This window comes from Neophocaena asiaeorientalis, unplaced genomic scaffold (assembly GCF_003031525.2).
Source record: "Neophocaena asiaeorientalis asiaeorientalis breed wild unplaced genomic scaffold, Neophocaena_asiaeorientalis_V1.1 scaffold297, whole genome shotgun sequence".
NCBI classification, from domain to species: Eukaryota; Metazoa; Chordata; class Mammalia; order Artiodactyla; family Phocoenidae; genus Neophocaena; species Neophocaena asiaeorientalis.
In genome coordinates this window covers 872,973-945,061 of record NW_020175435.1, presented here as the reverse complement: position 1 = coordinate 945,061, position 72,089 = coordinate 872,973, and the positions used below count along the sequence as shown (strand labels likewise).

The 72,089-nt window shown below is 43.7% G+C and overlaps 1 pseudogene; it reads left to right on the top strand.

Moving 5' to 3' along the window:
- Window positions 1-43,372: 43,372 nt before the first annotated feature.
- LOC112414963 (kidney mitochondrial carrier protein 1-like) lies at window positions 43,373-44,317 on the top strand (annotated as a pseudogene).
- Window positions 44,318-72,089: the final 27,772 nt, after the last annotated feature.

Here is a 72,089-nt window from a genome sequence, read left to right as displayed (position 1 = left end):
TCAGACCACTGCCCCTCCAGTCCAGTGGAAATACAGTTTCCCACACCCAGCCATGCAGACCTAGCCTCCCTTTTGGTGAAAACATGAAGTCTCTCAGCTGTTACCTTACCGAGTTGTTCTCAGAAAGTTAAAGCACACATTGCTGGGTCAACCCCCAGAGTTTTTGACTAAGTGGATCTAGGCTGGAACCTGAAATTTTAAGTTTCTGACCAGTTCCCAGGTGGTGATGATGCTGGCCCAGGGAACCTCTGTAAGAACCACTGACCTTAGTGATAAACTTCTTCACTAGTGAGATGGCCCCTCAATCAATCGAATTTCATTAGCATGACCCAAATTGGTGAATTAATCATTTTCAGCCTGAGTTTCTTTCTTCTTTTTTGTCCCTGCCATCCAGTTAAAGATTGTTACAAACTAAGAGTTAGGGCAGGAAAATAATTTTTAAAACCCAGCCTACAGCACTGGAAAATGACTCAAAGTGGATTTGAAATACCTGTAGTACTTTATTTTCAGCAATCCCTAAAAATTGAAAGCAAGCCAAATGCCTTTCAGTGGTTGATTGGTTAAACAAAGTCCAGTTAGGGAAATCCCCTGGCGGTCCAGTGGTTAGGACTCTGTGCTTTCACTGCTGAGGGTGCGGGTTCAATCCCTGGTCAGGGAACCAGAGATCCCTGGTCATGCAAGCCATGTGGAGGGGCCAAAAAAGAAACAAACAAACAAAGTCTGGTGCATCCTTACAATGGAATACTACTCAGCCATAAAATGGAGCAGATTACTGGTACACGCAACAAATTGGATGACTCTCCAGGACAGCATGCTAAGTGAAAGAAGCCAGTCTCAAAAGGGTGCCTACTGTATCCTTCCTTTTATATAACGTTCTCAAAATGATGAAATTACAATGGTGAAGAACAGTTCATTGTTAGGAGTTAAACTGAGGGGAGGCTATGACTACGAAGAGGTCAAGGAAGTTTTGGAGGCATCATCAAACAGTTCTCTGTCCTGATTGCGGTGGTGGTGGTTATACAAGTGTGGTAAAATTTCATAGAACCTACACTAAATTATTTTAGAGGAGTGCGTGTAAGAACCAGTAAAATCTGATTAAGATCTGTAGTTAATAGCGTTCTGCCGTGTCAGCTTCCTGGTTTTGACAACTGTGCTATCGTTATGTTAGATGTTATTAGGAAGCCAGGTGAAGTATATGAAAATACTGTGCTATTTATGGAACTTCTATGTATGTCTAAAAATATTTCAATAGGAAAGGTTTAATTTTATATCAACACCTGGGGATGGGGGAGCATGGAATATATTTGAATAAACTCTAAATAAATAAAGAAGGCAGTAGTTTGAGGTAGAAACCCTTGATGAGCCAGGAGAACAGGTTACGGTTCTGAATCTGTTACTAACACTGCATAGACTTGGACAAGTTCCCTAACTTCTCTAGACTTTAGTTTTCTCATCTGTAAAATGGGAAGGGGGTGGGGATACGCTATATGACTTTTCTAACGTTTCTAACTCTAGAGCAAAACCCTCGGTTTTAAAACCAAAGCGTTTTCAAATATGCAAGCCTGCTGTATCAGGGGAAAAAAAAATCTCCTGAAACAGGTTCCTTATAAATTTTCTATAGGTTTCTGATTTTGACAACTCACCAAGAATTCCCTCCTTTGGTTTTACTGCAATTCCCAGCTGTAGTCAGCAAAGATGCTTTGGTTCTGCCCATTCCAAGCTTAAGGAGAATTTCCATCTCTCATGTGTCTCCACTATTCCTGTCTCTGGGAGACACCCTGAGCTGAGCCCATGGTAGGGAGCCCCAAGCAAGGAACTACTGCACATGCAGAAGGCAGAAGCCAGGACGTGGCCATCAGACGACGAAGTCCATGACCAAAGGACTCAAGAAAATGCAGAGAAGCAAGCCTAGCCCATGGACAAGAAAGGCCTTTGTGAGTCTGCAGGCACTGGGCATGCAGTCAGATGCCCCTGCTTCCTTAACAGCACACAACTCTAAAACTCACTACTGGCCAAAGCCAGCGTAACAAAGAAGACATGCTAGCGGAGATATCTTGAGTTTTTTAATGCCTTACCAGGAAGGGTCACATGGGCTTATATTTAGGATATTTTCAGTAAGAAGGACCAGACAATACCACCCAAATTGGCCTTTTTTTTTTTTTTTTTTTTGGCAGGGGGGTACATGGGCCTCTCACTGTTGTGGCCTCTCCCGTTGCGGAGCACAGCCTCCGGACGCGCAGGCTCAGCGGCCATGGCTCACGGGCCCAGCCACTCCACGGCATGTGGGATCTTCCCAGACCGGGGCACGACCCCGCATCCCCTGCATCGGCAGGCGGACTCTCAACCACTGCGCCACCAGGGAAGCCCCAAATTGGCCTTTTTTAAAAAAAGGAAATTTAATAACACAATGAGCTAGAAGTCTAGAGGTAGGGCAAGTCTCTCTGTTGGTTACTTTAGATCTGAATTGTCCATATTGGACCATTGAGCACTTAAAATATGGCCAGTGAGAACTGAGATAAGTTTTAAGCATACAATACTCACTGGATTTCAGACACTTTGTCTAAAAAAAAAAAAGAATGTAAAATATATTATAATAACTTTATATTGATTATATATTGAAATTCTATTTTGAATAAGCTAGGTTAAATAAAAGATATTCTTTAAATTAATTTTACCTCTTTCTTTTTCTGTTTTTAACGTGGTTCCAAGAAAATTTTACATACATATGTGATTCACGTTATATTTCTACTAGACAGTCCTGCTTTAGCACAGTTTTGCCCCCCAAGAAGATATTTGGCCATGGCTGGACACAGTTTTGAATGTCATGACTGGAGCTGGGGATATTACTGGCATCTACTGGATTGAGGCCAGAGATGATACAATGCTCAGGACTGTGCAAAAAAGAATGATCTGACCTAAAATGTCAACAGTGTCCAGGTTGAGAAACTCTGCTGCCCAGGATTCTCCTCTCTGCTGTCGATAGGACTGGCTTCCTTTTAAGACCAATTTCCCTTGTGGTGAAAAAATGGCTACCAAGAGTCATCTTCCTTGTTGGTGTCTATGGAGAAAAAGGCTGGCTCCCCTTTGCTCTCTCTTAAGATCAAGGAACTTTCTGCCCGACAGAGGAATCAAAATTTCAGGGATTTATTTCTGAGGTCAATGAATAAAGTACTATTTTCATCAACAGATTAACTACATAGTAGAAAATAGACTTCTATTATATAAGTGGTCCGGTCTTATTCTCTGAAATAAACATGACATGAACTTAATTGTTGCAAGGAGAAATGTCTGTAGATCTCATGCAGTTACTTCAACAGACTGCTTTAAGTGATTCTCAGTATCTTCCATTATTGAACGAAGATGTATTCATTCCCACCACTGCAATGGCAAAACAGTGTTCTCATTAAGTGATGTTTAAACAATTAGTTTTATTTCTCTCCCAAACTGAATATCCAACTATATATTTGTTAGGATATAGGACCAAATAATTTTTCTTATCATTTATTCTTTAGAGGAAATTCAATAAACCATACGTGGCATGTTTAATTGCATTGATTTTCAGAAAATATAATAGAAGTTACGTGGAGACATGGAGGGAGGATGAACTGCACTATTTAAGCAGAGAGACATTCTCCATTCTTAACAGAATCAATATTCAGTCACCTCAGTGCCAGAAAAGCACATCCTTACAAGGAAGGGAAGAGATTTAAGGTTTATGTTATGGAGGGGGGAAAAAATGTGCTCCTAATCCTTTTCTTTACAGAGGAGAACCCAAGGCTTTTGAAAACAGAAAGACAAATATACCTTGTCCAGGAAGTGTGACCAGACATCAAGTTAAACCCTTTCAAAAAATCATGCATTCAGGGTATCCCTGCTCCCTCATTTTAGAGACATCGACTTGAGTTCGCTTCTCTCTTGATCTGAAGTTATCTCCTATTTGTCTCCTTGGAGTCTCATATAATTGAAAATGTGCTGAAGGGGCCGCAGAGAAAAGAGGAAAATCTGGACCTCACTGCTCCTAGACTCAGGCCTCCCCTCAACCCCCACGGACCCTTTCTGCATCACCTCTCATCCCAGGCTCATAGTCAAAATAAGTCTGGCCATTAACACAGCTCTTCTTAACTAGAAAACTGGAAAATCCTTTGGGGAAATGAAGGTGCACATCACCCCTCTTTCCAGCTGTTCTGACAACTTCACTGCCGTTAACACTGTACCCTTAACTCCTGAAAGAAACTCAAAGAGAAGTATATTTCTTGTTAGGGTATGTTAGTTAACTGCTGTAGCAAAGAACACCCCAAATAGTGATGGCTTGACAATGGAAAGGTAGTCCTCACTCACTGAACACTTCAATATCTTTGACACTGGTTGGGGTGGACCAGAGAGGCCTGTGCAGGGACCCAGTAGGTGGCTCCTACATGTTCTTTCCAAGCCTGCCTGGGGACACCTTCCAACGGGTAGGTAGGAGGCATAAATACTGCTTAAACACATCACTGCCACCTTGGTGCCACTAACATCTTTCCCACTCATAGGGGAACTAAGCAACATCCCTGCCTGGGAAGTCACTTCCCAGGGAGAATTTTGTACTGTTGACAGGCCTATGAATTTGTGGGGGATAATTGCTCTCTTTGCCACAAACACTATACCTCACACAGGACAGAGGACAGTTCTCAAACTTCCAGTTATTCTAAAAGTCTGGTGTCTCTTCCTTAAGCAGCACATTTGTCCCTTGCAGCATGATACAGATTTTCCAAAGATTGTTCACTGTAATTTGGGGAAGTGACAGGAGTTAATGGACTTTGGACTCATACAAGCCAGTTATAAATCCAAGCTCTGCTACTACAGTCTCAATGAAGTTGGGCAAGTTACTTAACCTCTCAGGCTGACTCCCTATGTCTAAAAAGAGGATATTCATATCTACTTATTCAGCTTATTGGGAATATGAAATGAAACCATGCATTTGAAGTGCTTAGCCAGTGTCTAGCCCATAGTAATGCCAAGTAAATGCTAGCAGTTGCTAGCAAATGTTTCAGCTTTTGTGATGGAAATTGTTATTTTAATCAGCAGAATACTTTTTCAACCCTGTTTCAAATAAATAATAAATCCAGTCTCTTTAAAGATCCATGGAACTATTAAGATTATAACAAGCCTTAAATTAAAACTTTTAGAAAAGACTTGTCTTTGAAAACATTTTAAACATCCTCTCTTCCTTTTAATTCTACAAACCTCAAGTTGAAAGAACTTCAAGTTTTGAAATAAAACACATTTGTTTGGCTTGGTTTACTTTGTTGATATTATTTTTTATGTATGTCTTTGGGGAGAGGGTATTTATGTAAATTACCATCTTCTTATGTGGAGTTATACAGATATATTTGCAATGGATCCAGAGAAAATCATTTATGAGATCTTTCATAATCTTTGAATCTGAAGAAATGATAATAGATGATGTTAGTATAAATGAGGTCAGATTCACATCCTTCAATGTTCCAGAGGGATTCCATCAGCTCCTGGACATTCTCAGCCTGATTGGATGCAAAACCATTGCCTCCTTTAGAGACAAATATCAAAGTGGGGCATTCCAACCCATAACACAGAACAGCTCTATGGCCATTTATTAGTTTTAACCTTGGGATAGTCTTCCATGTTGATATTATGTTAGGTCACCATTCAAATAAAACAACTTAATAAGATTAAGAGGTTTTTTGTCATGACAAAGAAGGAAAAAAATTAATATAATAAAGAGAAATAAAACAGAGCTGAGTCCAGAGCACACAGCAGCCCTTGCCTTCTCTTGTGTCTGCATCCCTCCTCTTCCCTTGGTTAAGCCACTTAACACGGCGACCTGTGGACTTTGCCCCTACACAATCCCTCGCCAAGTCCCAGAGGTCAGGGCACAGGGAGGGATGGGGAATTGGATGAGGTGAGGGGCAGAGGATGGAGCTCGTGTCCTGCTGCAGGAGGCCCCAAATGAGCTGGGGCCAGATGGCAAGTCACTGGTGAGGGTCATGACCTAAACAAGAATTAGCAACCCAGGCTAGGAGTTTCAAAAAACTTAAAGCAAGAGCTGGTGGAAACTGAGGCAAAATGGAAGCTGGGTGAGGATCAGAGGGAGGGTTCTGATTGACTGCCATAACTAGCTCCACAGCTTAACTTGGTGGACCATCCATCAGCTGCATAGCAAGCTGGCACATTGGAAAGGCTTCAGGGTCAAGGCTATGTCAGTCACCACAAGTCTTCTGTGATGTGAACAAATGACTGTGCCTCATGACCCCTTTCTCCATTTGTCCAGTTGAGCACCAGCTTTCTGCTCTAGACCCTGGGAATATTAAGCTGAAAGGGAGGCAGTCCTTGCCTTTGAGGTGTTCAGACCAAGGAGAGAAATGGACAAGCAAACGAATGCAGTATAGTGAGTGATGGGCACAGAGCATTCTGGGAGCACAGAAGAGGAGCATATAAATCATCACAAACAAAGGGGGAGCTGACAAGGGAGAGGGTGGCAGAGGCCTGGACTGATCAGCTCTAATATCAATTTCTTTATTAAAAAACCACCCAAAACATTCATTTTCGCTCCCAATATTGTGGGTTGGCAATTTGGGTTGGGCTCGGCAGAGCCATTCTTTTGTGATCTTTCCTGGGGTTGTTCATGTCTGCAGACATTTAGTGGCCCAGCTGGGGCGGGATGGTCTAGTACGGCCAGACTGTGGCTGCTGATTCCTGGGATTCTCTTTCTGTATCATCTCAGAGTACCAAGAGGGCAAGTCCCAAACACAAGGACTTATCAAACTTCTGCTTATGTCATGTTTACTAGTGTCCAATTGACCATGGCAAGTCATTTGGCCAAGCCCAAAGCAATGTGGGAAGACATGGATACACATGGGTGGGTACCTACACAGGGCATGGATATCATAGATATGTGTTCATAGGGGCTATTATTGTAGCAATCTGCATAGCTCTCTTCTCTGCTTTATCCCAGATCTGACTGGGATAAAGAATTTAGATTCTGGGCTTCCCTGCTGGCGCGGTGGTTGAGAGTCCGCCTGCCGATGCAGAGGACATGGGTTCGTGCCCCAGTCCGGGAAGATCCCACATGCCGCGGAGCGGCTGGGCCCGTGAGCCACGGCCGCTGAGCCTGCGCGTCCGGAGCCTGTGCTCCACAACGGGAGAGGCCACAACAGTGAGAGGCCCGCGTACCGCAAAAAAAAAAGAATTTAGATTCTGTTGAGGTTATCCCCCTCCACCTGTCTCCATCTTTCACTGAGGAACCACATTTAGTTAGGGGCCTGGGGCAGGAGTCATCTCTGCTAACAGCCAAAGCCTCCAAAGCTACCCCAGCTCCGGGAACAAGGATCTGTCAGGTCAAGATAGAGCCTGAGCCCCTCTCACAGGCTGCCTTTGCAGAGTGTCAGGAAGCAGGTACTTGGGTCAGGTCACCTAGTCATTCACAGCCCAGATACCTGGAGAACAAACGAAAAGAGAAGGTGCTGAGGAAGACAGATCCATGGGGACTTGGTGGATATTTGGGAGAGCAAAAGGGGACTTGACTGCTTTGTGGTACTTACAAATTCCAGAGATCTAACTCCTAGGAGTCACAAGCACACAGCATGTTCATGTCTGAAAAAGACCCTATATAGTGACCCCCGCCCAAAATATGTCTCCTCTTCCAACCCAACTAGACATACACACTTAAGAACTCTTCACAAGAGCATAAAATCTCAGTGTCATGAGGAACTAGAGAGGCTGCTTGTCTGACCCCTAATCTTTCTGATGGGTAAACTGAGGCCTAACATGGTTAAATGATCAACAAAGTCATAAGTGCAGAACCCTCAGGGGTGTAGCAAAAGGATTAAGAATACAGACTCTTAATTTGACCTAGATATTCAAGATTTGCAATCCCCTGGACAGTATGATAACTGTGGGTTTTATTCCCATACCTGATGAAATCAAAATGAGATTTTTTTTTCCAGTTAATCCAATGATTAGAAAAGACGTGAAGAAACTGAATGATCTTATTTGAAATAAGTTTTATTCCTGGAACTCACTTGGCCATAACTTTTCACTCAGGAAGGAGTCAGACAAATCATAAATCTCCATTGAGCATCATCACTTTTCTATTAGACTTTTTCTTTCACATTAGATTTTTTTTTCAATAGACTTTATTTTTAGAGCAGTTTTAGGTTAAAATACATTTAACACACTCTACCTCTGCTTTCTTCACCTTCTATTACAAGTTGCAGAAATAATTAGAGCTACGTTTGCTGACGACTTCTACATGCCAGATAAGTGTTTGCCATTATACAATTTAATCCTCACTGCAGTTCTCTAACTTAGGTTTATTATTACTAAGATCTTTGATGGGGATTCAAGACTGGATGAGAGAAGGAAGGACTATTATAGACCTATGGAAATCTGAATAAAGTGAGATGAAAGTCTATCAGACTCCTGAGTGGAACAATGCAAATGTTATATATCAGATCTTGATATTTAATTCAAGGTTGGTCTTTTGCTTTAAAATCTAGATCACAGATTTTCTTCCTCAATATAAGTCCTTCATTTATTTTACAAAGACTCAGGCCCAACAACAGTGATAACAGCTGGATTTCAAGCAAATAAGGATATAATCCAAACTCATTTATTTTTGTAAAATGTGCCAAGTCCCTAAACTACTGGTTTCAATGAGTTTTCTGTCCCAAAACCAAACAGACTCTTGCCGGTGGTAGTGGTGGGGTGCTTTATGCGTTTAGCAAGCTTGTTCTTTCAAAGAAAATAGAGGAACTCAAATTGCTTAGGACTTCAGACATAGCAGATACCATACTAGAAACAGCCTTCATCATCTTCACCTAGTCCTTTCAACACCACTGTGACAGGGGTATTATTATTATTTTCAGTTTTCTGATGTGACAGCTGAGGCTCTGAGAGCTTTAGCCTCATAGCTCTGTGGTGGCAGAGCTCACATTTGAACTTAGGTCTGTGCGGTAACAACACAGATGCTGTTGGGATTTTAGCACTTTTCCTAGAATTCTGGCTACATCAACCCGTGAGGAGTACTGACTAAGGGGGAAAAGGCATGCCACGTAAATGAGAGGGAAATTTTAAATTAAATATATTTGAGAACATGTGATCTTCCAAATGGCACTGGAGGTAGACACGTATGTCTGGAAACATCTTGTGTTTGAGATTTTGAGTAGAAGTGAAGTGGGTTGAGGGATTTAAATGTAAAGACCATAACTCAGTCAGCAAGAGGAATATGTCTCCATGAAGAAGCAGGAATTATAGATGAAGTGAGAGGGAAGAATTGAGTTTGGAAAGTAGCTTGGGCAAATCTGAGTCTCTTTCTCTGAGGAAGGTCTGAACTGGAAAAAAAGAGCCTCCATTGAGCTTTCTTGCTCAAGATTTCCTGGCAAGGTGCCTTTCTCCCTGTGGTTTCCCGGTGACCCCAGTAAGTCAACTGGGTGTCCAAGAGTCCACGAGGGCCCTGCTTTCCTACTCTTCACATCATTACATGGAAGGAAACCTCAGGGGGGAGGCAATACCAATTGCGTTTTCGTCCAGCTCTCTGGATTGTCAGAGATTTAGGGAGTGGACACGTGGGCAAGCTACTCTTCCCAAGTCCATGAACATCCTCCATTTGTTGTTAAGAGACTTAGCAGTCATCACCAGACATGTAGGTTTCCTTGACAAGCCTACAACAAGAGCATGCTATATCTGACCTTAGATGCTCGGTGGTATTGGCTGGGTGGCAGGGGGGCGCCCTCCAGCTTCAATATCTCTGCTCCAAGTCTCTGAGTGAAGTAAGAAGGGCAAAGCAAACCTACAGCCGGGTAGACTGAGTCCCCTACTGGGAAGCCAGGTGGTCACACAACCACCCCCTGCGTCTGAGGAAGGAGGGTCTACAGCACCTAGGGAGTTGGGGCAGGGCAGGAGCCTCACAAACACTGTCCTCTGGAAACTGGTCATCGGAACAGAAGCATCTGAGGCAGCCGTCATCCCAAATGGATGCCAAAGGGTTCTTGAGCCCCTTCTGTGAGGCGGCTCAGATCTGATCATAATTCAAATGCTTTCTTTTCATCCCTACACCTGCGGCTTGTCAGCTCTACCTGTCTATTTCCAGGTCTTAGGGGACATACGCACCATCTGCACAGGAGGATCCATTTTAATCAAAAATCTGGTAGAAAAGCTCATTTGTAGTCCTAAAACCAAAACAGATATATTAAGAAATAAAATACCAAACTCACAAGGATTTCTTTTTAATAAAAAACAATTTTAATTGAACCACGTCAAAGAGAGCCCCCTCCTCAGATCCGGAGGTGGAGTGGAGATGAGATGGTTGCTTGTTTGGGGTGTCCAGAGTACTTCTGGGGAAACTGGAAGAACCCCACACATGAATCTGGACCTCTGAGTCCACACTGGACTGGCCATGGGGCCTGAGAAGGGGAGGCTTCAAAAATAGTCTTACTGTTTTCAGGGGTATTGGAGTTCAGCTGCTAGTTACCGATCCAACCGGGAAGATCGTTCCCAAACTCCTCTTATTCCCTTGAAGGCAGGCCCCCTTCGTGGGATCAAAATCCAAAGCCCGCAAATCAAAGACGCAGGAAGCAAAGGAGGAATCGAGACTGAAAAAGCGGAACAGCAAATCACAACTTAAGACCCTTTTATTTCTTCCCAGAAGCTCGACTTCTGGTAACAATGGATTACAAACACAGCCCTCCACTTCTTCCACGCTGATCCCGTGCATAAGGTCAGCAGGAGGCAACCATTTCCAGTTGGACATTCTCACTTGGGTTTTATTTCAACCCTGTAAGGGTGTGTGTGTGTGTGTGTGTGTGTGTGTGTGTGTTTGATTTGGGGTTTTTTTGTGTGTTTTTGTTTTTTGTCTGGGGAGGCAGATGGAGAATCTTAAAGAAGACCATTCAAAGGTTTGGGAGTTTCTGGGGTTTGGTTTTTTTTTTTTTTTGAACTTTTGTTTTGACAAGCAATTACAGGTGTTCCCATTTGGAACATAAACTATATTTTTTAAAAAATAATAAATTCCTGAAAGTCCCTTTGGCCCAAAAAAGGGAAAAAAGCAGACAGACAACCTTTGGGGAGATGATCCCTTTTTGGCAGGCATTGAATTGTCCAGAATAACACTGTCCAGATTCCAGCCTGGAAAGCTGCACGAGGGGCCTGCGGGAGATCTGGGATGTATTAACTTCGAGAGCAACCCTCCATACTTTTCAGTTCTGGTCGCAGCTGCAAGAGAGGATTCTGAAGGCAGGATGCAAGGTGCCATCGTTAGCAGAAGTCCTCTTTTCTGCTGTGAATTGTGTGCAGCCAGTGACTCCCCTCCAGCCCCCACCAGCCAAGTACAGGTGTTTTTTTTTAAGGAAATGCAAGCAACAGTTCCTAAAGCAGGAAAGGGAAACACCCTTCTAATCAGAAGGTGTTTCTAATTACAGCAGCAATTACCAAACCTCCACTACAGTTAATTGCCACAAAGGAAATCACAAAAGAACAATTAACAAGCAAAAGCAGGTGTTATCAATTGAGTCTAGAAAGAAAAGAAAGAAGTAGAGGGAGGGAGGGAGGGAGGGAGGGAGGAATGAAGGAAGGGAGGAAGGAAGGAAGGGAAGGAGGGAAGGGAAGGAGGAAGGAAGAAAAGGAAGCAGGGAGGGAGGGAGGCAGGAGACTAAGTCCTGTATAATTTGTCAGGAGCATGTATGCAGTTGTTTTAAATCATGTCTATGCTTCTCAGTCATCCTGTGAATGTTCACTTGTGAAATCTCAGGGCCTTAAGTCTGCCAAAAGCATCAGGAGTGAATTAGACAGTGAAAGAAGACAGCAAGTAAAAAAACAACCCAGAGCCATTATTTATGTATTGTTCACCTGCATTTCCCAAGCTTCCCCTTGGCTCACATGGATCTCCAGTTGGCTAGAGACAACTGTTTTTCCAGTTTTGTCAACATCTCCAGAGTTCCTTTGCGTAAGTTATGATTTTGCCCAAAACTTAGAAACTGGTGTGTTGATTTCACAGCAAAAAATTTGGTTTATTTCTAAAATGGAGAAACAAAAATTCCTGAAATCCAAGTCCTTGCACACGACACAGTTCACACAAGAATTTTTATATTACAGTTATAGGTTAAATTGGGCCTCCCACTACCCAAAAAATCCACATGTTGAAATCCTAATCTCCAGTGTCTGAGAATATGATCTTATTTGGAACTAGGGTTGTAGCAGATGTAATTAGTTAAGATGAAGTTATGCTAGAGTAGGATGGGCCCCCAATCCAATATGATTCATGTCCTTATAAAATGGGTAAATATGGACACAGACACACACCTGGAGAGAACACCATGTGAATATGAAGGCAGAGATTGACAGAGCAATGATCTACAAGCCAAGGAACACCAAGGATGGCCAGAGCTCCACCAGAAGCTAGAAGAAAAGCATGGAACAAATTCTTCCTCACACCTCAGAAGGAACCAACCTTGCCTACACCTTGATCTTGGACTTGTAGTCCCCAGAACCATGAGACAATACATTTCTGTTGTTTATTTACAGTTACCCAGCAAAGTAACACACCTCCTATTCTACCTTATGATGTCCTTCCCAATGGGCCCCTTCCCTGTGTCTGCATTTGCCACCACACTTATTTAGTCATTTGTCACCTCCTACCTGGACCATCGCAGCAGCCCCCTAGCTACCCTGCCTGCCTCCCAACTTTCCCCGCCTCAAATGTCCACTGCACCAGAGTGAGATTTCCTCACCACAGCCCTGACCATAGACCCTCAGGATCAGAAGAAGAATAAAAACAATGAACATAATAATAAACTCTCAAGTACGTTTTATATGCCAGGCATTGTGGGAGACACATGGAAGACAAAGAAAATTACTGTAAAGCAATGTCTACTCTCTAGGAGCTCCCAGCTTAATGATGTGGGTGAGGACAGACACATCATGGATCGTTAGACAGAGAAATAGCGCAGGCTTGCACAGGGCATTGTGGGAATTCTGAGGAGGGGCTCCTGACGCATCCTTGGGGGAGGGAATGTATTATGAAGGGCTTCCAGGAGGGAGAGACACCTGGGCTGAGCCCTAAAGCACTGGCTCTCAATTCTGACTGCACACTGCAGTCACTTGAGAAGTTTCACAAATGTGAAGGCCTATGTCCCATGGACCCCCAGACCCTGGGGCTTAACTGGTCTGGGGGTGGCTTGGTTTAGGAAGTTGCACAAAATATCCAGGTGAGTGCAACATGTAGCCAATTTTGAGAACCTCTGTCCTAAGGCACTGATTCTCTGCACATTGAAATCACCTGTAGCATTTTAATAAACTCCAATATCTGGTTCTACCCACTAAAGATTTGATGTAATTGGTCTGGGTGTGGCCAGAATTTTTTTAATGCCTCCCAAGTGATTGTTATATGCAGACAAGTTCAAGAACCACTAGCTTGTAAGAATGCATCTCAAAATTGAATGTGCAGACGAGATCAAGTGCATTCAGGGTGGTATGGCCGTAGAATTTTTTCTGGGGGCAGGGGGGTGGGCAGTGAAGTAGAAAAGTATAGCTTTATTACTTTGCCAGGCAAAGGGGTACACACTGGGTTTCTGCCTCAAAAAACGATGTGAAGTGAAAGAGTAGCATTGACATATATACACTACCAAGTGTAAAATGGATGGCTAGTGGGAAGCAGCCGCATAGCACAGGGAGATCAGCTCGGTGCTTTGTGACCACCTAGAGGGGTGGGATAGGGAGGGTGGGAGGCAGACACAACAGGGAGGGGATATGGGGTTATAGGTATGCATACAGCTGATTCACTTTGTTGTACAGCAGAAACTAACACAACATTGTCAAGCAATTATACTCCAATAAAGACGTAAAAAAAAACATTGAATGTGCATAGAAACCTTCTCGAGATCTTGTTCATCCACAGATTCCCGATCGGTGGGTCTAGGGTGGGGCCTGAGATCTTACCTCTCTAAGAAAGATTCCAGATGCTAATGTCGCCAGTCTGGAAGCCACACTTTGAGAAGCAAGGCCTTAAAGAATGAGACAAGTTCTCCAGGTGGAGAGAATGTGGTCCTGAATCAGGATGGGGTAGAGGGGAGAAGAACAGGGCATGGCATAGAGGGGTTCTTGGGGACGATTCAGTGGATTTGGTGTTTGATATGGATGCGGGGCATGAGACAGGCAAGGGCACCAGTCAGGTTTCTAGCATGGAAGCCTTAGCCTCCGAATTGACCATAGCAACATCGCAAGCAACGTCAAAGTCTTGCTAACCTCATGGTCCCTTTCATTTTTCCCAAGTACCATTTTCCAAGCTCATTAAACATCTTCTCATTGCTCATCTTCCCAGACACTTCACAGAATTAACCATGCCTTCCTTGCTTTTCTTTATTCTTTCTCCAACACCAAGGGTGTTGCTTGCTTCCAGTGTCACATGCTTCCAGTGGCCAATTTGGTATGGACTTGAGTGAAGCAGCCTGGATGCGTGTGAAGAGAAAAGTAAAAGTTCCCTTCTGCTACCAGCCCACCAACATATATTAATAATATTAATATTAATTAATTATATCTTATAATATATCATGATGTTTAATGTTCCTATCTTCATAGTAATTAATACAAGAAAAAGGGGACATTCAAGGGGAATAATGATTTAAAGCCTGCCGATTTTGCACCAGAAAAATGAATAAAAGCTAGAAGACAATAAAATATTTTTAAAACACTGAAATGTTTAAACATTTTAATATCAAAATACCGTTTAAAAATGATGTTAACATAAATGTTTGACAAATTAACATTTTAAAATGCTGAAAGAAAAAAATCTGTTAATCCAGATTGTAAATCTAGAAACACTATCTTTTAAAAATGAGGACAGGGGGCTTCCCTGGTGGCGCAGTGCTTGAGAGTCCGTCTGCCGATGCAGGGGACACGGGTTCATGCCCCGGCCCGGGAAGATCCCACACGCCGTGGAGTGCCTGGGCCCATGAGAGCCATGGCCGCTGAGCCTGCGCGTCTGGAGCCTGTGCTCCGCAACGGTAGAGGCCACGACAGTGAGAGGCCCGCGTACTGCCAAAAAAAAAAAAAAATGAGGACAGAATAAAGGCTTTTTGGGTTTAAAAAAAAAAAAAAACTGAAAGAACCCATTGCCAGTTAACCTACACTTTAGGAAACTCTTCAAATTGCAGGGAAATGATTCTAAATGGGCACTCAGATCTACAGGAAGGAGTGAAGAGCCCCAGAAACGGTAAACACATGGGTTAATATAACATAGTGTTTTTAACTTTCTTTAAGAGACAACTGACCACTTTAAGCAACATAATAATAGTGTAATGTGGAATTTTTTAAATATGTAGAATTAAAATATAAGATAGCAATAACACAAAGAATGGGGAGAAGTTACCTTATCCCACTGTAAAGTTCTTACATTTTATCTGAAGTGGTACAGTGTAAATTCCAAGGTGACTGTGATAAATGAAAGACATGTAATATAATCCTCAGAGTAAGTAATACAAAACATGATACAAAGAGAGGATAACTAAAAAGCTAATAGAGGAAATAAGATGAAATAGTATTTCATATGAATATTTATTGATGTATAAAAAAGGAGCAAAACTCAATTATAGTGTTTTAGAATGAATGTCTAGTAGGTAAAACTATTTTTAAATGCAAGGAACAATTACCACAAAAATCAGAGTAACGGTTACCTTCGGCCTAAGGAAGGGGGTGATGAAAGGGAAGGGGCATGAGAAGGATTTTGGAAATGCTGGAATGTTCTATTACTTGACCCCATGGATGTTTGCTTTCACATCTTTGTTTTGTGCCCTTTTCTGTATGTAGGTTATAGTTCAGAATTCTTCTTTTTAAGTTTTAAAAAATCAGTGAAAGACAAAATTAAATGTATTGGCTACCATCTACCACTAGGACTTAGGAAACATTATCTCCCCAACTCTCAGCCTTCCAAACCCTCATGAAGGGATTCTTGCTAATGATTGGGTCCCTTTAGCTGCCTCTGCCGAACCAAGCCCACAGTTGTCCCAAATGTGGGTTCCATAGAAGCAGAGGCAATGATCAAGAGTCCCAGCCTTAGAGACGCTGACTCTAGCTGCATCAGAGTACGGCAGAAAAGCTCACATATCACCAGGAGACCAATCCCTCCCAGGGTGAGGCTTGGGACCTTTTTTAAGTAAGCCAGGTTTCTGCAAAGCAAGATGCCTTTTCAAGTACAGCCAAAGAAGTGCCTTGTATCTCTCTTCATGCAGGGAAAACCTCTAACCCACGTTCCTCATTCACACGCTCATACAATCCCCCCTCTTCCCTCCTTTTTCTCTACCCCGATCCCTGCTGAGCCCAGACGCTATGATCAAGAACTAGATGTAAATTTGATGCTATCACTTCCTGAGTAACCTTTGTCAAATCACTCGACCTCTCTAAACCTCAAATTCCTATTCTTGCAATGGTGGTTTTATCCCCACCTTCACAGGCTTGAGAGAACAGACAGGACTGTGCCGGGCTGGGCTGTGAGCCTGAGCTGTGGGTGTCCAGAGCCTGCTGACCCAACGCTGCAGCATGCCCCGCAGTGCCTATGGATCAGGGTAAGCCACGCTCTGACACCGGCTGGAGAGGCTCACCCGTCAAGTGTGTACACTGCCCAGTCTGGTCAGCTACCATTCAGCTCCTCTTGTCTTGTCCCAGCCCCTCTCCACCCAGCAGTGATGGGTGACCCGAGAACTGTTGCTGTGTCCACTGGACACCCAACCATTAAAACAGCCGTCCCCAACATTTTCGGCACCAAGGACCAGTTTCAAGGAAGACAATTTTTCCACAGACCAGCAGGGGGATGGTTTTGGGATTTCAATCACATTACGTTTTTTGTGCGCTTTATTTCTATTATTATTACATTTTAATATATAACGAGATAATTATACAACTCACCATAATGCAGAATCAGTGCGAGCCCTGAGCTTGTTTTCCTGCAACTAGATGGTCCCATCTGGGGATGATGGGAGACAGTGATACCTGAAGTGTGTTGCTTATGTCCAGTCTATTATGTAAGATGCAGCTTAATTGTCACTTGCCGCTCACTGATAGGGTTTTGATGTGAGTCTGCGAGCAATTGATTTACTATGGTCTCTGTGCAGTCAAACCTCTCTGCTAATGATAATCCGTATTTGCAGCCGCTCCCCGGCACTAGCATCACCGCCTCAGCTCCACTCAGATCATCAGGCATTAGATTCTCAAAAGGAGTGCACAAGCTAGATCCCTCGCATGCACAGTTCACAGGAAGGTCGTGCTCCTATGAGAATCTAGTGCCGCCGCAGATCTGACAAGAGGCAGAGCTCAGGTAGTAATGGGAGCGATGGGGAGTGGCTATAAATACAGACGAAGCTTCGCTCTCTCTCTCTCTCACCTGCCTGCTGTGTGGCCAGGGTCCTGACAGGCCATGGACCATTACTGATCCATGGCCTGGGGGTTGGGGACCCCTGCATTAAAAGAACAGAATGTATCAGAAAGGTGAAGATAAACAGCGATGCAGCTCATCATATAAAGCAGAGGGAGAGATGGCTCCACCCCAAGCTCCAGATGACTTATTTTAACCTCACTAGCAGCAGCCCCCATCTTGAATGCCTGTGAGCCCAGCCTCACCCCCCCAGCCCCGAGTTCCTGCTGGCATACCTGTGGCCGAGGTCGGGTAGACTCTGGGCAAGGTATTTGCTCACTGGAGTCCTGTGTATTTTGTGGGCAGTGAGCGTGTCACAGTTAGACTTACACTTCAGTATGAAGATGTTCATGCTTCACCAGGGTGCAGCCAGAGGGTGGTCAGGATAGGAGGGGCAATGGGGGGGAGGGCGCCTCTTCACTCAGCCCTGAGAATGAGCGACGGTGCCCACCTCCAGCTTCAGAACACACATCTTGGGATTTTAAGTTAAACACTCGCAGGATTGTTTCTCACATATCTAATTGCAGTTTCCCATGGTCTAGATAATCTTTTTCAAGGAAAATACATTTTCTGTGGTTTACTCAGTTGAAGATCAAAGAAACAAGAAAAATGTTGGTAAACTGGGGAGACAGGGCTGACAGTTCACGTAATGGTGCTTGATTTCAGGTCCTCATTTATCCAGGCTCTCTTGCATGCAAGTACCAGGCAACATTATTCTATGGGCCAGCAGCTTGGGCCCCTCAGTTCTCAGGGGCCATTCAGGACTCTTTGATTCTTTCACTCCACTGAGTTTTACATAATGATTTAGACCCAATTTTTCTCCTCTGTAACCTGCCTGCCTTTTAGCTACTTGGGCAAAGAGTGCGGTCTTTCAGTGCCTGGAGTCCGGCTGCCTGGATTCAGTCTTGCCTCCATGTGGCTCAGTTTCCTCATCTGTAAAATGGGCGACAGCACCTTCCTTATAAGGCTGTCCTGAGGATAAGTGGACAATCCCCAGATAAAGTGCTGAGGCCAGCACCTGGCACACAGGGAGCCCTCAGCAAGCGCCATCTCTTATTATGACTCAGGGAACCTCAACTCCTCCAGTTCCACATTCTCTGCTGCGTTTTCTTAGAAACACGAGCCAAGGAAATTTCTGCCTCAGACAAATTAAGATTTTTTTCAGTCTTGTACCAAAGGAGCCCTGCCCCCTGGTTAAATAGTTCTAGTTACGAGTGGTCATAATATTGCCTCACTGGCTATACATTTTCATAACTTACTAGATCCACTTAAAGTGATTTTAATTACAAATGCTCTAGTTTCACTATGTACAAAATGGAATGCAGGCAAGTAATTGTATTTTCTCCATCTATTATGTTCAGAAAGACATTAAAGTAGCCTAGTGCACCCTCACTGCCAAAAGGTTTCTCATGATTCTGTAAGAAAGGAGCTTCCCATGATTTGCTGAAGATGTCAGCCACTAGTGAGACCAGGAGGACTGGGTAGGGAGTGGATCTGATGCCATCAATCTAGCTGGGGTGACAGACAGCAAACATTTGTCTCCCCAGTTTGTGATTCGACCTTAAGGAACACTAGCCTCTCCTCTGACTCAGCTCTTGAATTTTCTTAGGACTTTCCTGTCAAGCCGCCTCCACTCCTATCCCACATCACTTAACTGCTTCCCTTGGCAGCTCAGCTGGAGAAACAGGAGAAATACAGAGGATGGTTCTGGTATCCATTGGGTTTAAGGGACCCTGGGTATGAGTTTGTCTGTAGTAGATGCCATGGCGGGGGAAGACAAACTTGTTAGGGCATAGGAGATCATTTAAGGGAAAGAATTTTGATATCGGGTAAGTGTCACACAAACGGAATATTGTAAAATGAGCCCAGTCAGTCTGTAAGCTTTCCGAAGTCAGAGAACATTTCTTGCATGAGCACTTTCTTAACTTGGTAATAGAATGTTGAATAAAACCACAGGTTGGTGGAATGATTTGACTTATTCTCACTCTTCATTATTTTCCAATAAATTTGGGGTCTGAAAGCAGAAGTTCTGGAAAGAGAACCATGTACATGTACATATGGTGTTTTTAGCCCCTTTGACAAATTAGCAAATTAGGGTTACAGAAATTTGTAGCCATGGGCACGCAGCTACAAAGTGACAAAGCCAACACCAGGCCAAGTCTGTCTGCTACCCAAGGCTCACAGTCAGAGGGAGGCCTGGGGATCCCTTTATGTTGCCAAATGTAAGGATTAGGTCAGATCCTAAGCTTCACCTCAGCCAGGATACTTCCCTCTCATATGGACAAACACGGCATTTTGCTATAACGGCTGATGGCTCTCCTGTCGGGATTTCCCGTGTCATCTCAGAAAGTCTCCGTCTTCCCTGCCCCCCACCTCTGCCTCCTGGCTGGGGCACCCAGGGAGGGCAGAGGTAGAGGTCCCGGTCAGGTGGGCTCCAGCATCTGGTGCATCTGGTCAGGCCCTACTAACTGCAGGTTTATGCCCTGTGCTGCTCCGGGGGAGCTCTGGGAAGTTCACCATGTGCGTCCTTTGGAAGAGCTAGGCTGTGCTTGAAACAAGCCTGTGTGATCTGCCCCAAGGAGAGTTCTAGAACACAGTCCGTGCACACACACTGCCCAGGCTCTAAAGTTAATACCTCGCTTCCCCAAGTGTGTCATGCATGAGATGATCTGGGTGGTACAAATGGAAACATTTTCTCTGGCAGTTATGTATTTATTGTAACGTGTATTAACTCAGCATGTCCTGGCTCACCTGTCATTTCAACAATATTGTTTAGGACAAGACTAGTTCTATAGCAGTCTCTAACACGTCACCTGATCTGATGTATCCACCACCTCTGCATCCCCAATTAGATGCACACTGCCCAAGAATATAAATAGATGACCCTCCCATGTATGAGAGAGTGGGGGAAGAAATAACAGTTTGGAGTAATCATAGCGTGTTGGATGGAAACACAGCAGAGAAGTGAAGAACAGGTGTTCTGGAATCAAGCTGCCTGCACTGTAAATGTTAGCATTTTAATTTCCTAGCTGTGAGACCTCGACAAGTTACTAAACTTCTCTGTCTTACTTTAAGTGTTGAGCCACTAAAATCTATGGTATCCTTTGTTATTGCAGCTCACACACCCTCATACAGCCCATATGCCAAGCTGCAGCAAAGCATTTTCTTCTCAGCTCATTTGAAAAGATGTCAAGTTATCAAAACTAAAAGCATGAATTTACAACATTTAATAACTTACTATCATCAAAAATAATAAAGTAAGGTAACATGTTCAAGCCCGGACAGTTTTGAAAGAATTATCTTCCTAATCGAAATCAACAGAGTTATAAAAGATGCCACTGGTGGGCTGGGAATTCAGCTCTCTCAGCAGGCCCAGGACTGCTGCCCTCAGGGCTGAGCTGCTCTCTCCCAGACATTGATTGGATCTGCACCAGGAAGCAAAGATTTCACCTGCAGGCAGACAAAGTGTAACTTCAGGCAATGAGAATATCATCTTAAAATTAACAAGGCCTCAGGCTTCCCTGGTGGCGCAGTGGTTGAGAGTCTGCCTGCGGATACAGGGGATACAGGTTCGTGTCCCTGTCTGGGAAGATCCCACATGCCGCGGAGCGGCTGGGCCCGTGAGCCATGGCCACTGAGCCTGCGCGTCCAGAGCCTGTGCTCCGCAACGGGAGAGGCCACAGCAGTGAGAGGCCTGTGTACCGCAAAAAAAAAAAAAAAAAAAAAAAAAATTAACAAGGCCTCTACTAGTCTACCTTAAGCAAAGGACATTTTATGTCAACAAATATTTTGTTTTGTTCCTTTAAGCTAGGAAAGGTTTAACAATAATTTTTCAAGTTAATAACCTACAAGTCTCCTTTTAAGAAAATGAGTGAAAATGAAAGGACTCTGCCCAACCTGCACTTTCCTCACTCCATCCATTTGCCATGTTTCTCTGGCTCATCCTTGGCTGTTATAGAAATCTTCCCCCATCCCTGGATGAGGTCCGGTGCCACAGAGCCACCCTCTCTTCCTATCCCATCATTTTCCATCATGGCACTGGCCATGATTTCTGATTCATGTTTATTGCTGAATTATCTGACTACATCTTCAAGCTTCCTTAGGGCAGGGACCACGTCTGTTTTGCTCCCCGTTGACCTCCAGCCGTCAGCACCGGGCCGGTATACAGCTATAGGAAGAATGAATGAAAAATGATCAGTTTGTTGATCAGTATAAAAAAGCCATAATGTATTTGACCAATCTTACGTCTGGCCATTTCGACTTTTTCCATTGTTTCAGAAATATACCAACACTGTGATGGATCACAGAGGTATCTTTGAGCAAATATCCAATGATTTCCCTAGGACAAATTATGGAAAGAAACTGATTGCTCCAAGACTTTGAAGCTCTAGCTAATTGTTTAGAATTTCTTCAAGTAGGAAGGGTATTAACCAGAAACATATTAAAAAAAGAGAGGGAAGGAAGGAGGGAGAGAAAAAGAGGGCGAGAAAAAGAGAGGAAGGAAGGAAGGAAGGAAGGAAAGGAGGGAGGGAGGGAGAGAGGGAAGACAGAGAGAGAAAAAGAGAAAGAGAAAAAGAGAGGAAGGAAGGAAGGAAGGGAAGGAGGGAGGGAGGGAGAGAGGGAGGACAGAGAGAAAGAAAAAGAGAAAGGAAAAAAAGGGAGAACGATGGAAAAAAGAGAAAGACCAATACCTAAATTAGAGTCCTTGTCTCCATGAGAAGTCCCCTCTTCGGAGACTGCCATCCAACCAGTTTCCTGGACACACTCTCTCTGTATCCCTGCCAGACCATCCCTGGGAAAGGCAAAGTCAGACACTCTCAAATCCCAAGGTTTAAGGTGATAAAGACCCTCAGACCCTCCTTCTCAGGGGCGAAGCGGTTCAGGGCTTTTTGTTCTCCCGCTTCTTTGTTCCAGTGACCTTTCCCATCTCAAAGGATTTTCAACAACACCAAGAGCCTGACACTTTGCCCATCCTGGTTCTCACAGACTTCTCCAACGAAAGACAAAGCCAGGCTGGCACGGAGGAGGGCCTGAAATAAAGGGAGACTGAGAAAGAAGAAAAGCACCAGGGAATCTGGCCGCCCGCATATTCAGTTGCTGCAGCAACTAGAAGTTAAACAATGAAGCGGGGAGGGGACCACCGTCTTCCTCCCTCGGTCCAGTTGTCATGGATACTGGGATTTTAGAAGTGAGGGGGTGAAGGGTTTTCTTTACACTTTACAAGTGGTGCTTTTTTCACTCACTTGGCCTGTGTCCTTGTTCCACCCGGGTTGGGGACGTTCCGTTCTGAGTCTTCCTGCAAGGAGGCTGGGGAAGGGGAGTCAGGGAAGGATGCTTTCTGTAAAGGACCCATCGGCCAGTAGCTCTAAAGTCCATTCCCATCCCACACCAGGCAGAAAGGCCTGAGCATTCGTGGAAATTTCCATGCACTGAAATCTTCCCATCCACACTGCAGAAGGCTCGCTCTCTCCTTGAACTCTTCCTCCCATCCTTCTGATTCTCCCAGGAGCGCTCACACACAGGCTGTCTCCTAAGGTCCCAGCTTCGTACCCTCCCCAACCCCCCAGAGACCCCTCGTAGCTTGCTGCCCCTGCTTCCTTCTCCAGGATTTAGCAGGAGGAATACAGCTCAGTCCTCCTCTGAGGTTGTCTCCCAGCTTCTTCTCCCTGAAGCCACATCAGGCCCCGCACTGTCTTGCTGAGCTGTCCAGCAACGTATGGTGAGAAGTTACCAGCTTTAGTGACCGCAGGTCAAGACTCAGCTCTGCCACTCTCCAGCATGACCTTGGGCAGGGTACTTACTCTCTCTGAATCTTGCTTCCACATCTGGTCAATGCAGATTGTAGTATCCACCACGTAGCCTTGTAGAGGTTGTGCAGTGAGAAAAAGTAGACCATGTTTGAGCTGCAGCAGGCACCCCAGCAGCAAGAGCGCCCTTGGCCGCCTCTCCATCACCCACCCCCTCCCCGGCCACACACTCACACTCTTTTACACACTCTCACACACAGACATTCACACTCTCTCATACTCATTCACTATCACACACATACACACACACACGTCACGGGCATTCACACAGACACACACACTCACTCTTGTATACTCTCGTGCACATCCTCACACTCAGCATTCACACACTCACACTCACGCACTCACACACAAAGACACTCAAAGCCACACTCACATATATGTACACACAATCACACGTACTTAGGCAGGCACACACATTCACATGTATGCACACACACTCTCTCACATATATACTCATACTCTCTCCCACTTTCACATACTTCCACACACTTATTTGCACACACTCAGCTTTCCTTTTTCTTAAAATTTTTATTGGAGTATAGTTGACTTACAGTGTTGTGTTAGTTTCAGGTGTACAGCAAAGTGGATCGATTATACATATACATATATCCACTCTCAGCTTTTCATCTTTGACTTATAATGAAAGACTGCGAATGTCTTATTTTAGTCTTTATCAAGCAGGAGGGAGTCCAGCTGCTTGCTATAAGCAACACCGTCTGTCCATCCATCCATCCAACCAACAACATTGGCTGAGGATCTAATATGGGCCAAACACTGACATCATAAAGAGCCACCAGGCAAGGCCACCAGCCATGGGCTCGTGTCTGCCAGGCTGCTCAGCTGCTTGAACTCGGAGGGGCCCCGAGACCCTCCCTTGGCCTCCACGTGCCTTCATTGCCCAACACTTGGCCATGCAGCCTGAACGCCAGGACACGGCGCAAAGACTGTTTGCATTTGGACAACCAGGGCAAGGTTGGGCTCACGGCGCCATGCTCGCTCTGTGCTGCCTATGGGTTGGAGCTCCCCGGCTCGCTGGTCTTACAGACATTTGGAACAAATGCCATAAACCCTTCCAGGTGATGATCTGACCTCCAAGGATGGTCCAGTTTTCCCTCAGCCTGTCCTGCACTTAGTAGGGGCAGCGAGCTCCACTCTTCACCCTGGGCAGCCTGGAAGTTTACCCAGGCGCCGCTGGGGTGGTAAGAGAGGGTTGGGTGTGAGCCATCAGTCATGTCGATGCAGCTTCCCAACCTGGCCAGCCCTGTCTAATACAGTGGAGAGGAAAGGCTCAAATACAAGCTCACAGGGTGTGTGACTTGGAGTGAGTCAACCTCCTTCATACTTAGTTTCCTCATCTATAAAATGGGCTTAATCATACATCCATCTCCCAGGATTGGCGTGAGGATTCAAAAATACATGTGAACCATTTTGCCTGGCAAATATTAAGTACTCATAAACAATGGCTTTACTGTCTAATTAGATGACTACTCTTAGCTCTGTTAGGGCTCTGACGATGCAAAAATCATAGATGTGTATGTTAAAAGAAACTGGAATGAATCACAGAAAGTTAAAAAATGTCGATTTGTTTAGAGTAATGGGACTAGATGTTTTTTACCTTAATTTCCATTTTAACATTGTTCCAATACTTCTGCAAGACATAAAAATTAAAATGATAAACACGGGTATTTAGAGGGTGATTTATAGTAGCCACATAAACAAAATATTTAACTTAAAATTCTCTTATTTGTTTGCACTACATACAGGATTAATTTCTCCTAAAAGAACAGAAGGAAGTATCTGGAAGTATCCATTGAATACACAACTAGATGTCAGACAAGAACATCAAAAATTCATGATACTTTTTCTTGATTCATATTGCTGTTGTCATTTCCTCACCTTCTTAAATATATTTATCATGCTTATTTAAAAAAAAAAAACTGAACATCAGAAACTTACCCAGACTCCTGAATCCAAATCGTTAATTCCATGTAATGGAAAGTTCATCCATACATGTAGCAATACTTTCACCTATATGCCTCACTATGTCCTGAATGGAGGCCACCTGATAGTAGACGGTAAACATCATATTGGATACAAGGATAGGTGATTGCCAGCACTGTTCATGATACAGAAGACATCTGACCTTCAGGGAGCTGGAAGTGTAGCAGGAAAAGAGAAACTACCATGAAACAGGTAGGCTCTGAATTCGGTAGTTCTAACTCTGAGCTGTATAAGCAAGGCAGATAGTTGGAGAGAGCTATTGGGGAAGAAGCAAACTTTTGTTCAGTCTTGAAGGTTGAACACAAGCCATTATTCTCGTCCTGGAGGCGGAGGACGAGAATTTGAGCATTCATGTTTAACCTCCAGCCAGCGTAATCGTTCACACAATGCACTGAGAACTGAAGAAGACACAACACAAATACTGATGAAAATAAACTGAATTGTCAGATTCTTTCCCCAGGATTCCAGAATGAAATAGATCTGCACGGCCCTTGCCTACCTGCATCTGTTTAGAGAAAATATACCTGCATCTATTGACCAATAAAGACAGAGGTAGATCTTCTTTTTAAAAAAAGTTTCAGGGATTTCCATGATGGCCCAGTGGTAAAGAACCCGCCTTCCAATGCAGAGGACACGGGTTCGATCCCTGGTCGGGGAACTAATATCCCACATGCCGTGGGGCAACAAAGCTTACGTGCCACAATTACTGAGGGCACACACCTCAACGAGAGAGCTGGCGTGTCGCAACTAGAGAAGGAAAACTCGCATGCCACAACTAGAGAGAAGCACACACACCACAACTAGAGAGAATCCCGCATGCCACAACGAAGAACCCACATGCCCCAACGATGAGACCCAAAGCAGCCAAAGAAAAAAAGAAAATAAATAATTTTTTTAAAAAAAGAAAAGCTTTAAAAATAAATAAATAAAATTTAAAAGTTTCAGAGATATTGGGAGTCACTTTTAACACATACAGGTGTTTACTGTGAGCCAGACACATCCTGAGTGTTTTTCATGGATTACCAGATTTAATCATCATTATAAATATGATACGTAGATGAGGGACAGAGACACAAAGAAGTAAAAAAGGAAATATTAGGCATTATTATGAGGACAACAGTTAGAATTAGTTTCGCCTGACAGGGTGATTGTATAGAAGAGAAATAAGAAATGGAGCTGGGAGAGTAGTTTGGGCCAAAGTCAGGAGGCTCCTGGCTGTGGATCATTGGCATTTGATATTCTTTAGGGAGTCATAAGGGTCTCAGAGCAGGTGGTCAGAGGAATATGTTAAGACTTCTTCCAGGTTTTAAGAAATAAAGTAGAACTAGAAATGAAGAGTGTAGAACCACTTTAAGGGGACTCTAAGGAAACAGTCCCATCACTATCACCATCTTCACTCTACCAGATCCACTGCCCTTTGACCTCTCACAACAGCCCACACAGTAGGAATTATTGTTTCCGTTTGGTGCCTTACTATCTTTCATGGGGATATTTTTTAACTAGCACCCCAAAGGATCTTAAATTATTACCCCAGATAATTCTGACTCAGAGGGCTCCTGGTATTGAGAAATACCAACTGTCAAAGAGATGATGGCTACCATACCCCCCAGCTGGACCTCCCTGTTCTTTCTGTCTCCTTGTTCAGTCGCCCCTGCCCTCAGAGCCTCAGAATAGCTCTTCTATTTCAATCCAGGCAGTAGCTCCCATGGTAATCACCATGATGCCTTCCATACCTCCAGGTGGGTGACACTCTGGGATATAAATGATTGACCCAAGTTTATAGACAGAAAAACTGAGACTTAGGTTAAATGTTTTAACCCAAATCCCAACTTTCTTAAGGAAATTTCCCGGCTCAGGGCCACTCCTGCTTTTGCACAGCAGTGCGTCACATCTACCTGGCTGACAGCTTGACAAAATCCCACCCCTCAGAGCATCTGATTGTGGTCTCAGGCTCCCGGGCAACTGGCCTCCAATTAAAGAGGAACAATAGGCAGGGCGTGTGGGACTCAGTCCTCAGGGGCTGATCCTCAGCACCAGCTCCAAAGCCCCCCCCCCCCGCCATTAGTCACAGAATGCCCACTGCTGTGTACAGTAATCCAACTTGGGTTCAAGGCCTCAGCCTCCGTGTCCCATTGTCATGCTATATTTTTTATTCAACACAAGATCAGAGATCTGCTAAGACCTCATGTTGCCAACATAAAAGAAGAAAGATTTCGTTAATCCCAATGAAAATGAATCCTTCTTATTTTTTCCTGAAAAAAAAAAAAAAGGAAAACATGAAGGTATTACATCAGCCTCTCAAAAAGGCAGAAAAATCCCTGCCATCCTGAGATGGTTAAAACCATGTGGCTTTAAGAGTCGACACAAAGAACAACAATTACACACCCCTTCACCTTTTACTGGCTTGTTTTATTATCCTGGATATTCCAACTGTTTTTTCCTGGGATGCTTTTGGATATGATAATCCTACCAGCCTTGAAATAGAGTATTAGAGAGGAAGCAGGGTCAAAGCGGGGAGGATGTTCACAGGATTGGAGAGAAGAGGGCAAGGGGGAAAGAGAGTGGGCAGGGAAAAACCTGCGCAAAAATCTGAAATGTCTTTATGAAATCTGAGCATTTCATAGCCAGAGGGGATCTTGAAGATAACTAGTCAGACCTTCTCATTAAACACACACACACACACACACACACACACACACACACACACACACACAGCAAGTGAGGGCAAAAGGGGGATGATTTGTCCAAGGAAATGGATGCTTCATTCAGGCCTATAGGTTAAAAGGAGTGGAAAACAACAAGACACTAACCTGTCAGAAAAGAGCCTTGTGTAAATTTCAGCAAACCTCTCCTCAGAAAAAAAAGACCATAATGACCCCTCTTTATCTTGTCAATACTTGTCACTCATCTGTCCTCGTTAAAGCTCTCTTGTTGACTCATTTGTTCACTTACAAAAGTCTGATTAACTGAATGGTGTAGTGTAGGGGTCCACACAGTACAGTCTGTGGGCCAAATACAACCCGCTGACTGGTTTTGTATGGCCCACAAGCTACGAATGGATTTTACATTTTTTAAGAGTTGAAAAAATTTTTCCAGTTAAAACAATTTTTCAAGAATAATACTTTGTAACATGTGAAAATTATATAAAACTCAAACGTTGGTGTCCACAAGTAAAGTTTGGCTGGAACACGGCCACGCCATGCGTCTACAAATTGTCTGAGGCTGCTTTTGCCCTACAGCAGCAGAGCTAAGCAGGTACAACAGACATGGTATCATCTGCAAAGCCTAAAACATTTACTATCTGGCTCTTTACAAAAGAAAGCATTCCATTTTACTGACATGAAAATTGGAGCACCCCAGCCCGGGACCACCACTTAGGGGCTATGTGACCTGGGCCAATTCATGAGTGTGTCCATGCTTTGGCTCCCTCATCTGTAAAATGGAGATCAGGTGTATTGAAACGGTATAATTGAAACTCAACTTGATGCCCACTGAGGTCACCCTACCCTCTGAGACTTAAACAGCATTGCTTTAAGTTCAATGTCATGTCCTGGCAAAGTCCCATGTCCTCTTCAACATTCCCAGAGCCTTGCATCCTCTTGGTCCTTTTGGTTTCAAATTCCAGCTCTTTCCCAACTGTGATCTCACTCATCTCCCCAATCCTCAGCTGGTCTTTCTGCTCGGTACCAACAAGGACTTTGTAACTCAGCTATCTCTCCCTCTAAACAAAGTCACAGGAGGCATTGTGTGGGAAGCAGGTTTTGCTGGTGGTTTGGGGCCTTGAGGAGGGGATGATGTGGCTAAAATTCAAACAATTTAAACACGGGCAGCCAGCTTCTCTCATTCCAGCTCTCTCATGGCTGTCCAGCCACCAGCAATTTCCCACTGGCCACACTTCCCTGAAGGTTCCAGCCCTCTGCCATGCCTCTCAGCCTTCTGCCATGTCAACCCACTTCTCCATTTGTAGCCATCCTTTCTTGGAATTCCCCTCACATCTTCCATCTTCTCTGTTTCCTGGAGCCCTTTATCCTCAAGACACCCCCAGAAGCTCAATTTTCACTTCCATCTGATACAGGACACCCTAGTTCATCACCCTGATGCCTACATTTCCATGGTTATAAACTTCAAGTTTTTGTTAAACAAAAGGCCCCTCACTCCATATCTCACTCTTAGAAGCCCAGAACAACTGTCAGAGCTTCAGACACACTTTCTCCTCGTCCCAGAAAATTATATATTCAGTGCCCAACTGATAGAAAGTATGTCACCACCTCCCCCTTAGAAGACAGAAACACTTTCAGTAGCTTTGGGGTTGACTTGCTTTTTCTCTCCACTAAAATATATAAAGCATCAATCATACTGCTTGACATTAAAAAATAACCAATACACGCTTTCCTTTCCATGACTTTTCCCCAAAAGAAACACAGACAAAATACCAACATGTGTAATAATATACATTGCACATGTGGTTCCTGAACACACACCTGCCCACAGTGAAGTTCTCCACCTGGAGCATGTATGGGAGAGGAGGGGGCAGAATTGGGTTGGGGAACACCACCTAGGACAAGGTGATAAAAATAACAGATTGCTTTTTCTCTACCATCTAAATGTACCAGGAGCTGAATAAAAGTCACCAGATGCAACCCCTTTGGGGATTTCCATATTGTTTTGTTTGCCAGACAAGAAGGGTTCCAAGACTTTTTATCTATGGCATCTATTGCTGCATAACGATATATCCCCAAAACTCAGCAGTTAAAGCAACAAACATGTGGTACCTCACACAGTTTTCTGAGTATCGGGAATTGAGAAAGGCTTAGCTAGGTAGTTTTGGCCTAGGGTCTCTCATGAGGTTACAGTCAAGAAGTTGGCCTGAGCAGCAGTCACATGAAGGCTTGACGGGGACTGAAGAGTTTGCTTCCAAGATGGCACACTCAGATGGCTGTTGGCAGGAGGCCTCAGCTCCTCACACAGGCTTCTCCAGAGGGCTGCTGATGGCATGGCTTACTCCAGAGTGAGTGATTCAAGAGAGAGAGAGAGATTTTATAACCTAATCTTGGAGTGACATGCCACCACTTCTACCCTATTCCACAGATCTCACAGACCCACCCTGTATGGGAGGGTACTACATAAGGATGTGAGAGATAGACTGACCACCTGCCTTTGGCACCCTTGAGATTCTTTGTGTCCTTCCAATACATTCCCCTTTCTTACTTAAGCTAGTTTGCGTGTTTTACTATGACTTGCAACCAAAAGAGCCTGGAATAAGATGGACTTCTGAGACTAATGCTCTATATTTCTACCTCTGAGGAAAAGAAGAAATCCATTCCACATAATAGTACAAATCAAAAGCAAAACAAAACAAAACAATGAACAACTTGGTATTGTTATAATATCAAATTATCACAAAACTTAGTGGCTTAAAACAACCATTATATTTTGCTCACAATTTGTGGAATTCAGGAAAAACTCAGGCAGTTCTCATGTGGGAGTCTCTTGTGCTATTGCATCTAGATGTGCACTGGGGCCACAGTCACCTGACTTCAGTCCAGCTTCACTGGGCTGGACATGCGAGATGGCTCCCCCACCTGGCTGGTAATTGAGGCAGGCTGTGTGCTCGGAGCTCAGCTAGAGCCATCAAACAAAACACCTGTGCGTGATTTCTCCGGCATGGTCACCTCAGGTAACTGGCCTTCTTATATGACAGCTGCTTCCCGCAACGCAAGCATCCCAAGAAACGGTGGAAGCTGCGTAACATTTTCTGCCTAACCTCAGAAGTTATAAAGCATCACTTCCACTGCATTCAGTTGATGAAAACCAAGTCATTAAACTCAAGCCAGGTTCGAAGAGAGGGAACAGAGCCTCCATCTCTCAATGGAAGGCTTGAAAATGGCCAGAGGCAACTGGTTTTCCCAAACATTGAACCTATCCATGCCAAGCTCTGGTGGGAGAAACAGTGCCTCCCACATAAAAGTGATAGAGAGGGATCTTCTCAGTTAGAATGTAAATAACCTTGACTACAAGAAATGGTCCATCTGGCCCAAGATATCTCTCTTTCTGGGAACTTAAAGATATCTGCCAAACCACATTTATCAGGAGACATTTTCACATAACCAAAAACTCAAGTCAAACTGCCATAAACAATAAAGAAATTTGACTCATATACCTGGAAGTTCCTCAGTCTTTAGAGTTGGCTTAATTCAGAGGCTCTGCATGCATTTCACAACCATCCTCTGGCCTATCCCCCTTTCATCTCAGCTGGATAGCAAGAAAGTTGCAGCTGGTCTGGCCCTTCAGTTGGTGCATGACCATTTCCAGAAGAAAGCAGAGCGAGTTGCTTCTAGACACTGTCCTAGAAGAATGCAGATAAATTTTTCAAATGCCCACAGCTAGTCTTTCTTCATATTTTATTAGATCAAATTGAGTTATATGGCCAACCCAGCCAATCACTGGGGAGAGGAATAGAATGACTCTTAAACCAACTAGGCTCACTCCTGAACCCTATGAATAAGATTAGCTCCCATGCATGAAGGAAGAGAGGATACCCGAACAAAATCAGGATTTTGTTAGAAGTAAGGAAATGAGAAATGGATGCTAAGGAAACAATCAACAATGTCTTCTATGCTGCACTACAGAAAAAGAATTCCTAACACACCTAAATCAAGTATAATCTGTCTTTTGCTGCCTTTTCCCCAACATGCAAATACAGAATTAGTTCTCTGAAACTCTGTCTCCAGATAATTCTGGGAGTGTCCAGGAAGCAACTCACATGAGTTTATAGGCAAGTCCAGCGAGTTACCAGTGGCATCTGCAGCTCTTTCCTGCTAGGTTCCAGGGGTCTGCTGTCCACTGCTGCCAGTTCTGCCAGGTAATCCTGTACCTGCCAGGCATGTCCACTTTCCTCCAGAGCCCATGTTCAGTGGCCAGTTGCAACATGGGGAGAATGTTGCCTGTTCTATTTGGAAGACAACAAAGCAGTACAGCTTGACCCATAGTGTAACATCAGGATTTGTTAAGAGACATAACTTTCATATTTTATTTATCACATCCCCTGCCCCCTGGCTTAACCCAGGTGCTACATGTCCATAGAATACAGATATTATTCCTTGCAGGTCTAGTCATCTGAGTGACAAACTCTACACTGTGCTCATAATCACGTCCTCCTGAATTCAATAACCAAGGTTCTTTTCCTAATCACATTTGTCATTTCCGACTCCCTCTTCCTTTAAGGTAAGCTCTCCCGTAGGAGGCGCCTTAATCCTCTTGCAAATATACTTCTAACGCATCTCCTCACCGGCTTGTCAGGCATCCCAGGCATCTGTGGGCCCCAGTGATCCAGCTTCATTTTGTGCAGAGGCTCCTAAATTGAAATCTAGCCAAGAGCATCAACTAAGCGTAATTCCTTCTCTCCTCACCCCTCCTTTTGCAACCCAGTCATACTGGATCGCACCATCCACGGGGACAGGGAATGCCATCTCCACATGTACCTCCTACCCTCATACCATATATCCCCAAATTCTGAACTTCTCATATGCTGCTCTCTTTACTAGAACTCTCTTTTGCTGCCCAACTGTCTCACCTTGCAAATTCCTGCACATCAATCCAGACTCAGCTCTGTACCTCCCATAATTGACATGAGAAATAGACCTGCAGTGTTTGCCAGCTTTAATTCAGTGGCTCTCAAGGCATTCAGTCTGGAAGATATCAGGCTACTAAGAGTCAAGGGGAACAAAAAAAGCACTGCCCTAAGGCCTACTCTACAACAGGCTTCCTGGGCATTTCCCAGCACAGACCACATCTCCAGGGTACTGACCCTGGCCAGCGTCTGCCAACTATAGTCAAAAGGCTACCCTTCCACATCTCTTAGCATCCTCAGGGTCCTACTGTCTGAGTTATCCAGCTCACCCTCCATTCCCAGAGCTGCCAAGCAGTCTCTCCATTGGCTCAGTGCATGGAATCAGATTGGGAGTATCTCTTAAATGAATTGGGCTTTTGTTCCTTCCAACCTGTGTTGAAATTTACAAGACTAAAACAAAGGCCCTCACTGTGCCCTGGTCCTGGCTCTGCTGGGACACTAATTACCCAGCAACAGCACATGTGGGAGAAAGTGGCCAACTCTGATTAAGGAGCCCCATGGGAGGGCACTGAAAACAATCTTTTCTTTTTCTTTCTAAAGTTGCCTTTGTTCCTATCACCGGCGGCCACTCTGCCTCCATGCTGCTGGGCATTTGTAGATACAAATGAGTTACCAGATGGACACCATGCTGGAGCAGGAGACCCTGGTGCACTGGGTGCCTGCCACGTGCTGAGGCCGTGCAAGATGCTCTTTGTACATGAGCACTGTTCCTGCAACGTCTCTGCAAAATAAGCATCATTATCCCCACATGAAAGACGAAGGATCTAGAGCCCAGAGCTGCAAAATCCCAGCGAGACTCAGCTGGATTAAAACCCAGTTCTGGCTCAAAAGTCATGGCCTATGACTTCCAGAATAAACTAGAAATGGTGGCTCTCCCCAATTCCTAGATCACAGCATTTTACTGCTGGGAAGGACCTTTCTAGAGATCAATATGTTCGGTCAAGGCCCGAAACAGTGAGAGGGCTTGAACAAGAACACCCACCCATTGGACAGGTTGACTGGCACAGACATAGTCTTGAAATTTGAAGCTTCGCTTGCACTTTCCCATCTACTTTGCTCACCCATCATTGTCCTAAACTTCTCAAGAGCCTCTCATCACTGACAGCTGACCAGACTGATGATGAACAGGCAGGTTTAATTAATTCTGGGGTAGCTCACATCTCAGTGAATGCAGCCAAAAAACAAATATCAATTCTCCAGCTGCAGAAGAAAGAATCTACGAATGAGTTTCAACTAGGGACATATGTAAGATCATACGTATGGGGGGACAATAGCCATCATTTTTTTTCCAGCTGGAGTCACTTCAGAGTAAGCCCTGGAGATCCTAACATACTCCCACTGAATATAAGGGACTGAGCAATGCACAGCTGGAGTTAAGAAGGTTTGGTGTCCGAGGCCTCGTGGTCACAGCAAGGTGCCTGCTTAGGTTCTCACAATCAGCCCAGCAGTGTGGTGAGTTGGGGTCTGACACAGAGAGTTCACGTATATAGAAACACAATTAAGACCCTTGCAGTCAGAAGGGGAAAGCCTGGAGGGAAGACCTGAACCACAATAAAGTAAACAAGGACTAGCCCTCTTCCCCAAGACTAAGGAAATCGGGTTGAATGGATGAAAATCTGGCAGTAAGCCAAATTAGCTGTGCCTTGAGTGTGGAATCTCTCCCTGTTACATTTTCATGGAAAGGGTACCCAAGGTACCAAGCAAGCAGATTCAATAGGGACAGCTCTTTCTTCTCCCCCAGTGATGAACATTGGGGAGGTAGGCAAGGTGGCTCTGAGTGGGGGAGGGTGACCCTTCCCAAGACTAGTGGCAGAGAATTAAACCATCTGTACGAGAGATTAGAAATGCTGAGGTCAAATTTTAGTAAACTCTCCACGGGAATAAAATATGGCATAGGTGGATTTTTTTTTTAATCCATTAAGGGCAAGATAAATGGACTTTTCTTTTATGCATTAAGGGCAAGATGATAAGTGATAAAGGTCTTAAGTTGTCTTAAACAACGCTGAGCTTAAATATCGATCAGAATGGAAAGAGTGACAACATTTAAATCTGTTCAATTCAGTTAAGCTTTGGGACTTAAAGTTCACGCAGTGTCAAACTGTTCGGACTTAAATTTTGATTCCAAGCACTTACAAGAGTCCCGCCTTTAGGTCGGGACCTAAGACCCCAGAGTCTCAGCTTCAGCCACCACATAAGTCACAGCATATCATTGGAGTGAGGTACCAGGACCGGCAGTGTTTAGGGCACTGTGGTTGCTACTCTAAACATTCTCCATGTTCATCTCATTTAAGCTTCATGACAACTCTATGAGTTAGTGACTCCTGTCTCTCTCTCTCTCTCACACACACACACACACACACACACACACACACACACACACACACACACACTGCACAGGAAAGGAGACAGAGACATGCCATGCCCACCATCACCCAATGGCAAACAGTAGAGCCAGGATTTGAACCCAGGCATATTAACCACAAATCCTGTGTCTCACCACCATCCCATTTTGTCATTCATATAAATGTTTACCCCAGTGCCTGGCACCTACCAAGCCCTCGGGAGCCTTCAGCTCCTGTGCTGTTCTGATAGTCCCAGAGATGTTAGAAATCATTGTCAAGCAAGGTCTCTCTACAAATTTTACTGGGACACTAAGAGCAGGGCTGTCCAGAGACTATCGGACTCACTGGATGGCAGCTGGGGGCCCCATCCAGCCATCAGATTTGGAGTCGTTGCTCTTCAAGCCAAGCCTCTGCAGCAGGGTAGACACGACACATAGAATGTGGAGGCCAACCAGAGCTACCAAGATGATTCTTTGAAGTCTTGGCTTGAGCTTGCAATCTTCATCTTAAAAATCAAGTTAGATTCCACCCAGAGTTGTCTTCCCGTGTTCCTAGGAAAGTGACATGTCTTCCGGCTGGGCCCCAGCTGGGCCCTCCCATAGACTCTCCCTTCTTTAAAATTCATAGGATCTCAGCTGGTGGCAATGACTTAGACGGGCATGTGCCATGGCCTGTGACTTTTGTACCCCTGGGTAGCCTCAGATGGTTTCAAGCGCTGACTCAGGCCTGGCAAGGAAGAGCAGACCGTGCGTGCATACCACAGCCGTGACTTCTTACACAGTGCCCACCACCAACACGCGCTTACACAATAAACATGTTTCACCAGGAGGCCCAGGTGCCTGCCAGCATTGTTACAAAAACCCATGGGAACCTGACTTCTCTGCCAGCCAACCAGGCCTGGATCCTGCTTTTCTAGACCTTCCAGCTGAATGTCACATCAGGGCTTTCCAAGTAGAATTTCTAAACCCACGAGACTGCGGGAAATGCTCACATCCTCAGACTCATCCCTTTTCAGCAACACTCCTGACTCAGTAGGTACGAAGACACTGAGTAAGTATTCATTATAGGAATCTAAAATACAACACAAATGAACCTATCTGTGAAACAGAAACAGACTCATAGACATAGAAAACAGACTTGTCGTTGCCAAGGAGGTGGGGAGGTGGGGGAGGGAAAGACTGGGAGTTTGGGATTAGCAGATGCAAACTAGGATGTATAGGATGGATTAGAAACAAGGTCCTCCTGTATAGCACAGGGAACTATATTCAATATCCTGTGATAAACCATAATGGAAAAGAATATGAAAGAGAATATATATATGTAGGGACTTCCCTGGCAGTCTAGTGGTTAAGACTTCGCCTTCCAATGCAGGGGGTAAGGGTTCAATACTTGGTCAGGGAGCTAAGATCCCACATGCCTCGCAGCCAAAAAACCAAAGTATAAAACAGGAGCAATATTGTAACAAATTCAATAAAGACTTTAAAAATGGTCCCCGTCAAAAAACAAATTTTTTAAAAAAGAATATATATGTATAACTGAGTCACTTCGCTGTACGGCAGAAATTAACACAACATTGTAAATCAACTATACTTCAATAAAAGAATTTTTTTAAGTATTTATTATAATTTCTACTAGACTCATCTACCCTGTCCCCTGGAGTCACCCTCCTTTGCTCAGAACTATCTGTGCAGGATGAGAGGAAACTCTTGCCTGTGACTATCTGAAAGGCAACCCAGGGCCCAGGACTGAGGCCACGTGTCGCAAGACAAGACCTCCCACATTCATGATAGAGAGAATCAACTCAGTCTCAAAGAACCCATGACTCCTCCCTCCCCAAAGACGACTAGAACACGCATGTTGCCTTATTCTCCGTGACGTGGAAGCAACCAGGAGAAACCTTATGGCTGACATGCACTGGGCCTTCTCTAGTACCACCCTCTTAACATTTGACAGCGATTACTCATCTTCACAACAACCCTATGAGAGAGACTGGAAGTTCGGAGTCGATCAGTAACGCATTATAACTTTTTTCCATTTAAAATAATGAGAAATATATTTCTGATTAGCCTTTTTGTGCAGAACTTTAGATTTCAACTAAGAGATAACTGAAGTTTAGTGTGAGATGTCTGTATGTATTGTCAAATTGTGGGGAAAAAAAGTTTAAAAAGAAGTGTGTTCACCATTACCTTATGTTGTTTTTTGAAAAGCACATGTGGAATTGCACAGAGTACAAACGTGAAAAGTGGTAACATGACATAGATAGGTGGCTGGATTCCAAGTGGTTTTTATTTTCTTCCTTTTGTTTATCTGTTTTTTCTACAGGATAAAGGTTATAATATGGAAAAGGAAAGGGATAAAGTTTATTTTGTGGGTTTTCAGAGGGCAGGACTGTTGTATGGAGATAGCAGGGAGTAGTTCAGCTCACGTGAGAAAGAATTTTTACCATTAGGGCTGTAGGATAACGGGATGGGAGGAAGTGAGTCCACTTTCAAAAGACATGGCCAAGTAGAGGGTGGATGTCCACATATTGAAGATATTTTTGATTCTTACCAAGGAGAAACCCAGTGGAGTTTTTAACTCCAGTTCCCATCTTTAAAAACTCGGGAACCCAGTTTTTAAAAAGATGTTAAAAGATATTTATCTTGGGCTTCCCTGGTGGCACAGTGGTTGAGAGTCCGCCTGCTGATGCAGGGGACACGGGTTCGTGCCCTGGTCCGGGAAGATCCCGCATGCTGCGGAGCGGCTGGGCCCGTAAGCCGTGACCACTGGTCCTGTGCTTCCAGAGCCTGTGCTCTGCAACGGGAGAGGCCACAACGGTGAGAGGTCCGCATACTGAAAAAAAAAAAAAAAAAAGATATTTATCTTTTAAAGATGCAGTAGTTGAAGCCTAGTGATGATGATGTGGGAAAGAAGGGGAGAGGCAGAGGAAGGGGAGGTGAGGAAGTGGGAAGATGCAGGAGGGAGGGGGGCTGGGGCTTCTTCCGCATCCTTGTTCCCCGGGTGTAAAACCCACTGAACCGCTAAGGTTTCAGAGAGCCTTTTTGGAAAGCACAAAATTTTAGACCAGTGGTAAAAGCTTTGTTGCCTGTTGGTGCAGATTTCTCTCAGGATGCTGACACTCTGGTCTTTCCTTTTTTATTGAAGTATAGATGATTTACAATGTTGTGTTAGTTTCTGCTGTACAACAAAGTGATTCAGTTATACCTACATATACATTCTTTTTCATCTTCTTTTCCATTATGGTTTATTACAGGATATTGAATATAGTTCCCTGTGCTATACAGTAGGACCTTGTTGTTTATATATTTTGTGTATGGTAGTTTGTATCTGCTAATCCCAAACTTCTAATTTATCCCTCCCCCACCTCCTTTCCCCTTTGGTAGTTTGTTTCCTATGTCTGTGAGCCTGTTCCTGTTTCGTAAGTAAGTTCATTTGTGTCATAGTTTAGATTCCACATATAAGTGATATCATATTGTATTTGTCTTTCCCTTTCTGACTTACTTCATTTAGTATGATAATCTCTAAATCCATCCATGTTGCTGCAAATGGCATTATTTCATTCTTTTGCATGGTTGAGTAGTATTCCATCGTGTGTGTATATATATATATATATCTCACATCTTTTTTTTTTTTTAATCTCACATCTTTTTATCCATTCATCTCTGACACTCTGTTCTTAAGAAGGCTTGTCCTTAACTCAAGAGGTGTCCTTCCTATGAAAGGCAGTGATAGTGGATGCATTTGTATATGTTCAAATCCTTTGTTCATCACTGCTTCAATAAAGTAGTATCAATATTTCTATGTACAAAGTCCATAGAAGACCATTAAAGAAGAAATTCAAAATAACCTCCAATCTACCTACCTAGAAATGGCCATTGCTACTGTATCTGGTGTATTGCCTTCCATTCATTTTGCAATACATTCATTTTCATAAAATTGAGCATAAAATGTGTTCAGCTTTTCGTTATCACCTAATATTATGTTGTAAATGATTGTCGTATCAGTAAATATTTTTTGAAGATATAATACTTCCATGTAGTTTAGTATGTACTTTTTGATTTCTGATAACATCTTTTTCTTATGTTTATTAAATATTTTTATTTTTTCTACCATTATCTGTTAATATAATCTGACTATTTTCTATTTAAAGATGAGTTGTTTTTTTTCTTTTATTTACTGTGGTCTTGTCAATTTTATTGCAAATACTTTTTCAGCTTAGTGATAGCTTTTAAATTTGGTTTTGATTTTCAGACAATTAGCAAAAGCTAATTTATGAGCATTAAATCTATGAACAATTGTATTCATGATTTTTCCACTTCTTTCATGCCTTCAAATTTCTTCCACATGCCTGAAAAGTTACATATTTATTTCTCCTTCTTCCACTTTTTTTACTTCATTTTTTTACCTTTAACTTTTTTTATTGTTTTATTTGATTTTTTAACTCTTTTTCTATTCACAAAATTATTGCATTTTCAACTTATGAAATTTGAAAAATATAATCACTAAAACTCTATAATCTCACACATAGGGATAGCCACTGCTAACATTTTTCTTTATTTATTTGCAATTTTTATACTTTTATATATTTTTAATAAAATTGAGTTTATTTTATATATGCATATTTATGTACATATAGTTTGTATCATCCTTTTTGTTTAACATTACATAGTAAGTATATTGTTATGCTATTAAATAGTCTTCAAAATGTTTATTCATTGACTGCATAATATTTCATCCTAGGGACTACATGATATTCAACAAATTCCCAATTACTGAACTTTACTACAGATATGACTGAAATAAAAATACTTGTAGGTAAATCTTTGTCTCCTTATCCATCTGTCTACCTGTCTTATCTTTTCCCTGGAGAGATGCCAAGACATGGAATCTACAGGTCATAGAATTGAAATTTTTAGAGGTTTCCAATAAATATCACTCTTCAGAAGAGCTGAATTCTTTTCAATTCAGATCGGAAGTATGAAGGGACTTCCTCACCACACTCTCCCAAAATCAAGTGATTTTTAAAACTATCTTTGCCAGTATAACAAAAAAAGAAAGTAACATTTCATTTTAATTTGCATTGCTTGATTACTAATGCAGAGCAGAATATTTTTGCATCTAAATTTTGACTCCATCTGGAACTTATTTTGGTGTTTGTAATAAGGAGCAGCTCTGACTTGATTTTCTCACAAAGAACCAATACTATTTGTTGAAAGATTCCACCCATTTCCCAGTGTAAGATGTGCCCTTGTTTATACGCTAAGCTCTCATGTAGGTTTGAGCTTAATGACTAGTCATTCAGTCTATCACTAATAGGTCTACTGGTTTGATGATTGTAGCTTTATGCATTTTGCATATCTAGTCATGATTCTTTTATTCCTATCTCCTTCATATTCCTATCTCCTTCATAGCCCGTGTACTTTAGAGTTATTTTATGAAATTCCTCCAAAAAATAGTACATTGGGAATTGTTACTGAGATTTCTGAAGCTTGTAAATTAACTTGAATCAAATTAACATCTTTACATCATTAAGTCATAGAGAATGATGCATCTCCCATCCTTTGAATCTTATTTAATAACTCTTAATAAAATTTGGGAGTTTGTATCATAAAGGTTCCACACATTTCTTGGTAGCATTATTCCTAGGTATTATGTGATTTTTCTTGCTAGTTTAATATAAGCGCTTTCTCTATTATGGTTTCCAACTGTTGTTTGACTGCTTATATACGGCAAAGCTATTAATTTTAGTAAATTTTATGGGAATACTCTTTTAAAATCATAAGTTAGTGTGTTGAGTTTTATCAATTATATTTCAGTTTTAATGGATACCATCAAGTTGTTTTGGCTTTAATGGCATGGCCAATCAGAAAATTTTCCTCACACAAAACTGTCTTTGAATTCTTTACGTAAACCCTAGTTTTTTTATATAACCTTCATGATTTCAAATTTTGCATCCACATCATGGAGCACGTGCCTTTATCCTATTTGTGCTATCAATGAAATTTTAAGATAAGGATTAAGCCAGCTTTGTAAAATTGGAATTTTTTTCCATGATTTTTTTTCAGCGTGGAAGTGACCTCTTTCTTAAAAGTTAAAAATAACAACAGAAATCTGTCTGGTCGTAGGATAAATTTTAGAATAAATTCTTTAACTATTTTTACATTTCTTTCATGTGCATTGACTTGTTTGAGGTTTTTATTCTTAGGTCAATTTTGAATTTTCCCAGCGAAACACTCACTTCATTGAAAGGTTCTATTTTTTCCATAACATTTATTCTCTTATATTTTAAAATCTACTTCAAATCTATGATTATAGCTGATTATTTTTTCTAAATTCGTTTTCTCTTTTTTTTGCTATTTAAAATATACGTTTAATCAAAATGCACAAACCAGTAAAAATAAAGGTGCACGTGATGCAAATGTAATTAAAGTGTTCTAATCTTATAGCATTACTGAGAGAGGAGAGAAAATTTGTTTAAATTTTAATAAATCTACGAGTCATTATTTTTATTGAAGTATAGTTGATTTACAATGTTGTGTTAGTTTCAGGTGTACAGCAAAGTGATTCAGTTATACATATACATACATATATATTCTTTTTCACATTCTTTTCCATTATAGTCTATTACAAGGGATTGAATATAGCTCCCTGTGCCATACAGTAGGTTCTTGTTTTCTCTTTGTTCTTAAGTTTTCTAGAAATTCAGCCAGAAAACCTCTTCTTATGTCTGTTAGTCAGTTACACTGGGGGGGGGGGTCTCTCCATTCTAAATCAGAATTTCTGATTCAATTAAAATTTCTTTTCTGCTGTTTGACTTGCATTCTTGTTGTTCTTTTACCTGTTTTCTTGAGATGACTTCACCATCCATTTATTTCTATTCTTTCTTTTTAAAAAATGAAATCATTTGCTATTATCACATTGCCTTTAAGGACAACTTTAGCCACATTTCATGTTTTTGATATAAGTATTCTCTTTTTATTAATTTCCAAACAAACTATTAAGAAAATGGGCTTGACTCCAGTTATAAAATAAAGAAGTCATGGGAATATAATATACAGCATAAGGAATATGGTCAATAATACTGTAGTAACTTTGTATGGAGACAGACAGTTACTAGACTTATTGTCATGATCATTTCATAATGTATGCAAATGTCAAATCACTATGGAGTACACCTAAAACTAACAAACTATTGCACATTAACTATATTTCAATTTTTTTTAAAAATGTGTTTGAGTTTTGGAGAGGTTTTTGGAATTTTATTGTTTTATTTCTTAAGTGATTAGATAGATATTTTCCAATTAATTTTAATTGGAAATTAAATTAATTTTTATTATTGGTTTCAATTTTTATAGCATCAGAGATAGAGAACATGGCCCGTACAATTTCCACAATAAACTGGGAAGCTGTTGATGTTTTCTTTGTGCAATATATCTTTTAATCTGACAAAGGCTGATAAAGATTGTTAAAAACATATACTACTTTACCATTAACCTCTTCTAGTGTAAACAACATTAGATTGAACATCTGATTGGAAGTAACACTGCCAGCCCTGATTCTGTTGTGCTGTTGGGTGCATGAAGCAGGGTGTGTAGGGGAAAAGCATCAACCTCTGAGTTCAGATTCTTCCTCGACCCCTGATTACTTGAGATTCTCTAAACCTCAACCTCCCTTCCTCTGAAATGGGGACGAAAATAACAACACATACCCCTAAGGACTGTTGAGAAATAATGCATGACAAGTGCCTAGAATACTAACCGAGATATTGTCCACACTCAAAAAGAACATGGGGCTTCCCTGGTGGCGCAGTGGTTGAGAGTCCGCCTGCTGATGCAGGGGACACGGGTTCGTGCCCCAGTCCGGGAAGATCCCACATGCTGCGGAGCGGCTGAGCCCGTGAGCCATGGCTGCTGAGCCTGCGCGTCCGGAGCCTGTGCTCCGCAACGGGAGAGGCCACAACAGTGAGAGGCCCGCGTACTGCACAAAAAAAAATAATAATAAAGAAATAAAAAGAACATGGCTTTCCTCCAGATCCCGTGCGGCCGCTGGAGCCGGCTGCTGCTGCGCCTGGGGAGTAGGAGTGTGCAGGGCCGCCGCCACCTGCTGTACCGCGCGGATTGCGGGACCTTAGTTCCTCGACCAGGGGACCAGGGATTGAACCCTGGTCCGAAAAAACCCTGTTGGAGGCTATGCGTCTGTGAACAAAGGAGAAGGGACAGCGGTGAGCATGTCAGTCCTGAACTGGAAGCCCTTCGTGTACGGAGGCCTGGCCTCCATCACAGCGGAGTGCGGTACTTTTCCAATTGATTTAACCAAGACACGGCTCCAGATTCAAGGCCGGAAGAATGATGCAAACTTTAAAGAAATCAGGTATCGAGGAATGTTGCATGCGTTAGTGAGGATAGGCAGAGAGGAAGGCCTGAAAACATTGTATTCAGGGATTGCTCCTGCGACGTCGCGCCAGGCTTCCTATGGCACCATCAAGATAGGCGTCTACCAGAGCTTGAAGCGGTTATTTGTCGAGCGCCCGGAAGATGAAACCCTTCTGATAAATGTCGTCTGTGGAATTCTCTCTGGAGTCATATCCTCAACCATTGCTAATCCAACTGATGCTTTGAAAATTCGGATGCAAGCACAAAATAGCACCCTTCAAGGAGGACTGATAGGCAACTTCATTCACATTTACCAGCAAGAGGGAACGAGAGGCCTTTGGAAGGGCGTGTCCCTTACTGCTCAGAGGGCCGCTATTGTTGTTGGTGTGGAGCTGCCCGTCTACGACCTAACCAAGAAGCATCTCATTCTCTCGGGCTTGATGGGAGACACTGTGTATAACCATTTCCGCTCAGGCTTCACCTGTGGGCTGGCGGGGGCCCTGGCCTCAAACCCTGTCGATATGGTGAGAACAAGTATGATGAATCAGAGTCCTTTGAGATGGCAGATGCCCTGGCTACACAGGTTCCCTGGATTGTTACAGACATGGAAGAATGAAGGGTTTTTTGCTCTATATAAAGGGTTTTGGCCAAATTGGTTGAGACTTGGTCCTTGGAATATTATTTTCTTTGTGACATATGAGCAGTTGAAGGACTTGGACAAGTCAAGACTGCATGAGACATCCCGCTGAAAATGCTCACGTCTGAAATAGCGAAGCTTCCTGTCTTTCCCACTGCTTCTCACTGCTTGGCCCGCCACAGATTCTGAGGTGTGAGCAACAGGTGAAGACTGGGTTAGCTCGGATTGCTGTGTCCTGGCATCGGACGCTCTGCACCAAATGTTTAATGGCATAGACTGTAACATCCAAACACTAGTCCTTACCATTCAAGTGCCCTTTGACATCAAAGATAACATGAAATGCATGTTTCTTGCTAAAGAAAACTTGCATGAAGATCAGAAACTGTGGACTGATTCCCTCAAGGGAGAATAACTCCTGATGCGTCTCAGCTCGTAGCTGAGACTCCCAGACTGTTCGAAAGAAGCTCTTCGGAACCATGGAATGAACAGAGCCTCCAAGAGGGTGTTATTGTTCCTGAACTTCTCGGGGGGCTTTGGCTTCATGTCTGCTGAAGAAATTCACACATGGAGACCTGGTATACCCCAGGTATAAACAGTGCAGGATATAGATCCCTGGAATATTGCACTGCTTTCTGATTTCCAATTTTGGCAGGATCTTTCACTTATAATAAGTGATTTTTAAGCCTTGACCACTCGACCTTTGTGAGGAATTGTTACAAAGCATTAATATCTAAACTCATGATGGTGTGATAGGTTGGCTTGGAAGGTGGCAAAGTCTGTGCTGGTGGGAGGTGTTTTTAAGCTACTTGGGTTCTGTCTTAAGTAATGTTTGTAATTTGCTCTGTGATTTTAGCAAAGTTTCTATTTCCCAATCTGTAAAATGGGGATAATAACATCTATTGATATTGAGGGTCAGGTGAAGAAGATAGTAGCTGCTACTACTTGACTTGTAGGATTAGTGTGTTTACATCATGCTGTCATACAGCCATCATCCCAGAATAAATGGTCCGTGTGTACGGAAGAGAGTCATTTTATCACGGGCTTCCCCTGAGTGAGATCCTTTGTTAAAAGGCTTGTGAAAGAAAGAGGTTAAGGTTTTATTACATTTTCTGTAGCAAAATGTTGCAAGTGAATCAAAGAGTTGATTTTTCCAGATTTCCCGGGTTTTACTTTAGTTCTGGTCACATTTGTCAGAATATTTCCTGTCTTGGACTTCATAATCAGTTTGGAATGAAAATACTTGCTTGAAATTCGAAAGGTGATTTTTTTTTTGTGTGTGTACCTATTTATGAAGTCTGATAAGAGGTATACAATGTCTTCCTTCTTTTCTTCTAAAGACAGGATATCATTCTTCTTTTTCATCTTATTATTTTCAAAATAAAAAGTGATTCTGAGAGCCCCCCCCAAAAAACGAACATGTATTGTAGAACATACAACTTATCCATATAAAATGACTCCCTGTTTTCCATTTAATGCTTTTTGCTTTGAAGATCACTTTTTTGGAAGTAACACTGCCAGCCCTGCCTTCTTTGAATCTGTGTTGCCTATTCAATCTTAGTTCGTTATTTTATTTTCAATCTCACCACATTTTATTTTAGATGTACACCATGTTGACGGGATATAACTCACTGGTTTTTAAATACAATTTTAAAGCCTTTGTAAAAGTTTAAATTATTTCTATTTATTGGCTTATAGTTGTCTCATACCTACCTTATCGTTTTGTGCATTTCGGCTGTAAGGTTTTCATGCTGTATCTGTTTTCTTTCATTTGCTTTTATGGTCTATATTTTGCTTCTTAATCTACTCTAAAGTTGTAAGCTTTATATTCATCATTTAAAAAATTCTACCAGTGGCTGCTTTAAACTTTTTGAGTTTTTTTGGTTTGTTTTTGTTGAGGCAAAATTAACCATTTTAAAGTGAACAATTCAATGTCATTTAGTGTATCCAAAATGTTGGGCAACCACCACCTCTATTAAGTTTTATAAAGAGGATTTTCACTTTATTAATCTATTTGTCAAAGTTTGCATTTTCCTGAGTAAGATGAGAACTTTATCTGACTCTTACTCTCTCCGGTGTTTCTCTAGCAGAGTTGGGGTTATAACCCATTCATAATAATTAGTAGTGAGAAGGATTAAATTTCTTTAAACTCTATAACCTCTCCCATAAATTATGTTTGTTATTAACACACCATTTTGAATCTTGGAAATTTACATTCAATTTCCTTATAAAGTGTTATGGGTTTGATTGTACACCCCCCAAAAAATTCATATGCCTCAAGTAGCTCTGAATGTAACCATATTTGGAGGTAAAGTCTTTTCAAAGGTAATTAAGTTAAAATTAGGTCATGAGGATGGCCCTAATCCAACAGGACTAGTGTTCTTATAAAGAGAGATTAGGACATAGACAAGCACAGAGGAAAGACCACGTGTGACCCACGGAGCAGGCGGCCGTCTGCAAGCCAGAGAGAGAGGTCTGAGAAGAAACCAAGACTGCCAACATCTTGATCTCAGATTTTTAATCTCCAGAACTGTGAGAAAGTAAATATCTGTTGTTTAAGCCACCCAGTCTCTGGTACTTTGGGATAGAAGCCTTAACAAACTATTATATGTAATAATCACCTTTCCATCTCAGGCTTTCAATGCACTGTTTCCACTTCATCACCACCATCACTGCCAGCACGCGTGCACGCCCACACTTCATCCTCAGTAGGAGATAATTTCTCCTACTCATCAAGGGACCCGTTTTCCGACCACCTCTGCCCCTCTGTATTAGGTCTCCTGTACTTCAGCTTCCCAGCCATTTCTCCAATTATACTTACCCAGCTCTTTCTGAGACAACAATTTACTCTATATCCCCATAGTTCGGCACATGTTAGGTGCCACCAACAATTTACCAAATGAATGAAAGAAGCTCGGAACAAATGAAAGACATTCTGGCGTTGCTACCTGTATTGTTTTCACTGTAACACAACACTTGCTTATTTAGCCCAAATGGTTTTCATTTCCGAAGAACAGATTAATCTTCTATTGCTCTGTTTTGGCCCTCAGCCTATATTTTGAAATGTCTTGCTAATGCCGATTAATACAACAATGCCCACAAAAACCTGGCTTGCAGCTAGCAAGTGCAGTTTGAGAAAGGCTGAAACAATTTTTTTTTTTTAATCACTCAGACAAGTAAGGATGAAATCCACTTATCATGAAGGTAAATATCCCTTGTTGGAGCCCCCAGGCCCCAAATCAATATCCGGTCACCATGATTTGTTTAAAATAAATGAACCCAGCTGGAAAGGATTCACAGGTATTTTTACACATACACAAACCTAGATATTTTATAAATACCTGTCCCATGTAGCCCCCATCCTCAGATCCTGTGGATAACTAAAAGCATACCGATGCACTGCACTGAATTTGCTGCCAGTAATTTACAGGGGAGAAAATAATTATTCCAACAGTTAGACCCAGAGCAGCATGTTCCTTGTCAAAGAAGGCCAAAGATACCTGTGCATACTTCTGCACCACCTTTTAACAGCTTAATTAATTTGCACACTGATGAAAACTCAAAATCAGTCTAGGAACCCACCTGTTAATAAAATGATGAGTGAGATTCACGTGATGTTTTTTATCCTGGGGGCTTCATACCCAGCCTCATTTGCATATTAGAAACCCTTTGCGTCTCTTCCCCAGAAGCTGCTGGCTTCCAAAATCCATTCACAGTACACAGCCATTGCTCTAAATTCAGTTACTCTTATTAGCGTTAAGCCCGTGTATTCCACTGGGCAGTTGGATTGTCGTTTTTATACAGACCATTCTCTGCCCTGGAGCGAGCCTTAGATATTTTTCATTCCCATATTAAAGAAGCGTATTTCGATCCCATGTTAAAGAAGCACTCCTTTCCAATACGGGAATGAAATCTATCCGAAACCAATAGTGCCACTCAAGACGGACACGCGGGGACCTGCCTCCCGCTTCCGGGTCCCTTCACATCACGCCAGCCTCCCAGCTCCCTGCTTAGAAGCTGCCCTGTTGTCAATCAGGATTTCTCACAGCTGTCAGAAAGCCAGATAAAACTGGTCACTTTGGCAAGGGTCCTTTAACCCCACACCCCACAGCTCAGCGGAGCAAAACAACAGACCAGCAGGGCGGAGGGGTTCCATCAGAGGCTGGCTTCAGGCAAGGAAACACAGTCACCAGCCACAGCTGTGCATCTTCTTTCCAATAACACATGCAGGGTTAAAGAAGTCTTTTTTTTTTTTTTTTTTTTGAGGGGGCGGGCGGGTAGTAAATGGAGGAGGAGGTGGAATATGAAATTACTTTTTCCTTCCTGTTTCCTTCCCTCATTCCCCTGCTTCAGCTATCATTTCAAAAATGATATTTAAATGATATAGATATGGATTCTACCCTCCAAGGAAAGCGGGAAAGGGAAAGTGCAGGCAGGGAGGAATATTTAAGGAGCACCAACTCAGTGCCCAGCAGGTTACAATAGCCCACTCAAATGTCACAACCCCACGAGATAGGGCTGATCCTTCCCTGTTGGCTTGTCAAGAACCAACAGATCAGAGATTTGCAAAAAGCCAAAAGAAAGCCATCCGTGGTGCAACAGAGAGAGCGGGACCCCAGCAAGGACTCCTTTCTCTGCTCCTCCAGACACTTTTTCCTTTTCCTCCTCCCCAACCTCCAGGATCAGCAGACCCAGGCCAGCAAAGACTACACTGGGGCGGCCCCCAAACTCTGACCAAGGCGCCAGCAGGAACAAAAGATACAAAGGGAGCCGGTGGCCTTTGTAGTCACGATTCCTGCTAGGAAACCACTTCTCGCCTCCCTAGTGTTTCTCTGAGGCTGATTGATACTCTTGGAGCGGGAAACCCATGAGAAAGTCCCTTTCCCTCTCAAAATTGAGAGCTTCCAGTGAGCTCAGCAAATGTGCCAAGACACACCCCGCAACTTTCCATGGTGAATGAGGGCATTGGGGCAGGAAGCGAGCCTGCCAAGCTCTGTTCTCAGCTTAAGGCTCCCCAGCCAGGCACCAGGCTCCCATGTCACTGCAGGGCTGCTCAGGATTTTCTAAAGGCCGGGAGCTGTGATGAGTATGTGAGAAAAACAAATATTTGTCCCAGGGTTTGGGAAAGAAAGGAAAGGAAGACTGGAAAAAACTCCCCCAGGCAAGCCTGGGAAACCCCATGGGTCTAATTGGAAGGGTTTAAAATAGTAAACACAAAATCTAAACTCAGATGGTGCTTTTTCAAAGGAAGCAAACCACTCATTAAGCTGATTCCTTTGTATAGATCACCTTAAAAACAACAAGAAGCAAACCTTCCCCCACAGCTATCTCACTGCCAAATCCCATTTTGGTCACACAGCTGAACAGACAAGAGCCATGAGCGAGTGGGATCGTTGGCAGGAGGGGGCAGATTTCTTCCTGATTGGCTGTGATAATACTGATAATTCTGTGGCAGGCAGTAGTATTAAGGTTATTGTTGACTCCTTCTGGACCTGGGGTTCCGTCTCAAAATCCTTCCCTGAAAAGGGGACCCAGAGGAAAAGAAAAATGAAAGTAGTGGCCAGATGGTCCAGAGACATCCAACAAGGCAAGTCTGGAGATGAGAAGGAACCAACAAAGGAGGTAAGCAATGCTCCACCACACCAGCCCCACCCAGTTCAAGCTGCCCTGCCCCAGTAGGAAACCTAAGTGGGGCCTGAAGAAGGGAGACCGTCAAGTACCTCCCAAATCATGGAAACCCCTCCAGAGAGAGGGGTGAACCCACTGCCTTATTTATCCAACTTTCACTTGACTTACTCCTGCACTAGCAGGGGCCACTGGCTAGATGGCCACAGCTTAGACAGGCCTGAGATTCCCCAAATTCCAGTACTCTTCCAGAGTCCTTATGCTGGACTGCACTGCATCCCAGGAACCCTTACATACGCTGTATTTCACCCAGTCTATGACACCATCTATGGTGAGATGCACCTTGTTTTAGAGACCACTAGAAGGAAAAACTGCCACCACTGAGACCATGACACACCATCACTTTTAAGAAGCAGACTGATTTCAGAGATGTTACTACGCCGAAAACGAAAGGAAGGAGCATCTTAGGATCAGTGAAATACGTTCATAGCCGACACTTCCTGGGAACGTAGCCGGTGCCAGGACCCATGCCAAATGCTTCCCGTGGATTATCTCCTCCCAACTATAGTTATCCCCATTTTTCAAATGAGGAAAGCAAGTCTTCAAGAGCTGACTGAATTTGCCCAATATCACACAGTGATGCTCATTCAGGCCCAGCTGAGTCCAGAGCCCAAGCACTTATACTTGTGGGATTCTCCAAACCCCCTAGGATGGATCTTGAAAATAGACATTTTCAGCCCTTATCCCCCCCCCCCCCCCGCAAGTTTCTGATTCATTAAGTCTCAAGTGCTATTGATAAAACTGCATTTTATTCAAGCACCCAGGTCACTCTGATGAAAGCGGTCCAGGCACCATGCTTGGGAGACCTGAAGGAAGCCTGTACGTACATGTTCATCAGTGTCAGTCCAGGGGTATCAGCAGGGCATAGTGAGTGCCGGCAAACATTGCAGGATTTCTTTGGGGGATAGCTTATAACTGATGAAGTGTAGTAAATTCAGTGGCCTGTGGCATTTTAAGATCTTGAGAGAATTTCTCTGTCCTGGTAAACTAGCCCATGAGCAACTAGAAAAGCACACTGCCATTCCGAAATCAAGGTCCTACTCAACATCTAAGGATTGGCACAAGTCAAGCGCTGGGGCCATAACGTGTCTCTTTGAGGTTTCTGCACACAGACAAATTTGGGTCCACTGAGCACAGAGGACCAAAAACAAGGTGTTTCTTTTCAATGCCGTTTTCTTCAGAACCATCCCCCGGTCCTCAGCACAACGCGGCAGCCCCACAGTAAATGATACAGGCTCCAAAAGGTGGGAACAACGAAAATTCTTTGTTAGAAGTGTTAGCGTTTGTTAGAAACGTTGTTTGGCTCACCGGCTGGGACAGCATGGGCCTTGGCTAGGAGGGATGTGGGTTTGAATCACAGCTCCACGCTAGCCTTCTAACTCCAGGAATCAGTCCAAACCTAAGTGCTCATCTGTAAAATGGGGATTACTAATACCTCCCTTATGTGGCTGTTGAGATAAAACGGGATCTCGGGCTTCAAGCATTTGACACGATACCTGACACCTGTTAAGAATCCAATAGATATGAGTTCCTTTCATTTCCTAAGACTTAAACATACACAGTGTTTTTACATGGACAAAAAATATGTACCCAGGGAAATCAAACAGTAGCAGAATAGCAACTCCAAAAGAGAGCTGATCTCTATTTTCATCGGTAGTTCTTAAAGTTTTCATCCACAGAACAGTTGTTCAGGACACTGACACTGTATTGCTGGGATCTGCATCTTGGCTACGTGACCTTACGCAAATCTTTACCACACGAAAACCTGGGCAAGACTTTTTGAAATGGGCAAAAACACACGTGGGTGTTCCGACTAGTACATCCTCAGGGTTACCTCCACCTTGCATTGACAAAGCTATTTTACAATCCTGTATGTTATAGAAAACGTACGGTAATTCAAGTTATTCCTACCCATAGAAATACAGATATGTCCTGTGGAAAGGCAATCGATTATTGCCTGGTGGATATATTGACCACTTCGCATCTGTTTCATCATTCTTTACTGGCGGGTGTTTGCTCTGGTCTTTGGATTTTCCTTTGAACTGATTATAGCATCTTACTGGTTCTCTCATTATTTAATGGGTTAACTAAAAATTTTGACACGCGTTCATTTTATATTTGTATGAGAGTCATGATTTTACTTTGTGAAAACGTATCCTTGAACGCTAAGCTCTGTTTTCTCATTGGTATGATGAAAATAATGTAAATGTCCACTTCATCGTGTGGGAGTGAAGATACATGGGATAATCCATGTAAAGCCCTTAGCACAGTGTTTGGTCCACCATAAGTACTCAATTAGCATTACTAAACAGGACTAGTAAACTGTCGAAATCAAGTAATGATTAATCCATTGAATGCAGGCTCAGCAGCTCCGCGGCATGTGGGATCCTCCCGGACCGGGGCACGAACCCGTGTCCCCCGCATCGGCAGGCGGACTCTCAACCACTGCGCCACCAGGGAAGCCCGAATGCTCTCATTTTTAAGTTGTTCTCCAACAATTTTTTTCTTAAATATTTATCACCTATTGCTGTGTCTACACTAGTGAGCACTCACAGATCAAATCGATGAATAAGTAAACAAGTGGCAAATAAATATTAATTTAAAAGTTGGAGGAATATGATTATGATTTCTTCGAGGGCTTGAATTTGGGGAGGACTACAGGGTTTTGTTTACTTTTTATGGGCACATATACATGCTCTTGGTTGAAATCTTATTTTGCTTACATTTACCACCTATTCCACTAATAACTTATTTCTAGTGCATATGATGAAAATGATTGTATTAATATTTCATGGTGTCCCCCAAAGAATACAGTAACTTCCAAATTTCTGCAATGTTCTGGACAACTTTGACAACCACTGATCTAGGGGCTTCATTAGAAGTAGGAGACAGGGAGTCAGAACATCTACTCCCGATCGAATTATTTATCAAGTCATTTCAGTTCATCTGGGATTAAGGACCCTTTAGAATAGGGACGACTTGGAGAAAAGCAGAAAAATAAAAAGAACAGCAGCTACCATTTACACAGCACTTAAGTCATCTGTTTATTCATCCAGCAACAAATATTCCACATCCTCAAGAATCTCCCAGTCTAGTGGGAAATGGGGACAATTTTTAAGAAAGCTTTCCAAACAACAGAGAATATGATGAGCTCCAGAAGGAATGAATAGAGAGACCACGTTCTGTGACGACTCTTGAAGGACGAACTGAGTTTGAGAGCTTAACAAGCGGGAGATTGATATTTCAGGCAGAGGAAGGCAAGTACAAAAACCAGAAGGTGTGGAAGGGCCCACCAACAGGGAAGAGCAAGGGCATCTATGTGGCTTGAAATGCTGGGAAACATGACATAGGGCACGAAAGGTAGCCCAGGACCACATCAGTGACGACCAGACATTGGAGCCCCATGACCCCCTGAAGAAGGTATCCCAGTCCCTATTTTAAAAGTGAAGAAAATTTAGACCAGTGAAGTTCGAGGATCTAAGGCCATGTGTTTTATCATCACTAGAGCTGGGTTTTTTGAAAGGTATATTTTCCCTCAATATACGGTAAAGACCAAGAGCCCTAGAAAGTGAGAAAAGACAACTGAAACCCTAACTTAAGACAAATTTCAAGAATACATCTCAGTCCTAGAGAAAGGTCCAGTATTTATGGTGAAAAACAAAGAATCGTTCTCTGGCCAGACTCGGATGCCCAAGGCTCCTTCTAACTGTTGCTTAGCATGGCCTGTGTTAACAAATGAAAGCCTCCATGGAAGCGCCTTGCTGTTTCCTACCCAGCTGTCTTTTGTTTCCCCAGAACTGTTCTTTGCCAGGGAAGCAGCAGCCGCTGGCTCTTTCCCTCCAGCTCTGTCCTCCCCACACTGAACTGTATCTGCATTACCAGGCGGACATCGGGGCTGATACAAAAGAGACATTCCAGAGGCTGGTTGACCCTGGGTCATCCTGAACACTGAGTGGGTCACAGACTCAGGCATCCTTGCGAGAGTTTAAGAGGGTTTCCTTGGTTAATCTTTCCATTCCGTGGCCATCAGGGAACGTCTCCCCAGCAAGGACAAGATGGCCAAGAGACATCCACAAGTGCACACACTGTTCTCTGCAAGTGATGGCCAGCACCTGGGCAGAGCTGCGCGCCAACAGCAGCTGAAGCCATGTGATCTGCGTTACAGGCCTCAGATACATTCACCCCAGCTGCAGAATAAGCACAGATAAAATCTGCCTTTTCTCTGCTTTCATCCTCTCCCCCATCACCATCTGTGAGAGGTCAGTCTGCAGACTGCCAGACCGGAAACGTTGGTCTCTCCTTGACCAAACTCCAGGCAGGCTCCTCTCAATTTTCCTCCCAACTAGACCTTGACCTTTGGACTTTGACTTTGCATTGCCCAGTTTTAGCAAGAATCATATTAAATTGGTTTAGTCAGAATCCCCCACCCTCAGTATCTGATCACTCCAAATACCTGATCAAATTCCACATCCCTCACCATCCCCCAGGTGATATCTGATCACCCTGGCCTGCCTTCAGCAAGAATCCCGTTAGGTCCCTTTGGCAAGAATCTCCCCTTATCCCTGATGTTTCGTCTTAGTAATCCCCTGATCCCCGCTCCCCCATCCTGCTCACTGACTATCAAATCTCACCTGTCCATGTTATATTCATAACTGAGCTCGGTTCTCTACTGAAGTTTCTTTTCCCCTATAGCAGTAGTTCCTGAATAGAAGCTGTTTTTACCACTTAAACTACTGTTCAGCTCTGGGTGTGTGTGTGGGGGGGGTTGACAAAGTTGGTAGGAACATGAGTTCCAAGAGTTAACCCCACTCATTCAAGCCATGCCTCCAACTTCCCAATATGGTGGCTGATATCCCATATGCTAATGTTGAGTCTCTTCCTTATTTCCCTCAGCCACTCCCCCTTGAGCACAAGTTGGAAATTCAGGTCAATCCTGTGGCATATTTCCTAGAAATACAATCTTTTATTTGGAAGAGAAGAGTCAGGACTTTGACCTTCGTGATATGGGGTATCCAAAGCCAAGACCTCACTTGACCATGGACATATAAGGAAAGGGACCGAGTTTTGACTCTAAAGGGAAGGATCACATAGAATTCAAATAATAACTTTAGAGCATTTGGGAAGTGATGTTGGGGAGGGGAAGGTGAGAGGCTTAAAGAAATCTCCTATTAAGGAAAGTATGTTTTATAGTGATGTCCACATATCCCGGGTTGTCCAGGACAGTTCTCCTTTTAAACAGGTTGATTGATGTATCCCGACGTGGGGTTTAGAAGTGGTTTTGCAAAGCATATCAGCAGGAAGGCTGACTGTAGGCTGGGAGGTTTAGTAAATGGGAGTCACCCAGCTTGGAGCACAGGAGAGGACAATCATTCTTTACTTAAAGAGCCATCACGTTGAAACACTGTGTAACCAAAGAAAAAATTATGAAACATTACGTAACCAAAGAAAAATTATGAAACTTCACTGTGTGTTTTACAACCTATTCGTTATTAGTTGCTTTGCTTCTGGCATACCAAAAACAATGAATTTCTGCCTGTGTGTGTTTTTTGTTTTTGTTTTTGTTTTGCGGTACGCGGGCCTCTCACTGTTGTGGCCTCTCCCGTTGCGGAGCACAGGCTCCGGACGCGCAGGCTCAGTGGCCACGGCTCACGGGCCCAGCCGCTCCGCGGCATGTGGGATCTTCCCAGACCGGGGCACGAACCCGCGTCCTCTGCATCGGCAGCCGGACTCTCAACCACTGCGCCACCAGGGAAGCCCTGCCTGTGTGTTTTAATGTGAGCATTTTAATTACTAGGAAATTTTTATTTGTACAGTAGAAAGAAAAAATAGGATTACTGTACCTAAGGGGCGAAAGTTAGCTTACACTCTTTTTGAAGAATAAATTTGTGTTGTTGTATTTATCATAGCAGGAATACTTGTAAATGTCAAAAAACCAGAAACCACTAGAAATCCTAAAGAAGATGATAAGTATCCATACTTCTACCACCCAGATATGAACATGTGGGTGCCTATCCTTCTAGAATTTTCTACTCACATATATCATTTGATGTAAAGAAATGAGAAAGAACTGTTTGTTGCATTGTATAACCTTTTATTTTCTTTAGTTCTTTTTGTGGGTATCTTTCCCCATCAGCAAATATAAAACTATATGATCATTTTTAATGACTTTATGCTATTCCACTAGATGGTGTGCCAGCATTTTTTCTTCATCCTCTACTGAGAGAAAATTAGGACGTTTCCAATCATGCTGTTTTATAAACATTCCTGGGGTAAACACCCGCGTGCAGAACTCTTTGCTCAGTTGCCTAATTATATTCTTAGGAAGAAAATGCCTGGAAGTCGAATTGCTGAGTGGAGCTTTTGCACTTTCTCTAAGGTTGTTGATCCTCTGAAAAATCTCCCCACTTTGCCCTCCCCCAGCAATTTAAGAAAACACCCATTTCCCACACCCTCACTCACTCTGGGTTTCATAAAATGTTTCAACCCTAGCGTACAAATTTTCAGTAAAGCACGTCACAGTTCAGCTTTGTCTTGACCTCCGGCATGACTGGCTAGAAGCCCTGGGATGGGGACGAAATGACCAGATAGAGCCAAGCGCGCTGGGCACATGAAGCACCATCTCCCCCTAGCCTTTCTCTTCCAGGGCAGAAAATGAAAAGGCCCAGGGGAATCATCTATTTTTGTGCCAACTGGAGGTTGGAGGAACTGGGGGAAAGAAGGGGCCAAGGGTGTCACAGGGTTCCTCCTTCACACTCCCAGGTGGGAAGCGTTGTGCTTCCCGCCCCCTCCCCGGCCTCCTCCATCCCAAACAACCTCTGCTAGTGAGAGACCCGGAAGAAAGGGAAAAACAAATACAAGGGCAGAAGGAGAGAGCTTGGACCTGCAGGTTAGAAGGGCAGTCCGTTCCCACCAGGGACCCCCCTTTCAGCTGCAAACTGCTGTCTTTGACATTTCAATGCGACCCGGGGGAGGGGAGTAGAGGGGGTAGAGAGAGCGGAGGGGCTGCCCAGAGACCTGAATAGGGGCAGGGAGACAAAAAAATCTGCATCTCTTTAATTCTGCCACTTGTTCTTTCTGCCTTTTTTCCTCTCACCAGAATGTGACAGTCAGAGCAAAGGGGTTTCTCTCCCTCTCACTCTTCCTTTTTCTTTTTTCCTTTGACATTTAAAAACAATATACACTTGGTGCATTGAAAGTTGGAGAGGGGTGGGAGGAGGAGAGAAGAGGAAGATTGTTTCTAGAAGAATTGAACCTCAGGAAAGCTGCTTTCATCTTCCTTGGGACTTGTCCAGGCAGCTGGATTCCTTTTCATCGCTTTGGAGGGGAAAAGTGAAAAGACTTGGATTTTGCAAACAAAAAAGTAAATTCTAACCCTGTCTAGTGAATGTGCTCTCTGGTGGGGGGAGGGAATCGCTTATTCCTTGGAAAGGATCTTAGAGGGCTAAGGAAGGGTGTTCTCACAAAGCTAACTTCAGAGATCAATAGCATCAATACCTCGGAGTGGGGTTTAGGGTTAGTGGGGTCAGAGCCAGGCTTGCCTCTCCCCACCTGTCCCTGAGGCTGAATCGCCCCGAACCTACCATCAGGCCAGAAATACTACCTGGGAATCTGGAACCTGGGCTCCAGCCTCGGCCTCTGGGAACACCCCTGGATGGAGCAGAAGACACTTAACAATCGAGTTTGTCTCTTCGAATTCTATCCCTCCTCTCCCCAGTTTGCAGATGAGAAAAGTGAGGTCCAGGAAGATGAAGGATGATAAACTCACAGAGTGGGGGGAACCAGGCCCAGAACTCAAGTCCTTTCTCTTCCAGTGCAAGGAGCACCCCCATCTCACTGCCACCTCCCACTAGTGTTAAAAGAGATGGAGTCACATCTCTAAGTCACAGTCACCAGCAGCAGTGGCTTTCTCCACCCACGACAGAACAAAAATAGGGAAATCAAATGAAGTGGTCCCCTGGTAGAGGAATATCACTCCCACTGGAGTAGGATACGGGCAGGCTTGAAATTGAGGGAGAAGGACCATGTTTTCACTCTAAAGTCCTCAAGGACTTTGGGTGGCTGAGGCTGAAGAGGTCTCCGAACCACCAGATACCCTGAAGACATCTGAGGGGAAATGGCCTCGAGAGTTGGGTACAAGGAGCCAGGACCATCAAGGACCCAGGCCTGAAGCAAAGCTGCACAGGTAGATGGAGAAGGTGGCCTCTGCCCAGCTCTCCCAGACCTGCACAGGCAGTGCCCACCTCAGCCACATGGCACCTCCCTAATGAGGACAGGACCAGGCTGCCCTGGCCAAGGGCATGGCAGAAGAAGTTTATCCAGTTAAACAAAGGGGAATGCGAGCCCATCACCATGCATATTACAAAAGATGTGACCTTATTCTGTACCCCAGGCTGGTGAAGCGAGACGTATGGATTATATAAGTTAACGTCTAGACCCTCATCACAGCCTTTTAAATCCCTTTAGCCTCTACGTATGACCAGAAAGGACTAGACTGAATTAAAAATAACCTTTCCTACAGTAGAAAATATTATGTAATGGAATAGACCTTTTTTTAAAATAAACTTTTAATTTTAGAATGGTTTCGGATTGTTTTTTAATTGTCAGCGGTAGTACAGAGTGTTCCTATGTACCCCTCACCCAGTTTTCTCTATTATTAACATCTTACATTAGACGTTAATACATTTGTTAGAATTGAATGAACCAATGTCAATGCATATTGTTAACTAAAGTCCTTAACTTTATTCAGATGTCCTTAATTTTTTACCTAATGTCCTCTTTCTGTTCCAGGATCCCATCCAGAGCCCCACATCCCACTTAGATATCCCATCTCCTCAGGCTTCTCTTGGCACTGACAGTTTCTCAGATTTTCCTTGTTTTTCATGACCTTGACAGATTTGAGCGGTACTGATCAGGAATTTTGGGGAATGTTCCTCAATTGGGATTTCTTTATGTTTTTCTCATAATTTACCTAGGATTATGTGTCTTGGGAAGAAGATCTCAGAGGTAAGGTGCCATTCTCACCCAATCATAGTCAGGGTATCCACTGTCAACATGACTTGTCACTGTTGATGTTGACCTTGGTCACTGGGCTGAGGGAGTGCTTGTCAGATTTCACCACTGTGAAGTTACTCTTTCTTCCTCTCCTTCCACATTATCTTCTTTGGAAAGAAATCACTCTGCACAGCCTACTCTTAAGGAGTAGAATGATATGCTCCACCTTGTTAAGAACAGAGTATCTACATGCATTATCTGGAATTCTTCCTCGTGGAAGATCTGGAACAGATCACTTGTTAAATGTAGACTGAAATTACTAGTTTAGCATCTGCATTTTAAAGAAATAGGTGATAGGGTATATCAGGCGGCCTCAAATTGTGTTCTGCAAAGCTGTAGGGTCCCAGGAAGGAATTGGAAGGGCTTCGGGAGAAATGAGGCAGTGAGTAGGGTTCCAGTGTCTGATTTCATCCCATGAGGTAGCCCCACTATTATCAGATCTTATTCTGAGTATCCATATAACATAGATTTGGAGGAAAATCATTTTACTTACTTAAAAAGAAAAAACTTGAAACACTCTGAAAGAGAAGGCGTTTTGGCCTTGGTTGACTGTGACCAACCCTTAACTTCTGACAACCTTACTCCAAGGTTACAAATGACTCAATTAGATCCCAGTTTTAAAAAGGGGGAAAAAATATTCTGTAGGAAAACTTCCCTCCCACCCCCACCCCCCTGCCGCTTTTCCCTAGGGAAAATACTGGGTCAAAGAGAAGATCATTTTCAAGTATGAAACCTGCAAGAACAGATGAGCCACTAAACAGAAGTGAACTTGAAGAGCTGGTTCTCTAACTGGTCCTCAGATGTGTCACCCCATTTCCTTATTGAATCAGGTGACACGAATGGCCTAAAGTCCTGCGTGCACAAGAGGTAAAAACTCCACCTCTCCCCCTTATTCGGAAGTTTCACATCTGTGTTGGAGGTGCCCGTAGTCACCAGGCAACAGTAATCCCTCCCAATTACCAGCCAACACAATTGTCTGAAGTGCTAGATTTAAGGTGATGCAGCCCCAGAAGCCAGCTGAGTGTTTTCCTGAGAATTACCTCTCCCTTCTCTTTCTTAAAACAAGACTTGATGTTGCCCCCAGTTAAGAGTGATCGGGTCCCAGTTTTCCTGTCTACAGAGAAATAACCCTTCCACATTCATGTTTTTTAATTGATGATTCGGGAGTGATCAGCCGAATACACTAGAACCCAGCCACCCTTGGGGAGGGAGTCAACGTGGTTTACTGGAAAGAGCTGTGCTTGGCAGCCAGACTGAAGTTTTAATGCCAGCGCTGTTCCCTACTAATTGTGGGAACTTGAGCAAGTGACTTGACTCCTGAGCCCTGGTTTCTGTGTGTCGAATGGCAGTGGTTACACCCACTTCCCAGGGCAGTTGAGGAGTGACATGCCCCCCGTGTCTGGCCTTACATGGGTGCTAAGCACATGACAGCTACTGATATGTTTAAAGTTTGGGGGAGTTCTTTCTAAATGTATCATTCGACAGAAACTGCTTCTTCTTCATAAAAATTCCAAAGGACCATTCAAGGAGAGACAGCTGGTACTAACACCCTATGGTGGAAAATAGGTCATAGACTACGGGCAGACCTCAGAGATACTGTGGGTTCAGTTCCAGACCACAGCAATAAAGCAGATATCACAATAAAGCAAGCCACAAGGATTTTTTGCATATAAAGTTATTTTAACACTATACTGTAATCTATTAAGTGTGCAAAGAACAATGTACATCTTAATTTTAAAAATACTTTATTGCTAAAAAAATGCCAAATCAATTACAATAGTAACATCAAAAAATCATTGATCACAGATCACCATAAGAAATACAATAATAATAAAAAAGTTTGAAATATTTCAAGAATTACCAAAATGTGACACAGAGACAGGAAGTGAACAAATGCTGTTGGAAAATTGGTGCCCATAGACTTGCTCCATGCAAGGTTGCCGCAAATCTTCAATTTGTAAATAAAAGAAATGCAGTATCTGCAAAGCACAATACAATGAAGTATGCCTGTAATGTCTTCCATTAGGGGCTATTTTCTTAGGAAACTAATGAGGAATTGGGAGAACTTACCAGGAAGAGGTTGCATCTTTAAAGAGAGCCTTTGCACAGCATTTACAGTGTATCCAGACAATGATTCTAAGCCCCTTACACTCAGGAACTCACTTAATCCTCCCAACATCTCTACTCAGTAGAGACTATTATTACTATTACGTGTCTTCGCGTAATAATTTGGGAAGTAATTAGTAATAATAGTTTGGGAAGCTGACCCTCACAGTGGTTAAGTAATTTGCCCTAACCCAGCTAGTGATGGGGCTCAATTCCCATAGCCCATTCTCGGAATCACTACTCTTTTCTGAGCATGTGGGAAAGTCATCTTCCTGTGCACGTGGACGTGCTCCTTCAGGAAGGAGAGCTGTGTGGACCAGACCAGATTTGTAACAGGAAGAGACTGGGGCTGGTCTGAACAGAAAAGGAACTGCTTAAAAGAATCTGAAACCAAGTATTTTTCAAATGCATCACATACAGAAAATGGCTGGAAAAGGGAGTGACTCTTGTAATATTAAAGAAACGGAAAGACATAAAGTGTTTTTAGGCGTTGTAGAATCTTCAATAAGGGGCAGCTATTAGATGATATTAAAGAATTGTTGTTAATTTTCTTAAGAGTGACAAGGGAATTATGGACTTAGAGAATGTGCTTCCTCTTAGGGGACACGTGCTGAAGTATTTAGATGGGAAGGGTCATGATGTGGGCAACTTAGGTTCAGATGGTCCAGCAAATCTGTTTATGTGGGTGGAGAGAGAGTTTGTACTGCACAAAGATGGAAAATGTTGAAACATTGTTGACTCTGAAGAAAGATACGTGGTTTTCAATGTATTCTTTCAATTTTCTTGTAACTGGAAATGTTTCAAAATTAGAATTTGGAGGAAAAACTTACACTGTGTGAATGGATCAACACTCCCAGTCTGAATGCAGAAGCCCACGAGGGCAGTGGGGTAGGTGGTGATAGGAATTCTGTCACAGCCAGTGCAGCTTGGCTTCTGCCACCAACCCCACCAGCCCTGGTCACCTGTCATGGCCACTAGCAGCCCCGTCATTTCAGGCCCGAGAACCCACATTTATCACAGCCACATCCCAGAGAGCATTCCTCCTGGACCAGTCACAGTCCCAGTTCAGACTCTGGGGCAAGCGTGTCTGATGGTTTTCTGCTCCCCGGATACAGGGGAAGCCAAGAAAGGAGTATGAGCCATTTTCGCTTCTGTGATGGGAGACAGAGCCTGCCCTGCTTCCCGGTCCCATGGGGTGGAGAATTCCCCAAACAGAAAAAGCTTCAGCGGTTGGGTGGCCAAAAAATACCACAGATATCCCCATCACAGGTAATCTAGTGTGCATCCCTTTTGTCTTGGTTCCTGAGAGTTCAGAGTTTAATGTTTTTGCTAAGGCCTTAGTTGAGGATTTTGATAGTTATCCTTTCTACCATTTGGTTCTTGTTCTCATATCTTTGGGGGTTTTTGGTTTTTGTTTTTTTTTATCATCTTTTTATTGTGTTTCTACCTGTAATGGTTAGCCACCCCCAATTTCCCACCTTTTTTTCTTTTCGTAATTAGGTCAGTTATCAGAGTGAATGCATGATCAAATTAGTAAGGGATAGACTAGGACAGCAGGAGGCTGAGTCACCAAGCCTGGGGGTCCACCGCTGCCAACCAACAATGGCTCTGAACACAGGGACCTAAGCTCCCTTCTCCTGATCTCAACTCAACTGCTTTCCTCCATTATTTAATCCAGAACTGGAGCTGAGTCCTCAGCCCCTCTGAGCCCCACTTTCCTCTTATGTGACTCTATTAAGAGTTTACATACATTAAGCACTTACTATGGACTAGAGGCTTTCTGAGACATATTTAATTTCTTTCTCATACCACCACCTATGAGATGGGTACTAATTTGATCTCCATTCTCTGGATGAAGAACAATCTCAGAGAGGCTGGGGTGGAAATGGGAGTGGCACCGCTCGCACTTACCTCTCATGACCCGCTAGCAAACTTTTTGCTCCTGTTGGCACAACTTTATGCTCCGCTGGCCTAGAGGTCTTAGTTCCAGAGGAAGGAATGCTTTCACCAGGAGACACAACAATGATTCCACTGAACTGGAAGTTAAGACACCAAACCGCTTTGTTTTCTTCATATGCCTCTGAATCAACAGACAAAGCAGGAAGTCATGGTGTTGTCTTGTTTAATCCCAGCTACTCCACAATGGAGGTAAGGAAGAGTATGGAGGATAGGAGATCCCTTAGGGCACTTCTTACAAGTACCACGCGCTGTGATTAAGGTCAACCAAATCCAGAAACAGACCCTTCAGGAATGAAGGTTTGGGTCACCCTACCAGGTAAAGAATCATGACCAAGTGCAGTGCTTGTTGAGGGCAAAGGGAATACAGAATGGGTAGTAGAAGATAGTTATAAATATCAGCGACAACCACATGACCTGATATGGCAGCTAGAACAGTAATTGTCATGAATATTTCCACCTTATTTTGTCATAAATACATTTGTGTGTCTATACTAATATCTTAAGATATTAAGCAAATATCTTTGTTTTCTTTCCTCTCTTATTCCCTTATCATGTAACATAAGGTGTATTGACGTTGTATCGGTACTTAAGGATTGTCAGTTTTACTTCATAGTATTCAAGATGAGTAAATAGGGTATCAGGAGAGTAAACATCACTCAAGGACTTTACCTCCTCTTTTGGGGAAGGGATTAGTGTATTTTCAGTTGCACCAGTATAGTTGTATCATGTTAGGTGGAAGTATGACCTCTTTACTGCCTTTATTTGGAGATTATGTATGGTTTAGGAGATGTGTATAGCTGTCAAGTTGACAAGGGGTGGACTTGTGATGGTTTATTTTATGTGCCAACTTGACTGGGCTAAGGGATGCCCAGATAGCTAGTAAAATATTATTTCTGGGTGTAGTCTGTAAAGGTGTTTCAGGAGGACATTAGCTTTTGAATTACTAGCTGAGTAAAGAAGACCCACTCTCACAAATGTGGGTAGGCCCATCCAATCCTTTGAGGTTAGAGCAAAATGGCAGAGCAAGGGGGATCTCCCTCCCTCCCCCCCTCTCTCTCTCTCTCTCTCTCTCTCTCTCTCATAGAGCTACAATGTCCATCTTCTCCTGTCCTGGGATATTGAAGCTCCTGGTTCTTAGGCCTTCAGACTCTGAAGTCTGCCACTGGCTTTCTTGGGTCTCCAGCCTGCAGGTGGCAGATCATGGGCCTTCTCAGCCTCCATAACCAAGAGAGTCAATCCCTATGACAAATCTCCTCTTACATAGACATACAGAGATCTATCTGATTGGTTCAGTTTCCCTGGAGAACCCTGACTAATACAATGGGTCAGAAGCTTTATGACCATTATTTAATTTTTTTTTCTCATACCACCACCTATGAGGTAAGAACTAATTTTATCCCCATTTTATAAATGAGAAAATCTCAGAGAAGTTGAAGGCCTTGTCCATGCTATATAATTAGTAAGCAGGAGTGCTGGGACTCAAGCTGGTCTGACTCCAAAGCCCATGCTTACTTCCAATCCAGGTCCCTGTTACCAGAGCAAGGCCTTAATGAAATATGGCAGTGCAAGTATCAGTGCCAGCCACCTGGAGAGTCTTGGTGGCCCTTGGGCTCTACCTCCCTGCTCTCTGTTCAAGACCTTCTCCTGCAAACTCCTCCGACTTGATAAACTCCTGACTCTAAACCCATATGACAGAGTGAGGTATCAGAAACCTTTCAGCTGTTTGGGAAGTCCCAATTACACAGAGATTATCTCAGGGTTTTTTTGTTTTTTTGTTTTGTGGTACACAGGCCTCTCACTGTTGTGGCCTCTCCAGTTGCAGAGCACAGGCTCCGGACGCACAGGCTTAGTGGCCATGGCTCATGGGCCCAGCCACTCTGCGGCATGTGGGATCTTCCCGGACCGGGGCACGAACCCATGTCCCCTGCATCGGCAGGTGGACTCTCAACCACAGCGCCACCAGGGAAGCCCTATCTCAGGGTTTTTTATGAGCTCAATGGACACCCTAAAACTAATCACCCCTCTACCAAAGGGTGAGATCTTAATGGCATTTCTATCTCTTCCTTTCTTTTCTTTTTTTTTTGTCTGTTGACATTTGTATTCCAAAGTTGGACTATCACTACTTCTGGCGTCCTAGAATTTTCTCTCTGGCTTTTCATAGGAAATTCCTTCTACCTAGTAGCAGCCGCATAGCACAGGGAGATCAGCTAGGTGCTTTGTGACCATCTAGAGGGATGGAATAGGGAGGGTGGGAGGGAGGGTGACGCAAGAGGGAAGAGATATGGGAGCATATGTATATGTATAACTGATTCACTTTGTTATAAAGCAGAAACTAACACACCATTGTAAAGCAATTATACTCCAATAAAGATGTTAAAAAAAAAATTCCTTCTACCTTTAAAACTCTAGGGAAGAGGACTCTTGTACAAAATGGTCTTTTTTTCCAGCAAGAGAAGAAAGAAAATTGGGTTGTGCTACCTTTCCAGCCCCTCCCATCCTCGTCATCCTGACAGATGACCTTCTCAAACCCCAGATCTGCACATGCCTTTCTCTGCTTTATGCCCTTCAAGGATCCTGCCCTCGTGGAGCTGGAAATGGGTCCAGAGGCCGGACATCATTCATTTGATGCACAAGGATCATTCCGCATTTACTCTGCAGCAGGCACTGTGCATTCCTGAGTGGGCTGTGTCGCCTTCTGCCTTTTTTCTTTATTTGCGTATGTGGTTCCCTCTTCTCTCCTTCGCCTTCCTTGCTTGTGCTCATCCTCCAGACTTATGCCAGGTGTCACTCTTCACCTTGAACCAGAGTCTGGCTGAGATGCCCCACCCAGCCCACGCCCACCACCCTGGCCCTGAGCCGAAGCCTCATCCTGCTTTACATCATCCTTTACCCGCTTGTCTTGTTCTGCCGCTGAAGTCCTGGGTCTGGTTCTATTCAGGTCTTGATCCTGAAGCTCGTGCCATGACTGGGCCGGAGCAGATGTTCCATACGTGATCCTCTGAGTGAGTCCCTGTTCCCCAGCTGATTAGCTGGGAGACCTTGGGCAAGGTATTTATTTATCCTCTTGAAGCCTCAATGGTCACACTTTAAACTGGATACGATAACAGTTCCTCACCAGATGGTCTAAATGAGGACAAAACAAGGCAGTGCCGTGAGGTACTCCCGGGACTGGCCACAACCTGGCTCAATACAGGTTAGCGATTCTCATTAGCTATTTTCATATTTCGCTGAGGAGCTCAGAAAAGGACCATGTGAGCTATGGAAGAAGGAGTAAAAAGGTTCCAGTGCCTGACACTGAAAGGTGGGAATTTGCAGCAGCCCTGCCTAGGAGAGAAGGGGTCAGAATACCCAGCCAAGCATCCAGCACAGCAGGAAAGCGCTGTCAGCCAGCCCAGAGGGACAGCAAGGCTGCTCCCAGGGGACCCCGCACTTTGACTGAAGGTTACAAGTTGATGATGCTGCTTTAGCCACTCTCCTCCCCAAAGGCATCAGGGGACAAGCAGGGCCCGTGACACCCTCCCCCCAGCCCCATTGGCTCTGGCCCTACACTGCACCTCCAGAGCTATCAGGCTCTGACACGAGGTCAGAAGCTGCAGATGGCAGGATGGTTAAAGAAAGAAGGGGGCAAGGGGGTGAGGAAGGGGAAGCAGTTAGGCAAAGAGAGCGGTGAAGGCTGGCTCAGGTATGTCCCAGGCTGAAGACATGCTTACGGCTTCCAGAAGATTTTTTCGTTGGAGCTTTGAGAAGGAAAGAAAATGTTTGTACCTGGTGGCCCCAGAAGTGAGAGAAAGAGCATATTTTTACAAATTTGAGGCTGCTCTGCTCAACCCACACTCTTTATATCACTTTTAGATCAAAACATTGCCCCCAGAAAACCCTCCTAATAAGTTAATATGTCCCCTTAAAGGTGACACAATAACCAATAACTGCTCATCAAAACAGATTTTTTATTAGTTTTGAATTAAGAAAAGGAGATTTCTTTTTGGAGAGAGTAGCTATAGGCAGAAAGGACTAGCTGTGGGATTCAAAGACTGGAAAACACCCAGGCCCGGGTGTCTTAAAGTCTCCAAATTGATCCTGAGTTAATAGCTGAGCCAGGAAATGTTGAAAAAGTGTGTCTTCAGGGAAGCCCTAGATGTTCAAAACCAAGGACTGGAATAAAACCCAAAACGAAACTTCTGAGAAACTGACACAGCCACCACCCTCCCTGTGAAACTGACACGGTCAGATGTCATGCTAGCAGAAGACTTTAATTGAAGCTGAGTTACATTAATTACATCATTTCAATGTCCAAGGTTAATTCCCCCGAAGTTACATCATGAAACCAGGGCATTACAAAGGATTAAGGACCAAAGGAAGGTAGATGCGAATAAGGTTTCCATATGGCCATGACTCATGTCTAGTGGTTGTGTCCCAAATGTCGGTGCTCGTGACTCACCCCTGATATCAGCACCAGCTCCGTGTGGCCTCCACACGTGTGGATCTCTGACCTTGCCTCCTGTTGCTGAGAACGCTGGAGGCCCCTGGTTTAGTCAGGAGTGAGGGAAGCCACAGATGGAACTCACATCCCAAATGGGGCCTCTCAAGGTCTGTGCTTATTCTGCAAGACTTCGAGACCACCTGAGCTCAGTGTTGCCCCCCAAAATGGTGCTGCCTGGGATGCTAATGGGTGCTATGTGGAAAACAAAGGGTTTAGTGGCCAAATATATTTGGGAAGGGGGTTGATCAATGGGGTCCCTCACTGCAAGCCTGCTTGGGGCCCTCAACCTGCTAGTGATCACTATGAATGCCCACGAAGGCAACAGACTATTCAGCATTGCTTAAAGCTGGCTCACCAGGGAACCCTTTTTGAAGGAGAATCCGTGGGGTTAGTGCCCTGAAGAACACGCTTCGTAAAACCCTTTTTAGTTACAGCGTCTCCTTTCACCATTCCCCCTTGTCACAGAGACAGAGCAGCCTCTGGACATTTGTGTTTCTAACATGGTACGCTGACCTTCATCCCAACCACTGACACATTCTGTGGTAGTTTTCCCCTCATTCCCACACATAGGTCAACATGCTTTGGCTTCCACTGGAGAACTGATAAGCCACGCAGCGTGGCAATGCTGAGAGGGACCCCTGGGATTGTTGATTCTGATATAACCATTGAGGAAAGTATGGCCCATGGAGCAGAAGCGACCAGCTGACGGTGAGACAGCTAGAGAGAGGCAGAGCCAAGACTGGGCCTCCGTTGTCCTGAGTCTCAGTCCACAATAACGGGAATCGCTTCTCGGGTACAAATAAATGTACTTCCTAGTTAATTAGCCAATGAGTTACTACAGTTACTAATTACTAGGTTACTCAATTGGAGAGTCATTCTTTGATCAATGGACTACTAGATAGGTCTAGCAACAGAGGAAGCAGCAACACTTAAGTGGTGGGGCAGTGCCAGGAGTTAGCCAATGACAGGTTATTCTTTTCAAAGCCTCCATAAAAATCCTGGGCAACCTAGAACTTACTATATTATTATTTGATCTATTTGAGGAGCTTTTCCCTGAATCAGAATTCTTAGTTGCAGACAACCGAATCCACTCTAGCCATTTTAAGCCAGAAGATGATTAGTAAAAAATATTAGATAGTTTATGTTATCCCCAGAAGGAGCAGAAAATGATTGGATGTGACGCAAACAGGGACAACAGAACCAGGAGAAACACCCAATCTCTCCATGGGTCTATTCTAGGGAAACTCTACTGCCTCTACCACCTACCACTTGACACTTGCAATGCTAGGCTGGATGCTAAAAACTCGCAGTGACCCTAGAAGAACAGATACCTTGACCACATGTTTGTCAGAATACCTGCATAAGCTCACCACCTCCCCTTGAAGATAGTGCATTAAAAGAGGTAATTGAGATTAAATGAGGTCATAATTGTGGGGCCCTAATACAACATGACTGGTGTCCTTAAAAGATGAAGAAGGGACACCAGGGCCATGCGAGGACACGGCTGGAAGGCTGCCATCTGCAAGCCAAGGAGAGAGGCCTCAGAAGAAACCAAACATGCTGACCCCTTGGTCTTGTTCCTCCAGCCTCCACAACTATAAATAAATAAATTTCTGTCATTTCAGCGACCCAGTCTGTGGGATTTTGTTATGGCAGCCCTTATAAATTAATACACCTGCAATCAAGGGAGCCTGGGAAACAGAATTTGTAGCTTTTCAGGCCCAAGAATACAGAGAGGAAAGTGAGAAGAGCCAATCACAGAATCCACCACTTTAGCTAAACAACAGACTCTCAACTAATATCATAAATGTATGAATGAAACACATCTAGCAAACTCCCTTCCCAACCGCTGGACACACATGCCTGGACAAGCCCAGCCACCATCCCCTCTGTGAAATCGACATGGCCAGGTATCATGCTATGGGCTTCTCCCAGATTCACGCAAACTTCCCTCCCACCATGATCCTGCTGCCTCCCACCTGGACCATGACCATTGCTGGGTCCCCACCAGGCCAAGACTCCTTAGCACCATCAGCTAGGCTATGCCACACATGCATCTCCTCTCACCTACTGAACAGAATTCTGTTTCCTGCCAAGTTTCACAGATAGAAACACATCCAAAGAAGCAATTAAAATACCAGTAGACCACACACACACACACACACACACACACACACACACACACACACACTCACACACACACAGAGTGAAATAAAGCCTCTCACCCCGCAAAAATAAAATAAAATCATAAAATAAAATGCCCGTAGAAATAGAACATGAGAACCAAAGAACAGAGAAACACAAGTAGTCCAGCCATTTGCTTCAATGTTTCCTGGAAAACACGATATAAAGGAAGTCAGATACGTTGTGTAAATTTCATTAATGGAGAAGATAACTACGGACTTCTCAAGGGAAATTGGTTTTTCTCCAGTTCTACATTAAGAAATGACTCCTGTAGGAGTTTATGTAGGGGTAATGAGAGACACAAGGGACCAAGGGCTCAGCGGTATCACTCACTAAAGATGCAACAGCAGATTTTATATGGGTTTCTTCCCTCTAAGATGCAATTTAGAGAAGCACCATTCCCAACAGACTCACTTTTCTTAAATCTGCATTATGTTACTTCACTGCCCAGAACAAATGCGGTCTCTCTTTTCCCTACCACTTCTGAGTGAGTATCTCTAGCCTGGCTCCCAGACTTTCTCCATCCATGGAAACTCTCTCTCCGGCACTCCCTGGCATGCCCTCCGTCTCCTGCTCACCTCTCGCTAGAAAGTCGTCACCTTTCCTCCTTCTGACCTACCCACATCCTGAGGATCCTGCAAGGAGAGAGACAGTAGGAGAAGGAAGAAGAGAGAGTCAAGTGGAGAAGGGGGCAGGAAGGAAGAGAAGGAATGAAGGAGGAAAGGGGGCAGCGAGAGAAGGGATGGAGGGAGGGAGAACACCAGGAGACTCCAGCACCATGGTCTCCACCAGACAGGGTCACACGTAAGGCTCAGTCCAAGTTCTACCACTTCCCTGAAATTTCTCTTCCCACTTCAGACAGGAGGATTTCGCGGTGCCCTCTCTTGCCCTGAACTGCTGCTGCCTGGCAAGGTAGCACCGTGTTCCTCCCCCGACATGCCCTCTGGCACCTTAGGCTCTGGCAAAACCGAGAACCAAGAACTTGACGTTCCTCCAAGCATACCATGGCAACCTACCCAGTATTCATTCTCCCCTCTTCCTTAATAACAGACCTTGGGATTTATTCAGAGCTGCAATGTGCTCAGCTTAAAGACTATATTTTACCGCCTCCCTGGAATCCAGGCAGAGACTAAGAAGTCTCTTTCAAGGGGGCTTATTGAGATGGAAGGAATAACTTTTGCCCCTCTCCCCTTTTCCTTCTCTCTGCTTGGAACACAGACACCCTGGCTGGAGCTCCAGCAGCCATCTTGTGTCCTTGAGGATAGAAGTCACATGCCAAGGATGGCCAAAGCAGAGAGTGAGAATTCACCTCTATACCAGCCCTGAATTGCCTGCTTTTGGATTTCTTCATGGAAGAGAAGTAAGCCTTCATTTATTTTAAGCCACTTTGGTTTTCTCTTTTAGACGGCTAAACCAAAATCTGATACAACAGCCGTGTGGTTTCATGCCACTGAGACTTTGCATGACTGTTCTCTCTGTCAAGAACTCTTTCCCTCCAGTTCTCCACGTGGTAAACCAGTAGTCATGTTTGAAGCCTCCAATGAAGCATCCCTCTCTGTGTGGAGCCCCTTCTAATTGACCCCTCAGGCAGCTACATAATATTTGTTTAATAAATATTCAAACAATTGTTGAATAATTGATGAATGAAAACTTCTGAGAATGAATGAAAAATGAATTGCTTGCATAAAAATGACAATATTCTCTGTTCCAGAACACCGTCTCCTCCTCAACCTCAACTCTTAGGGGATCTTCTTTGGTCCCAGAGTCCCAGGGGATAATGTGGCATAAACAGGCAGTTATATCAGGGATTCTAGTCAATGCTGGGCATGCTGTATGACACAATTCCCACGAAGGACAAAAAAAAACAATAGCAAGAGAGGAAAAAGAAGTAAAAACATATTTGTGAGAGTTGAAAGAAACATCTAACATTTTTTAGATTTTTTTTCCCCTACATTAGAATTGGTTTCACCCCAAAATGGCTTTCATGCTGGGCTGAGCAGCCCAGAATACCAAATGGGGAGGACATGCATAAATTCCATGTGAGAACTGGGTGATGAGAAGTCCCCAAACTACCAAAGCATGTGATGGGAATTGCTGCTCCCTCCAGAAGTACTCTGTAGCCAGCACTGGCAAAAAAAGGAATGTCTATCTCAGCAAATGAACAAATATTCAGCTAAGCAGGGACCACAACAAACTTTCCTGAGGACCTAATTGTGCTGGGCAGAGACTGGGTGCTGGGGGTTCCAGAATAACCACAAGGCAATTCTATCCTCAATCCCTGTTATCAGACCCCAGATGTGGGAGCCCACATCCTATTTATCATCTTTGCTATTGCCATCGGCACCCTCCTCTGGGATTCCTTGAGAATTCACAGCCCAAGAGATAAGGCTAACCTGTTGATATAAGCAGATGTTTGTAAGGC